Here is a 60,948-nt window from a genome sequence, read left to right on the forward strand (position 1 = left end):
CGCCCATCACTATCGGTAATCCTACGTATGGCACTTTTAGCCTCCCCAGACAAATATATCACTCTCCACCTATGGTTGTGGCACAGTATCTTGTATATTGGTGCTGCTAGAATAAACGTAGCAGATGCACACTAAAGAAGAAAGACAACAGCGCCACCTAGTGGCATCATGCAATAATACACTGCATATTCCGAATGCAAATGTGAATTTATGTTACAATTAAATATACTGCAACATAAAAGTAAAAAATAATTATCATCTCCATAAACATCTAGCTATCCATCTAGCAAGGAATTGACAAAGATTTAATAGTGCACTGAAAGGTTAAGTTTTGTGTTTACTGGAACCACTGGCCCTAGCCCAAACCCCATTATTCTACCTCCACCAAACTTTACTGTCAGCAGGTAGCATTCTACTGGCTCCTGCAAGCCTAGGCTCTGCCATTAGACTGCTAGAAAAGCATTCTGAGGGTCCAAAGTCCAATGGTGGTGACTTTTATACCATGTCAGCCAATGCTTGGCATTGCACATGGGAATGTTGGGTTAGATGCAGCTGTTTGACCATGGAAACCCATCTAAATACTTACCATTTCCGCAATGGGTGTGGCTTATTTAGTCAATTCAAGAGGGTGTCCGGATACTGGACATTTAATATATACACTTGTGGATAATAAACTTAGCAATGGCAGCAAGGAACCAAAAGATTTTGTCATGTATTAATAGAGGTATATTACCTGTATATAATTTTTAGGAGGAAAGGGTAAATCTTACCCTTTAAAAGGCACTTGTAAATGCCCATCTAGAATATGCAGTGCAGTTTTAGTCTTCAGTGCTAAAAGGGATATTACTGAATCTGAAAAAATCCAAAGAGGAACAATAAAGCAGATAAAGGGTATGGAAAGTGTCAGTTATGAGGAAATTAAAGGTACTATTTTAGGCAAAACTAAGTTTAGCATCCTGCATAAAACACCTTTATACATGTAGTTTAAAAAAAAAAAAAAAAGAGGATCCCATAGTAAGATGATAATCCTATAAGTACATTATGCACAAGACCACTTGTATCGTTTGGATGATACGTTGCTTTCTTGCTTATGTGCAAAAAGGGCGACATCTAGTGGAAAGATGGGTCAGTTAGCTATAACACATATTTAACCCTAGCCTGCAAAACCTACTATAGAAGGTGCAAAATTGAAACACTTCGCCATGTGTTTTTTACTCACAGTACAACATTGCTGGAGTTCCATTGTATTTGTGCCAAGGGCAGTTATGCACAATGATTAATACCAGTTAGTAAATGTGTTCATTAGTAGATACTGCTGCATCACAGAAGGGCACTATGTTGGATGGGATATATTTACATGCCCTTCAATTGCATCCAAGTTAAGTGGCATAATAATAATGAGTGCCTATAGACACATCATGAAACTGTTCCCTGAACATTATGCATCAAGGAAGTCACGACTGAGAAATTAGTACATGACACTAGTGTAGAAGAATACAGGTAGGCAGGGCTGTACTTGCCATATAGGCACCCAAAGTCCATAGCTAGCTTTAGGGGGCTGCACCTCTTGTGCCTCCCCTCTTGGAGGGCTGCATCATTCGAAAATAATGTTCAATTGTATTCTCTGTACTAATTTGAAAAATCACACATATTCAGCTGTTTTATGGGTAGCTATCTGTCATCCCTGGTAAAGTACTGCCTGGTGAAGTCATGGTTGCCCCATGGCTGGCAGACAAAGGCTAATCTTGCACTTTGCCTTTTAGCTACTAGTGAGCACTGTCTGACTGCAGGAGGGGATGAGTGGGTGCAGAAGACTTCACAAAGTGTGTGAAAAACAACTAAATCTCTTGAATCCAATGCCAGATTCCCTTATGCTGGCTACTGTGATACCCCCACCCAAGTTGCAACGGATCCCTGAACTTCCCACCTACCCTAGTTAAGTTGTTCAGCCCAGGGTTTTTTGCACATTTTATCAGCACATTAAGGCTTATTTACAACTGCCAGTGAAGTTGCAGTCACGCAAATTTCCCAGTTGTTCTCCTTGTACCCCCTGTGGTTGCCCTCTGCGTCACTCGGCCCTTCTTGCCTCCTGTTATGAATTGAGCACAGTTGCATCTATTGAGGCAGGGGAACCCTAGAGCTGACACCACTTCCAAACCAGTCATTAGCTCCAGGGTTCCCACAAGCACCAAAAGAATAGGGTGGGCACATCACCCTCACAGTGTATGCTGGAAATGATTCTAACATCAGTGCTATTACGTCCATTTTGCTTATTTTAAAGGGGTGGTTCACCTTTAGGTTGTAGTATTTTATACAATGGCCTGTTTGTAGCAACTTTTCAATTGGTCGTCAGATTTTATTTTAATTATTTGCCTTCATCTTCTGACTCTTAACATCTTTCAAAGGGGAGTCACTGACCCCAGCAGCCAAAAACTATTTCTCTGTGAGGCTATAATTTTTGTTCTTATTGTTTTTTTTGTTACCTATCTTTCTATTTAGGCCCACCTCAATTCATATTCCTGTCCCTCTTTAAAACCTCAGCCCAGCTGCAAGATTAAATTGGACCCTATCACCAGATAGCTGCTGAAATTCGAAACAGGACAGCTGCTGAACAAAAAGCTGAATAATTTAAAAACCACAAAATAATACAAAATGAAGACCATGTGAAAATAATCTCAGAACAGTACTGTCTACATCATTCTAGAAGCTTATTTAAAGGTAAACAACTCCTTTAAGGCACCATCCGCAATGGCATTAGGTGCATCTACCCTTGGTGACCAAAACGATGCTGGCATCAAAAAACTCTGCATTGTGGGTACATTTAAAAATGCACTTTGCTCACTGTATTTGTGGTCATAAATGACCCCTGCTATAATCCACACACACTGCCAATGGAGAGAACATGAAAGTACAGGTATAGGACCCATTATCAAAAATGCTCGGGACCAAGGGTATTCCAGATAAGGGGTCTTTCCGTAATTTGGATCTTCATACTTTAAGTATACTAAGAAATCAATAAAACATTAGTTAAACCCAACAGGATTATTTTACATCCAGTAAGGATTCATTATATCTTAGTACTGTTTTATTTTTACAGAGAAAAGGGAAATCAATTTTAAAAATCTGAATTATTTGATTAAAATGGAGTCTAAGGGAGACAGGCTTTGCGTAATTCGGAGCTTTCTGGATGTCCGGATAATGGATCCCATACCTGTATCAACACAAGGTGACATCTCCCCTGAAAACCTGTACATGAAATCCACGTTGGCAACCGCAGGAGTGTACATTGCCCAATGCCCCAGCACAAAGGCTCTCCATGTGTGCAGTTCAGTCTGGCCTCAGCGAGCTTATCACACGCAGCCCCCTAATATCAGACACTAATGTTCTAGTTCCGGCCAGTTCTCCGATGAATTAGCCCTCAGAAAGTTGTCCTGACGTGATATTTGCAGCATCGCCCAAGTGTCGCAACAATTTCACAGCGGGGCCCTGATGCAAAGCATTCACACAATTGCTGCGTGCGTACAGGAGCGGCTCAGTCAAGCATCACTTAATGAAAGCAGGCTTCTGATGGAGTCACGTGCGCTCCTCCAGCTCTTGGCCTGATGGTGCCGTGTCAGATTTACAGTGACCTTTCACAGCGACATGTCATTACCACCGTCATAATGATGTACATGTGTGTCCTTATGTACTTGCTCCGGCATTTATTTATACTTCAGTGGCGTCAGAGAGTTGTCCTGTTTTTTAGCATAAGGGACTGTTGAACAGATAGCCTAAGTGTGGCTCAGAGTAATGCCAATGGGGGATGATGGGAGCTGTAGTTCACTGACTAGAAAACAGTATTGCTCTGAAGTCGTTGGAGTTATTAATATGGTTCAATCTATATATCACCACAGTGGTTATATGTGATCAAGTTTATCTGCACTCTTAGCACTGCACTACCTGCCCCAAACTCAAGGGATTATGGGGGTTTACCCACAGGTTGGATTTGGGCCTATCAGTGCCCTCAGAGGTGGAGGCTGGGCAGGTGGTGGGCCAGCCTATCTACTTTCTGATCTTTCTGAGCTGTGAGGTGGGGTTTGTTTATATACTCACAAACGTCCCAACCCTCCAATGACATCAATGAAGTGGCTGGTTGAGTGCAGGTATATAAACTGGTTTAGTGGTTGGCCAGGTCGGGCTCAGATTGGGTAAAGGTGGGTTAAAGTTGGGCATGTTGAAAAATTGTTGACCTGTGCATCACCAGTTACTGGAGGGCAGCAATGGTCAATGTTTGTGTTTAGTTGGTAGCAGTGGAAGACTAACTATAAAAGATATAAACTCCATGGTTGCGGGGGACCCAGACCGCAGGGACTGCTTTCTCTTAAGTTGTATAGGTTTCTTCTCCATAGCTACTCTCCTACCTGAAAGCTGGTGGAAAGTGAGAAACATGAGTGGGCAGGTTGGCTGGTTGCTGGGGGGGGGCAGGTTTGGCTGTACACGCCAGGCGCCTTTGAAGATTTTGTAAAAGGGGACCTGCCGCCATGTAGTTACGCCCTGGCTGGTAGTTTCTCCTCCAAAAAACCAAAAAGATTCCTCCTTTTTCAGGGATCTTTGGCCATAACACAGTCCAGGGTGTGACAAGGCGGGGACAACAATGACGCATTTGGCACTGTCAAGACTTTCATTAACTGTAATGGTTCACTGCTAAAGCTTTTCACAAATCCTTTTTTACATGCTATTATTATGCATAGGAAGCTCTGAGCCCTGTACGGAAGCATGTAGCACACTGTATCTCACCTTAGGCCAGAGGATTGTACTCACAGGGATGAACCTCACACTTATTACTGCCTCTGGGTTATGTAGTTACATGGGAAAAGTGTTGCTGTATTTATCCCTGCAATGTAGCAATTTTAGGCTCCCACTTTTTTAACATTACACTCCTCTATATACCCATAATACACCACAACCCAGGTTTAAATGACCCAACAGTAAAAAATGCAGAGCCCAAAGTGTCCCAAGCAATGCTCTTGCAGAGCCCATAGGCCTGACTTTACAGAGCAGGTGGTTATGGTTGGGATTTATCAATCTGCAGCAGAAAGCCTATATTGCAGTGGTCCCCGGACTATGGGGCTGGCTTGGGGGTGGAAGGCTCAGACTGAAAGCTAGTTAGGGTCAGATTTGGAATAAATTCTTATTTGCTCTCCTACTTAATCATGAAAGCCTAACTTGAACGTTAATAAAAAAATTTTTGGGGTAAGCACTAGCTTAAAATAGCAAGTTTTGGACCCATTGGGCACCCTTACCAAATATTGGCCCTCCATGGGGGTTGAAACTGAAAAAAAAAACTACACTGCTACACTTTGAGGATCATTTATTGAATTTGTGTTGACAATAGTTGTTTCCCTTTAAAGGAGAAGGAAAGTCATTTCGGCATTTTACTGCCAATAGATTTGCCACATTAGTGCCACCTAGAACAATAGATTAATTCTACAGAAACCATTACCATACCTGAGTAAACAGCTTTAGAAGCTTTTTCCTTTTGCTTAAGATAGCAGCTGCCATTATAGGTAGCGTCCTTACTGCAGTCTAGCTGTTGTAGCTGAGATCACACATTTCTAAGGGAGGGGGGAAGGAGTTCTTAGCATTCTGGTGGGAGGGGAGAGCAGGAGAGAGCAGAGAACTGCGCAGACTCTGGCCCCTGGAATTCAGGCTGTTTCTGAGTCAGACACTGGAACATCATGTTTACAAAAAGAGACAAGAAACCCTGTGTTTCTTTTGATAGAGGACTCAGTGCAGCATTACTGTGAGTGCTTATTGCTGTATTTACATAGACCTTTCTGATAAAGCTTACTTAGTTTATACCTTTCCTTCTTCTTTAAAACAGAGTTTGTCAAACTTTTTTAGTACAAGTCAGCCTTTGGTCAGGACACCCCTTAGCTCATGAAATTAGTAGAGATATAGGCAAATATTGGTGCCATTATAGTCTTCCAGCCATAGTTTCAAAAATAACTAGGACAGTCCTACTCACCTGGCCATGAACATCTACTACGTCGCACCTCCCTTCAGTTTCTTTGCTTATAATGGAGTCTATGGGAGATGGTCTTCCCGTAATTCGGAGCTTTCTGGATAACGGGTTTCCGGATAACTGATCCCATACCTGTACCCCTTTCATTAAATAATTTGGGCCCAAGCTCTTTGATAAACTTGCCATGCAGTTAAGGTTTTTTGTTTTTGTTTTTTTTAATGTAGCCTGAATCCTGCCACTGATCCACATAATTTCCCCTAACATTATGCACAAAATCCAGTGTACTGCAGCACCAGCGAACAGTTTTAACCCTTGATTGCTCTGTGCTGTCTGGGACCAAATTATAACACCTTGAAAAAATCAACCAGAGACTTGTCCCGAATGAGAAAAACTGCCTTGACTGAATTTATTTTGTACTGTGGCTTTTTGCTTTCCCTAACAACTCTTCCAGTTTTCTGTTAAATATCCTGCCCGTAGCTATTATACATGTAACTTAGTGCCCAGGGGTTCCTGTAACTCAGTTATGTTACTTTTTATTTGGCAGCTGCATCCCTAATTTATGACCTGGCCACTAACAAAGTAGGGAACTACTAAGCAACTCTCCTTTACTGTGCTCCTATCTAACCCTCTTTGTTATCCACTGCTAAACAATTTGCAAAAATGCCCCCTTTTAGAAACTTTTCAACCTTTTCAGCCTTACCAAGCTGTTCAGTATGTAGCCTGCATACCCCAGCTTCCGTACCAATTTCTATTCCTGGAAAAGACAACTTTGGTGATGGTTCTATTTTTTCTCAGCCGCAATAACTTCCCTAATAAAGCTTCCAGGTGAGAAAATAACCCACCACTTGTAGAAGGTCATCTTTAGTGGCTATGGGGCTGGAGCCTGACTTAGCTTCAAAACACCAGTGAATGAAAGTTCTAAAGCATTCACAAAATGCACAAGATTTCTTACAACCCATGGGTAAACATCTGCCCCCAAACTCACTACCCTAAAAGGAAGCTATATGGGTGTTAAGGCAAGCAGAGTCTATATCATTTTTTTATTTCCTGCTATTTGTGTTTGCCAAGACAAGAGCTCGATTAAGTGACTAATATTGCACTGCACATCGTTCTTTGTAAATACTGTCATTAACAGAACTGCCTTTAAGGAATGATAAATGCTGTATTACTTGAAGTTTACCTGCCTCTTTATAGGTACCACCCTTTCTGGTGATATTACCAAATTTACAATTTGCACCCTTTCACATATGGACTTATTAAAAACCCAAACTCATAACCTCATTTTCTTCTAATTTCACTTAACTCTCTGCTATGCTAGGACTATGCATTCCACCATATGTAGTAAATGTGTCATACACAGTAGATATGTTCTTCATTAAATTGACCCCTGTGTTCCCTAATCTGTCTTGGCCAACTTCAGGATACACTATCATAACTAGGAGACCTGATTCAGTTGTATAATTTTGTACTGCCTGTCTGTCTGTCCCTATAATAATGAGGTCTGAGCTGCTTGTTGAGCTCTGGGGGCTGTGGGATATGTAATATGAATACATATGCATTATAATACACTTTAATAATTATGGCAGTGGCCCCTGCTATTCTTTGAGTGGGCTTTGCTGTGCCTGTGGGGTGTGTGGAGACCTTGGTGTATTACGGACAACCTTGCAGGTCCTACATACATCTCTCTGGTGTTGCTGTGCCCAATATCAGAGAACTATATGGTGTAGGGGCTTCAATCTATGTAAGTGCTGCGTGTGGGGCACCCATTTGGCCCATACTGTCCCTGTCCTGATTTGTAAAAGATGGCTAAATGCAAGGTGACTGGGCAGCAGAAACAGGAATGCAGGACAGAACACCAAGTCTGAGAGGAGATACTGCTGTGTTAGGGATTGGATTGGTGGGCTATAACAGGAATAAACTGTGTTCCTGGTGAGCTAATATAATCCGCTGCACACCTTGGCTGCCTTCTGTCCATCTTATTGGGAGTTGAAATGTAGCTGAGATTTGGAGCTGGGACCTCCTGATTACTGACTGCCCTTCCCTAACAACTGGGCCAGGAAGGCAGAAGTTAAAATGTAGCTCTGAACCTAAAACACAAAAGCAAATAAGTTATCTTGGCCCGTATATCCCATCTTCACCTTTTAAGCACCTGATAGCCCTCCCTTTTCACACCTATCTTGGGCCAGGAGGAGTGAGGGGGGCAGCTCCCTGGAGCATTCAGCACCCCCACCCCTTGGCAGTCAGTAACATTCAGTTACCAAGAACAATAGGCCTCATGGGCCTTCATTTCTGATCCACAATCACACAGAGAGATAAAGTTGATAATTATGACACATACAGCCTGTCAGCCAGGAGCTCACAGCCTCCCTACACACACACAAAATTTAAGGTGGCCATACATGTGGCAATAAAGAATGTGACTTTAAAGAGCAGTGGAGGACACAAGCAGCAATGGGGTCTGTTGGGGCCAGTATTGCAAATTTACCAGTAATGTGCTTGCTGGTAAATTTGTAATCCTATCGTTATGCCCTCAGTCCTCCACAATCACCTCTCACGGCTTCCCCACTATCCACCCAATAGCTCTGTAACTGCACAGCATCTCCATTCGATCCACCCCATTTGTCACAATCCTGCCCCCTTTTACATCAAAGCTCTGCCCTACCACATATGTCATCAGCCACCCATTTTTCCTGCCAGTCAGTATTGCCTAGGAGAAAAGGTGCCAGGATTACCATAATGCTCATGCATTTCTGCCCAAGGATTATATATACCACACCTCTAATGTTTGCAACAGTGGGACATTCACCAAATTTCTCTAGTGCATCCTAAGGGCTGTGACACACAGGGAGATTAGTTGCCGCTCCCTGATATGCCTTCCCACCGCCTAGAATGTAAATCGCCGGTGGGATGGCGCCGCGATTTGCCTTGAGAGGAAACTTCCGCGACTTTGGCAAATCGCGGCGCCGCATATGCCATCCCACCGGCAATTTACATTCTAACTAGTGGGATGGCATTTGGGGGAGATTAGCCGCCCGCTACAAGGGAGATTTGTTGCATGGCCACTAATCTCCCCGTGTGTCACAGCCCTAAGGGGAGTGCATTTGAGTGGCCAAGGGGAAAGGTTTGTAAAAAGTGGAGAGTCCCTTAAAAGGGACCCAGCAATTTGCCATGCTACTGATCAAGAGACCTCAGTTTTAAGTGAAATGTTCTTGAGAAAATCTACTGTTACTGAGACATCTAAGCAGGTGCAGTTCTCTTTTCCCAGCACCGAACGCTCAGCGCCACACAGGAATCCCAGGAAGATATTAGGTGTGAAAGGAAATTCAGAGTAATGCCAAAACAGTTCATTTTATTATAGCCGAGCGCTGAAGGGGGACACAAATAAAATGCTACAGGAAATAGTTTGCATTTTGTTACCTTTTTTTAAGAAATAGTAAAACCTGTTAGACTCACCATGTTCCGTTTATGAAAGCATTAAATCAAACCTATATGTGCAATAAAACTGTGTGCCTAGTGAAGCTGCAATTTTGTTTGTTCCTTGTTTTTATAATGAATCTACTTCATTTAGTAGCATAATTTCCTGTTCCTTGCCTAAGTCCTCATCTTTTCCATTAGTATATTCAATATGTTCCACAACTGACCAGGGAACCTTTGCAGCCACTAAGGTTCCCACAAACTGACCTACCTCTACTCCCTATTACCCCAACTGCCATCCACAATGCTAACCTCCTCTATGAGGCCAAAGATGACCTTACTACCTAACCTAGCTGACTCTCACCTCTGAGGCAAACTGTTGGAGGACTAACCTGCCCGTAACTAACCTAACCAAGGATTCTCCATTTGGGTCTGGGGAAGCACCTGCTTTATAGACCTGTGATGTCTACTTGATGTTACTTGATATTACTTAGACCAAGCTTTTCCTCACTTCCAACCTTCCTTTATAAGTTACAGGGCCTTGCCTTGAACCTCCCCCGTGTTAGAAACATCTAAGAGCTATTCATTACTAAGGCTAGGTTGCTTCCATCTAGCGACTTAACTGCAAATTTCACCTTAACCATAACGTATAAAAAATGTAGTTGACTCTTTTACAAGCTTGTTTGCAAGTAACCACTAAGATGACCCTAAAATTAAGCATTGGGAGGGGATGGATTTGGTGATGTGTTGGACACCTGGAATCATAGCGGAGTGGCAATTAACTCCTTTAGATTAGCTAAGGAAGGCCTAACTAAAGTATAGAGTACAGGCAGAATTTCTAAATTAATCTCAAAGGATTTTTAATAGCGTGTAAACCACATGTAGAACGTAAGCCTCAATTCTAATGTTCAGTCCATGTACATACATGTAACTACAATCCAAAAATTGATTCATTGTCCATGCATTCCTTGCCATGGACAGTGCATGCTAAGACGAGAATTCCCACAGAGTTGAAAAGTATAGCTGTAAGAAAGAACCTCTAATCAGTCAACTATACAGTATAAGTAATAAGTAACCATAGCTCCAGATAGATTCAGCTGTGGCCCTTAAGCACTTCTTATCTACATACTTCATTGACTGTGGTGCTGTCTTGTAGTGTCCTTTTTAGCTTTACAAATACAGAGAAGTACTTTAGTTCTATTAATTGTAAACACTATTAATAACATTGTAATACCCAGTGTAACACCCAGTGCCCTTACTGGTCATCTCCCCTTACACTCTCAATGATACTGGAAAGGTCAGGTCACATGACTTGTCACACACCAAGATTTTGGTTGTCCCTTTATTAAACAATGAGGTGCCAACATTTTCAAATCATAAGCCAAAAACAAAAATTGTGGAGTGAGTAGACCTTGAGGAAACCCCAACTAATACTGCTCAGTTAGACTTTGTGTTTCACAAACAGCATTAGGTAGAATATTTAAAGAAGAAGTCAACCTTCTTACTTCTTTAATTTACATCCCAGGAAATCTAATATGAACAAGTCCATAAATTTCATTTATTGATCCATGTAAAATAAGTCTGGAATTCCTAGGTACTGCCAACAGGGTCACTATAAATAGAAACACAGTTATTGCATCAAGAGCTTATTTAATAGAAAACATAAACCATAATCAAAATATGCTGTCCATCTTATAAGGGAAAATAAGAAAATCTACCACTGTTATGTAGTAGAACATTGCATTTCTAAAAAACAGAGCAATTAAAATGTAATTTAAATATATTATATATTTTGTATTCGGGTAAAGTGGGTTTCATCTTTATGTCCAGACATCTTCCCACTGGAGGAGTTGGTATTTAATGCCACTCTCTAGAAGTTTGTTTAGCTATCTTAGTTGGAAGATGCTATGGCTGGTTCATCCTCAGCTGCTTTCCTGCTCCCACAGTTGCATCTCCTGCTGTAACTGCAAAGAAGAAGTTCTCTACTTGCAATGGCGAATGAGAGCTGAAGGACCAAGTCTTGTATTGTAAAGAAAGTTCAAACTGGCAGGGCACAATAGAGTTTGGCCAGATTAAGCCATAGCTCTGTGTGTGTGGGGGGGAGGGGGTCATAAAAGGCAATTTTGACAAAACGTTTTGAAGTTTCATCAAATCAAGTTGATAATTTGGTCTGCTGATTTCACATATTAACTCCTGTGGGGAACCAGCCAATCCAGGGGCCACATCTTATTCTTTTGAGAGTAATTTGCTCATTCCCGTCACATAAGCTGCTAATGAACTCCATAGGTGAAAAAAATAGATGCCTAGTGAAGTATGACAGGTTTGGAGTGGGAGTCAAAAAAGGCCCTGACATTCCAAGTACAGAGGCACAAACAGCCTCCACCAGCCAAATAAATAGTGACTGTCTATGGCATCTTACAGCAGCCCCACTGGCATTTGCCAGAATCGACAGATTGCTAGTCTGGGCCTGAAGCATGATTTCTGTGTCCTTCTACTAAGGCCATACATATGGAGACTTTCTTACCCCTGTTTAAATGCCAAGAAGAGATTATTCTGTGTGTGACTTGTAGGATTCATTCTATTTAAAGTAGATTGTATTCTGCACCTTTTAAAAGGTGCACTACCTAGCTCAATTTACTATATTGAGTAACCAATCAGAATGAACCTGTGCAGGTCTATACTGCAATTCAACAGGCTATGGAAAGAACCTGAGATGGAACCAGAGTGGAAGAGAACCAGAGATACAGTAAACTGTGTAAATAAGACTGCGATCAGACTCAGGGGCAGATTTATTATGCTGTGTAAAAAATGGCTACAAAATTTGGCACACATGGCCATGCTTCGCCATGTAAAAAACACTTTACGCTGTAAAATCAGCTTAATTTTTTTCTTACACCAGTACAGGTATGGTATCCCTTATCTGGAAACCCGTTATCCAGAAAGCTCTGAATTACAGAAAGGCCATCTCCTATAGACTCCATTTTAATCAAATAATTCAGAATTTTAAAACTGATTTCCTTTTTCTCTGTAATAATAAAACAGTACCTTGTAATTGATCCCAACTAAGATATAAATAATCCTTATTGGGGGCAGAACAATCCTATTGGGTTTGGAGATCCAAATTATGGAAAGACCCCTTATCCGGAATACCCTTGGTCCCGAGCATTCTGGATAACGGGTCCTATACCTGTACTTGAATAAAATAACGGTGTAAAATCTGACATTCGTTTGCTGAACTTCTCCGTGTATTTTACGCAGCTTTGTAAACCGTTTTTTGATGAATTGCAATTTAAACGGCATAATAAATAAGCCCCTATGGGTAGCAGTAAAAACTCATCACATCCTCATAAAAATGAGTGGGTGTTATTTTTATATGATCGGTAAAGCCCACCAAACCTAATGAAGTTGCATGGCAATCTGTAGCGTGAGTGAGACCTCACCCGGGCAGGTGATTCCTGAGTTTGCTTCATAGGATCATGGGGATATGTGCTAGACCAGTGCTGTCCAACTTCTGCGGTGCCGAGGGCCGGAATTTCTCTTGCATACATGGTGGAGGGCCGCTAATGGAAGCCAGTTTTGGCCACTCCCCCATTTTAAACCACACCCACTTCAAACCACACCCATTTTATCTCAATGGTCGCTACAGGTATATCAACCATCATTCATATGTTAAAGAATTATATTATGTCATATTAAGACACACCCTTACATCCATATGCCTCCTCCTCCCCTGTGGATAGCACAGAAACCCCCAGCATATATTTACTCACCTTAGGGACCATTTAATGGCTATTTCCAACTGCTAACAAACTCTCAGAACAAACCCCTGCCAGGTTCACCTCCCACAGGCAGCATAGGGTAGGCAGAGTATGGCACACACAGGCAGCACTCTGCCTGTCCTATGCTGCCTGTGTGTGCCACACTCTGCCTGTCCTATGCTGCCTGTGTGTGCCATACTCTGCCTGTCCTATGCTGCCTGTGGGTGCCATACTCTGCCTGCCCTATGCTGCCTGTGTGTGCCATACTCTGCCTGTCCTATGCTGCCTGTGGGTGCCATACTCTGCCTGCCCTATGCTGCCTGTGTGTGCCATACTCTGCCTGTCCTATGCTGCCTGTGGGTGCCATACCCTCCCTGCCCTATGCTGCCTATGTGCCATACTCTGCCTACCCTATGCTGCCTATACACAGGCAGCATAGGCCAGGCAGTACATACAATGTCTGAGGTGTGAAGAGGTGAACAATGTGGGTGATTACAGCCTGAGCCTGAGGTGTGAACACTGCAGGGGGTGAACAATGCAGAGATTAAAAGGTGTGAACAACACAGGGGATTACATTTTTAAACAATACAGAGGGATTACAGCCTGAGGTGAGAACCATGCAGGGGGGCAGTTAATCTCAGTACTGATACCATTTAAAGCTAACACAAAGTTAAGCCATCAAAGCAGCCAGACAGGTGGGGGGCCACACAGAGGGGGGTCGAGGGCCGCATGCGGCCCGCGGGCCGCCAGTTGGACAGCACTGTGCTAGACAGTTACTCATTGCTTTGTTTATCATGGCTAGAAAATAGACATTTTAAACAAGGAGGCACTATGATTGAGACTTACCCACTTGTTGATGCTACAAGAAGCCAACAGTGGCTAAGGTGGTGTTGGCATGGAAGCCCATGAGATAGAAATCACAGACAGACGTAACAATGGATAAAGGTACATTTTCCTTCAACCAGTATGTTGGCAAATTGCATTTACATGCAAGGCTAAATGGACAAGCAACTTGGAATCAGTTGAGTACAGATATCAAGGATAATCCATCAAGAACTTCACAGGGGGAGATACATGCCAATGTTTTCTTTATACTGGATATAACTAATGTCAGCACCTCTTATTTTTTGGCATTAAAATACGTTTAAATGAGGTCTAATATAAAATTACATGTAGATGTTCAAAAAAAAGTCTTACAAGACAGGAAAAATATAATTATAATTTTTTGTGCCTTTCCAAAAAAAATCCCCAAATTATTCTAATTTTCCAGAGAGAGTAAAAATATTTCTTAGACACATGATGTTCTAACAAAAACAGGAAAAACATAATTAGAACTTTTTTTCTGAATGTGGATTTCCAGAAAAAGAAATCCCCAAATTATTTTAATGTTCTCTCGGTCCCTCACATCTCTAGGCTTCAGCTTAGGAAAAGGAAACACGGTTAATGTGCAGTGAGCCTCATTTAGACACAGTGTTGATCTGCTTTTACGCAGAATTGGGCCTGATTAGCCAAAGCATTGGCAAAGACCTGACATTTTTTTATGGTTAGGCACTGGTACAAGGCTTTTATTAGTAGGGAATTTTGCAACACCAGCAACTTGATTGATACATTAGCCCAGCGAGCTTTGTCTTGCATAACCAACTGGCCACAAGCCACCGTGCTTTGATTAATTGCCTACTTGAATTGAAAAAAATGTCCAGCTGTGCGGCTTTTGCTATTAAATTGCTGGAGTAATTCAGCGCATCCAACCATCTGATGCTGCAGCAGTGTGGAAGGTTGCTAATTTTATGTATATAGAGTAGTCAGTTTTATATAGTTTCCTCTTTATCCTGCACAAGGTACATCTGAACTTTGTCAAAGAGGGGAACTGACTCCTTAAGGAAAAATTGCAACTGGATAGGGCCCTGGATCAACACGGGGCTAAAACAACACCCATCCATTTCTTGAAACTATCCACTGTATCCTCCAGTAAAACTAATTCAAAAGGGAGGGAATCCTCAGAGGGCTGAAGGGTATAGGAGTATCAAGAGACCTATACAGCTTCCATCTAAACTCAATATATGTATTTGAAACCTCCAAAGATTTTGGGCACTGAGCAGGCTAAAAATACTTTGCTGCGGAGCCTGGTAAATTGTCATATGTAACTAGCTAATGAATGTTATATTCTTGTGCAATTTAGGGTCAGCAGCAGCAGTTCACAACGACAGGTGTTCTCTGTTTATGCCATTGTCTGCTGGCATCAAATACATTTTTCTAGCCGTGAATATCCAAAAAACACTGGACCCAACGAGTTCCATGCTTACATTTACAGGGCCCCACGGCTTTCTAGAGAAGCACCACTGATCAAAATCTTTGCAGAAATGATTTGTTTCACAGACTTGCTAAAAATATGAAAATCAATATTTCTTAGAACCTAAGCTTCTGGATCTGCTATTTCTATTGCTACACCCCTGGACAGGACCGCCATCAGGGGGGACAGTGCTGGGGGGGAGCTGGAGGAAGCAGGAGGACACTGGGGGGGAGCAGGAGAATGCAGAGGGAGCTGGAGGAAAAAGGAGAATTCTGGGGGGAGCAGGGGGAGCCGAGGATGCTGAGGGGGGAGCCGGAGGATGCTGAGGGGGGAGCCGGAGGATGCTGGGGGAGCCAGATGAAGCAGGAGGATGCTGGGGGGGAGCCTGAGGAAGCAAGAGGGAGCGTGAGGAAGCAGTGGGGGAGCAGGAAGCAAGAGGACACTGGGGGGGGAGCAGGAGGACGCAAGGGGGAGCTGGAGGACAAAGGAGGGAGGGGGAGGAAGTAGTGGGGGAGCGGGAAGCAGCAGGGAGTGGGCCTTAGTATGAGGACACTGGGGGAGGACCCCCAATGTTTTAGGGGGCCCTGGGCTGTCTAGCAATGTTTTAGGGAGTCCCTGCCCTGGCACTAATGCAAAACTTAACCCCTGGCTACCAATGTTTTAGGGGGCCATGGCTACCAATGTTTTAGGGGACCCTGGCTGCCAATGTCTGTGTGTCCTTGATGGGAGGAGTCACTGGGGGAGGGGCCATTGGGGGAGGGGGGCCCAGAAAATTTTGTTGTGAGGGGCCCTGTAATTTCTGATGGCGGCCCTGCCCCTGGGTCCACCCTCCTAAAGTCTAAATGTAGTATAACTCAAACTGCAGAGAAATGGCCCTATATAATTACATTATAGCCACCCATCTTGCAGTGCTGGGGAATAGGTGTGATACAAGCCATTCTGCCCATCAGCTTGGTGGCCCTGCATGTGGTGCATACTGATTCAGGCTCACATAAAGAAACCAAAACACAGCCAGGGTACACATCTTATTGTTCCTGACTCATGGATAGAAGGTTAGGGGGAATTTAAGCAACAGTCAGAATGCTGATTTAGAAAATACTCGGGCCCAGCTGTGACTCTACAAACATAGTGGTGACCAAACATGGAGTTGCCTCCTGTCACTTCTTATTATGGACAAACAGAATCTCCACAGTATGACAATATTGTGCATAATATGGAGTGGGATTTCTTCACAATGTATCTCTGCCAAGAAACTTGCTGCTTCTCAACTGACCAATCTCCTGGTGTGACAGCAAGTGTTTGAAGCTTAAGTGGTTTGCCAAAGATTTTAGATTGAAAATGACTCCTTAGAATTCAGTATGACTTTCCTGTGGCTCTCCAACACTTTTATATTTGAATGTCTCAGAATTTGCTTCATAGCACTTCATAAGGGCTGGGACCCCCTATTGTGTGCAGTCAGGTATGGAATGAAAGGCATACTTTTGAATATATTACCTGTTGCAGAATCTTTTACCAATCTTTTAACAACATCATTTTACAGTCTCATGTCCTTATTATGCAATACAGTACCATGGATGTAAAAGTGCCAGAGCAGATTTGTGCCCAACCCATGTACATGCAGCTGGAGGAGCACTATCTGGCAAGGTAGGCTTCATTAATTTAAGAGATCCAGGAAACAAACCAGCCTGCGAGCAGCTATTGAATCCCAAACATCCTGGACTATTCTCAAACTCAAACACATTCTGAAGTTTAGAATGGCCACAAACCATAAACATGTGCTCTTTAATTGGGTAGTTGGAGTACATTGCTGAAAGGGCCCCTTTATTGACCACAATGACAGATTATATGCCACAGGTGCCAGCAACATTAAAACAGATTTCCAGAAAAATAAAGGCTATAAAAATAAACAAATCAAATGTTTGTATTTCATATTTGATAGTAGGTTACTAGCAGGTTTATTTTGACTAAGTATGGCACATGTACAATGAAGGGTGAATTAGAGAGGGCTATGCTGTTGCTGCACTGCTTATAGTAGTATAGTACTTAGACCAATGGCAGATAAGGGGATTTGTCACCCACCTGGAAAAATGCCTAACAAGGCAATTTAACTTTGTAACACTTGATCACCGCATGTAAAGTGTTCCAGCGTTATAAAGGTAAAAATTGGCATATGTAAGTTACGAGTTTTGTTGCCTGTGTACTGTGTAGATTCACTGATGGTGATGTATTTCCTTGTGTGTCCTTACTCTTATTTGCTGGTCTTTTGGGCTACTGGCCAGGACTTATCTAGGTGGAATTATAAATTTGGTAAATTTAGCAGCTTACAGCTTTGGCACTACTCCCTGCCACTTAGAACTCAAGGAAGTGTCAATTCATGCATTCAGCCCGGGGAGCAGTAGTTGGCATAATGTGTGAGGTTACATTATTTAATTATTATTTACAGGGTCGGAAAGTCCAGACCCAGTTCCCAAAGGGATCTCCCCGATCTGCCGGTCTCCCTCCCCCAATGCGCTGAAGGTAAGTTTCACTTACATGCAATCGGGGGAGGAGTTCAGTCGGGTGGTGGGGGCCCCTGGGGGGTGGTTTGAAGGCTGCTGCGGGGGCCCGTTGGGGGTGCAGGATCCCCTGATGCCCCCCAGTCCAACCCTGATTATTTATGATTAAAGCTGTGGTCTTCATCCCAATGTTACATGTGTGTATTATTTTTTGTGGATGGGTCTTGTAAGAGTAAAACTACACTGGCATCTAATTATGTCTTTGCCCAGCTAAACATTATGTACAATACAGGTTCATCCATAACTGTTTGCCTTGCCTACTAAAATGTACAATTTAGCTGTAGCTGTCTGGCTGGCTTTCCCGGGTGACCATAATATACAGTGCAGTTGGGGTTGTGTGCTTCTATAATTGCTTCAGTTGTGGGCTTCTATAACTCCTGTCCCTCCTAATATGATGTATAGTGCAGGAGTGGCTGTGCACCACTATAACTGCCTTGCCCTGGAGTCTGCAATGCATGCTGCAACTATGACTGTGCACCCCCTATATCTACTGTGTCTGACTGTTCAGTATAATACAAGGCAAGGAGCAGAAAGGATCATCTCTGTCCCCTCCAGGTGTCTGGTGCTGCAACTAAAATAATGGCTACATACAGTATGACATGGAATAGTCCAAAAAAGTACTAAAATATTATCTAATGATGTCGATAGAACCTAACAGTGCCTAGTGATAAAAGCTCATCAGATGTTCTTTTGCAAACAACGGGGTCTCTGAATATTTAATGACTTGTTTGCAACAGAGATGAGGGCCAAATGAGAAGACATAATTATCAGTGATATGCTGGAAACCATGGAGATTCCTATGTAAGGCAAATAGTGAAGACACAACCTGGAGAATAATGGGCAGTTTAGTCCCTGACACATTGTATAGCACCAGGAAACCTTATAGATAATTGTTATAGCACGCCTACGTGTGTCAAGTGTTTTTACAAGCATTTAATTTTTTTAATACATTTGGTCTTGATGCTGCCTGTGCCAAGAAGCCTACAGAGGGGCATAAAAAACCAAATGGAATTTTGTAGAACTTTGCTAATAAAAATCTTTCACAAAAATAGGGAAAATAATTACTTGACTATATTTAGAAGTAGGGTTTACATTTACTGTATTGTTTTATAAAGTTTCATTAAAATGTATAAGTGCAGGCCATGGTGTCAGTAAGCTACAGGAAAGCAAAGTAACCCCCATCCTTTACAAAGCTCTGGTAAGATCCCATCTAGCATATGGTCTTCAGAAAGAACAACTAAGATGATAAAGTGAGAAGAAAGGTTTTAGCCTGGGGAAAAGCTGCTAAGGAGAATATGATAGCTAGGGTGAAGAAACATGGAGCCACTAGTAGCATCTAGCTACAAAAATAGACAAAACTAGCATCTAGCTACATAAATAGACAATGCTGGTCATTTACTCATAATGCCTCTACGTGTGTTTTAGCAGAGGAAATTCTCAGTATTGTCTATTGCAGGGGATTTTCTGGTGTTTAGTATCCAAGAAAAAGTAGCTGCTACTAAGTAACTCTTTCTTCACTCTAAGGGCAGTGGTACACGGGGAAATTAGTCGCCCCGCGACAAATCTTCATTACCATGGGCGACTAATCTCCCTGCAATGCCATCCCACCGGCAAGAATGTAAATCACCGGTGCTCTAAAGGGGACAAGGGCTTCCACTGGCATAGAATAAGGTGTTTCAAGGTGCAAAAAGGGTTATTTATATTGATAGCTTTGGAACGTGTTATCTTCTCTGTTATTTCTAAAATCATACCACACCCAAGTAAAACTCTGATCTCTCTTGACTACAATACCAAGACACCAAGAATGGTAAAATACTTACTTGGCTTTACCATTTCTCCTCAAGATATCATGGTTTTTCTCATCAAAAAAAATACATAGGGGCCCATTCATGAAAGTACGATTTTTCATTTTCAGAAAAAATCGTATTTTTTCTAATTTTAAGAACTTTGCGTAATGACTACAATAATATCGTTAAAATTACGCGACTTTTTCGCGTTTTGCATAACTTTGCACGAAAAAGTCGTATTTTTCACAATGACTACGAACATTTCGGATTTCATTCAAGCTTCGGTATCTTTTGGCCAGGTTGGAGCTGCAGAGTGCCATTGAGCCCTATGGGAGGCTTTCCTTGGGCCGGGTTGGAGCTGCAGAGTGCCATTGAGTCCTATGGGAGACTTTCCTTGGGCCAGGTTGGAGCTGCAGAGTGCCATTGATTCCTATGGGAGACTTTCCTTGGGCCGGGTTGGAGCTGCAGAGTGCCATTGAGCCCTATGGGAGACTTTCCTTGGGCCGGGTTGGAGCTGCAGAGTGCCATTGAGCCCTATGGGAGACTTTCCTTGGGCCAGGTTGGAGCTGCAGAGTGCCATTGAGCCCTATGGGAGACTTTCCTTGGGCCGGGTTGGAGCTGCAGAGTGCCACTGAGCCCTATGGGAGACTTTCCTTGGGCCAGGTTGGAGCTGCAGAGTGCCATTGATTCCTATGGGAGACTTTCCTTGGGCCGGGTTGGAGCTGCAGAGTGCCATTGAGCCCTATGGGAGACTTTCCTTGGGCCGGGTTGGAGCTGCAGAGTGCCATTGAGCCCTATGGGAGACTTTCCTTGGGCCAGGTTGGAGCTGCAGAGTGCCATTGAGCCCTATGGGAGACTTTCCTTGGGCCAGGTTGGAGCTGCAGAGTGCCATTGAGCCCTATGGGAGACTTTCCTTGGGCCGGGTTGGAGCTGCAGAGTGCCATTGAGCCCTATGGGAGACTTTCCTTGGGCCGGGTTGGAGCTGCAGAGTGCCATTGAGCCCTATGGGAGACTTTCCTTGGGCCGGGTTGGAGCTGCAGAGTGCCATTGAGCCCTATGGGAGACTTTCCTTGGGCCGGGTTGGAGCTGCAGAGTGCCATTGAGCCCTATGGGAGACTTTCCTTGGGCCGGGTTGGAGCTGCAGAGTGCCATTGAGCCCTATGGGAGACTTTCCTTGGGCCAGGTTGGAGCTGCAGAGTGCCATTGAGCCCTATGGGAGACTTTCCTTGGGCCAGGTTGGAGCTGCGGAGTTCCATTGAGTCCTATGGGAGGCTTCCAAAATCATGCATTGAAGTTTCAAAGTCAGAAAGGTTTTCATGCCGTTTATGATCATATGTTTATGATCGGATACTTTCGGATATTATTCAGATATTTTCGCGCAATTCACACACATCAGAAATACTCTTTTTACTACGCTTTTAACAATCCAAAATTCGTGGTTTCATGAATGGACCCCATAATGTAGTCTTTCTTTAAAGAGACACAGTGAGATTGTTAATTAAGTTCTTTAATTCTTCATCTGACATAATTATAAACATAAAAATTGAAACAAAATCCTATTCAGATGTATAAGCTTGTTAGATGAGCACTTGTACAGGCAGTTGCCTATCTCTCCCTCTTACATGCATGCTGCTTCTATAAACTCCCTCACAAAGTATTTGAGAATGAAAGACATTTCCATCAAGGTTAGTCATTTGTCCATGAAAATCGTGCCTAGAGGGAGCAAACTTCATTACAAAAGTCCAGTCGGACCAGTCCCTGGAACAATTTGTGTATTGTTGTAAAACCTTCAAACCCACTTCTTGAAGCTATCTAATGTCAGATTATAATACATCAATGCAAGGATTAATGCTTCATTGGTGATTGCAAAAGTAATCCTGGGAAATGTAATGTCAGTGTTGTACGGGTATGGGATCCAGAATCCCGTTATCCAGAAAGTTACAAATAACAGGAAGGCCATTATAAGCAAATTTTTAAAACTCATTTCCTTTTTCTCTGTAGTAATAAAACAGTACCTTGTACTTGATCCCAACTAAGCTTTAAATAATCATTATTTGAGGTAAAACAATCCTATTGGATTTAATTAATGTTTAGATGATTTTTAGTAGACTTAAGGTATGGAGATCCAAATTATGGAAAGATCTCTTATCCAGAAAAGCCCAGGTCTTAAGCATTCTGGATAACAAGTCCCATACCTGTATAGTTTACACAGATTACTGGCTGAGTGCTAGGCCTATGCTATTGCTGGCCATGATTGTGTTCATATTCTGGCTTGGCAGTGGCAATCATTCATCACAAACAGATATAAACCAGTGACAGTTATGTAGTAACAGTAACCAAAAGCAACTACTCAGCATTTACTTTTTTATACTGGTCTAAAGCAATATTTATGTAGCCCTATTTTGCTACTAAAAGGAAAAAGAAAATTCTGCCCTGATTTTTGTCTCAACAGAAGTCCTGTGCCTGTGCTATATGGGAGCAATAGCAGTATTGGGGAGCTCAACCCTCTGTTAACTTACCCAAACGGATATCAGAACCTCACATTGTATGGGGGTCAATATCCAACAGCAAAAAAATCCAGTAGCACACTGAAGATGCAAGCCGTGAAAAAATTATGTTTTATTTGCCCAAGTACATATAAACAAGCAAAGAGCAACGTTTCGGGACCCTCCGGACCCTTTCTCAAGCATATATGTGCTATATGGGAGAGCAGGTTTACTATAAAATGGTGTGTCTCCACCTAGGGTGAGGGCAGACGGCTATAATTCACCCTCCCTGGGAACTTCTCTGATCCACAATCACACACAGAGGGAAGGTTGATGGGTTTATTTTCAGAACACTGTCATTTTTAAGAACATGCATACTGTACATAAAACCATATATCCCAACATTTGAAAAATGCAAAGAGGGACAAAAAGAGATGCAGCGCTACATACAGCAACATTTTTTTACCACACCTATTTTTGCAACCACACACCCTAAATACCACTCCCATTTAACAATATTTGACAGGTTATTTAAAGTTTGAACACCTTTCTGGGGGTTATGGAGTCTTGCTTTATATGTTAGTACAGGTATGGGATCTGTTATCCGGAAACCCATTATCCAGAAAGTTCCGAATTACGGAAAGCCCATCTACCATAGACTCTAATAATTTTTATTTTAAAAATTGATTTCCTTTTTCTCTGTAATAATAAAACAGTACCTTGTACTTGATCCCAACTAAGATATAATGAATCCTTATTGGGGGTAGAACAATCCTATTGGGTTTAAATTATGTTTAAATGTTTTTTAGTAGACTTAAGGTATGAAGATCCAAATTACAGAAAGATCCCTTATCCAAAAACCCCGTGTCCCGATCATTCTGGATAACAGGCCCTATACCTGTACAGTTTTGCAAGAAAAGGTGAAATTGCACTTGGGTATGCGTATGTGAATATATGCTGAACAACTGTAGTATCATCTGTACCTATTACCCAAGAGACTGATGTTACATTCCTGCCAATAAAGAAGTTACCATTTGTTTAAAAAACCAGGGCACCCAATTGAGAGTTACAGTAATGCAACACCTTTCCTCCAACAATTTGTGAGGGTCTATTCCCAGAGAGCAAGAGTCGCATGTTTAATGATTTGTATGGTAAGTTTTGAAGCCCAAAGTAACTCCATTTAACTAACTTTACAATTAAAAACAATTCTGATAATTCCATTTAAATTATACACAGAAAATAGTCCAATGTATGGTGCAATGTTGAAATATAAGTTTGGCATATAGTGCAAATGTTAGTGCAAAATGTTGGCTTTTTCTACAGATGAAGAAAGCAGAACACAGCCATGAATATCCAAACAATGGCTGCATTTTGTTGAAATAATAAATATCAGGCATTAATAGGAAGGCAAAAACTGTTTTATAGGAGATAGCATTGATGTTGGCTGGAAAAGGGAGTTTCTCTGCGGAACTCTCTGAGAGCAGCGTGCATAACAGTAAGGTTTTGTCCTTTTCCCTTTCCTAGCTGTTCTATAAAGTTATGAGAGCGATACTCATCACCCTGTAAAGCCACCTCCCGAGACCAAAGAATCCCAAGGCTTCCGACAGCAGCATTTTAGCAGACAGCCAGCACAGTCCTACAGCCTGAAACTGCGATCTTAGGGTTTGGAAACGTGTTCTTGTGGAGAAAACGGGGACGGTAAGTCTGGAAAAACAAGCTTGTAAATGCCAAATGAATATGATTGGAACATTTGTTTTGCAAGTTACTAGAAGTCAGAGGTTCAGGATGTGAATGGTGCTTGTTTGCCTCCAATGAATCGTCAAACGAGAAGCACTGTTTTGTTGCACTTTATTAAACAATGAATCAAGGACATCTCTCACTTACATGTGTGCGCACAAATGTGACCAAGGAAGACTGTGTTAGGCAGCAGTTTAGTTGCTTTCCTTTAAAAAGGAATTGATTTAACTGATTAAACAAAGTGACTGAGCAGCACTCTGTATTGTCACTCCAACTTGTGGCTTGGGTTATGAACTATATTCTAGAATACTTTGTTATAGATCCTTGTCTGTGGCATTATTCATTTGTGCCTAAAAATAATGTGCTATGCTGAGTAACTGCATTTGAGAAATTATAGTATTAAAATATGTTATAGAACAGTTAATTCTTAGCAACTCTTTAGTTGGTCTTCATTTTTATTGCTCTGTGAGGCCACAATTTTATTGTTATTGTTCCTTATCTTTCTGTTCAGGCCCGCTCCTATATATATTTCAGTTTCAGCAAAGCACTGCCTGGTTGCTAGGGTAATTTGGTCCATAGCAACCAGATAGCCGCTAAAATTACAAACTGGAGAGCTCCTAAACAAGAAGCTAACTAATTTGAAAACCACCAATGATAAAACATTATTATAAGACCAGTTTGGTGTCCTTGGCAAGTATTCACCCATACAAATAATGTTTGATATTGCACTTTATTTAGAATAAAGTCAACTAATATATGTTTTTCTGATTATAATGTCTGAAATCTGCCTATTACTCTAGTCTTGATGATTAGATTTTACCTCTTTAATGAATTAAACCCAATAGGATTGTTTTACCTCTTTTAATTGTTGGTTCTATGCTTATTATTTTAACCCTAGTTATATTCTCTGGCCCCTTGAGAATGATGCTGTTACCCCTAACCAGCAGATTTATTTCAGTTATAGCTACTGTATACCAGTTTGCAAGGTAGTAAGGAATATTTTTAAATAAATCTACCTCATTTACCTCTGTTCTTTCTCAGATTATACTGTTTATGCTGGAAAACTGTGTTATAAACATAAAAAAATAAATAAAATAAAAATGAAGACCTATTGCAAGTTGTCTCAAACTAGCGCCCTCTTCAACATACTAAAAGTGAGTTTTAAGATGAACAATAACTTTAATAAATACAGTTTTGTCTTTTCTTGCTTGAATTTAACAGTAGTTGTCTTTATAGCAAAGGTTTCATAATAGTGAGATAAGAATAGGCGGAGGGTGACTTTTTGTTTGGAGAGGCTAAAGGTGCCAAGCAGGTTTGGGGAGGCTTAGCCTCCCAAAGTCTTATTGAAAATCCACCTGTGTGGGGAGTCTAACAATACTATGCACTTTGGTAGCAATAATATAAACATGAGTTATACATTCAGTGGTAGTGTGTTGGGGGGATCCTTAATTGAGAAGAATTTCTTGGGGATTTCTGTAGATAACAAGTAACAAGTCATTCTGCGACTACTAAAGTTTTATCTTGCATACAAAGGGCATTAACTCATACAACATATTTTTTCCTTTTTATAAGTTCCTGATAAAGCATGCCTCACAATGAATATGCAGTGTAGGTTTGGGCTCCAGTCCTTAAAGGACATGTAAAGGACATTTGCCTACAATGTATATCAGTTGGGCATGTCTCCCCCACCCAAATGGCATCATCTGTACTGCATATATCCCCTACATTTGCCAGCACCATCACATTTTCCTAAAGCAAATAGCAGCTTTCACCTGGTGGCCATTTTTTCTCTGATACATAATCAGATACATTTGAATCTGCAAACAGCATATACACACACACAGACCCTTATTCAGCATACGTTTCATCAAGAATACAGGCTCACACAGGCACAACTGTCTCTGATAAAAGTTCTGCTTTGTTTGAGCTGAGCTCAGGAGAGAAAGGAGAAAAAAACTGAAGCAGACAGCTAGAGCTGAGTTTCTATGGAACCAGCAATTCCTTCTCTTCACTGGCTGCTAGACTGGGGGGCGTGTTTAGTAATTTGAGCTTAGGACAACTGAGCATGCCCACAAGCCAACAGCCAAAGCAAATTCCTGAGGGAGGGGGGTGAGTGGGTTACAGGAGGAGAAGGAAATCTAAGAGATTAAGGGGATGCTGCAGCCTTACTATTAACCTCTGGACAGCCAGTGTGGCAGGTATTGAAAGATTTCAAAGAGGCTGTTCACTGATTACATTTTTGTGTGTGGTGTTTACATGTCCTTTAAGAAGGATATTAATAAACTGAAAAGAAAGCAAAGGCACACAACTAAACTGGTGAAAGGGATGGAGGATTTAAACTGTGAGATTAGACTATCAAGGTTATAAATTTGTAAATTAAGGTTTCCCAATTTCCAAATTGGGAAAATCGTGCAGGTAGTTTTGAACAGGACAGCCAGTGCCGGATTTGTTACCCGGGTGCCCCGAGGTCGCCCCCTCCCCTTGCGCGTGCACGTGTGAACAATTCCCCAATTCTCACATATGGAACAGTGGGGAGATTGCTCCGTATGGAAGCTAAATTTCAACATTTTCGGTGCGGTGAGTGGCATGACCGGGCCTGCAGACAGCCCTACCGAAACACAAAACAGGACAGGTGGCAAGATAATGAGGGAACTATTCTCCTACAATGTGAGTGTATAGATAGGTCTGTTTAAGTGTGTGTGTATGTATATACTGTGTATATATATATATATATATATATATATAATCCCTCTTTTGAAGGGTTTGGAATTGATGGACTTTAGTCTTTTTTTCAACCTTAATTAACTATGTAACTATTTAAAAGTAAAATAAGACTCCCGGATTCCATTGACTGTAATATGAACAGAGCGATGGTGTCACAGGACTATGGTGACCATGCAAATCATCAACATGAATGGTCAGGTTGACTAATTTCACCCTCACTTCTTGAACTCGCATATCACTATCTTTTTGCATGTAAAATTAAAGCCACTTTTTTTTTTGGTGGTGAAAGGTTATACAACATGCCTGCAAACCATGATCCAGCAGTGCACTACGATGTAAGGTGTAACCAAAAGGATTTGCTTTTTGAATACATCATATGAAATCTCAACCTGTCATGGCTTTTTCCACTATCAATACAATGTCAGAATCTACTCATAATCAAGGACTGGTAAAAAGAGCCAGGGTGATTGGTAATGTCATATTTTTAACCAAAGAAACCATGTGTAATCTTAATTCTGGAAAGGCTGTTGAGGGGATGCTGGAAGGTATTGTTCAGCATCTAGAGAAGGGGTGGGCCAATTCATGGTCCCTCAGATTGTCGGGGGGGCCGGACTAAAGTCCTCCCCCCTGCGTCCTCCCGCTCCCTGCTGCATCTTCCTGCTTCCTCCAGCTCCCCCATGCATCCTCCGGCTCCTCCCAGCATCCTGACGCCCCCGCTGCTTCCTCCGGCTCCCCCCTGCGTCCTCCCGCTCCCCCCATGTCCTCCCACTAACTGCTGCTTCCTCTGGCTCTCCCCTGCATCCTCCCACTCATCGTTGCTTCCTCCGGCTCCCCTCTGCATCCTCCGGCTCCCCCCTGCATCCTCCCATCCCCCTTTGTCCTCCTGTTCCCCCCCTGCGTCCTCCTGCTCCCCTCGTGTCCTCCCGCTCCCCGCTACTTCCTCTGGCCCCCCTTCCTCCAGCTCTCCCCTGCATCCTCCCACCCCCCCTGCGTCCTCCCTCTCCCGTTGCATCCTCGCATCAGATCATAGTGGGGGCCGGGTAAATTGTTTTGGGGGGCCGTATTCGGCCCGTGGATCGTAGTTTGAGGATGACTGCAATAAACCCATACCAGACAAAAACATCATCAATAAATCCACACATCACAATCTGCTGTTTTTTATTTTCATATTTTACACATGGCAAAAGAGCAAACATTCAAATGATAGCATTTATTTTAATAACTCAGTATTAGAAATATTTAATATAGATATATATATGATATATAAAAAGATATATATATTTATATGTAAGATTGAATAGCTTGTTAGGCAAGGGACAAACTCTAATGGGAAATTAGATATATCCTTATTATATTACTGAATGGATCTTTTTTTTCCTTTGCACCTGGACATGGACTTTTTTTTTTTTTAGATAAAAATATATTTTTGTGTTTTGTTTTGAATCAATGTGTGAATTTGTGTGCAGAAACCATTGAGGCATTTACTTTTATTATTCTAACTTCATTTGAAAAATAAAAGCTTATTGCTGATTGGTTAAGAGTTACTGCACTGAAATATGCTAGTAATTGGGTAAAAGTGTATGTATTAATGTATATTACTGCAGCTTTTCTACCTGTTATGCACAAATGTATTTGCTTTCTAGATAAAAGAAAGGAGCAGATACCAGCAAGAAAATTCAAGCCAAGGCACTAAGAACATAACACTTAACAAAAGTTGCACAACTATTTTCAAGAATCAAAAAATGTTGCAAAAATTGGAAGCTGATCAGGCATCACAACTTAATATAAAACCCTGGGGTGTAAATGTTACCACTTCTACCAAACACAGGCACAAATAGATCTTTCAGCACTGTGTTCCAAACTGCACTGCTTTAGGAACAGGGGATAAGAAATAAAAAGGGCTGGAGTAATTTTTAGTTTTGGTTATATACTAAGATTTATTCCTACACTGAGAGAAAGCAAGGGGGGGGGGTATAAATCCAAAGAAACCCTTCAAATAGTTTGGGGTCAGTGAAATAATTACTAAGTTTGCTCCAGGTGTAGTTAAACTGTTTATAAATTGTCACAGCAAAGGAGTCAGCCATAAAGTATAGTGAGATCCTATTAGGCTAGTTCCACGCCAGTGTCCAATTGTGATTTGGTGTTAAGTGTTAGAATGTTTAGTCATATGGCTGGTTGATGCTATTCAGGGTAATCTAAGTATGGAGGCAGATTTCGTCTTCATTTATATATTGCATCTCTTATCTTCTTGGTCCAAATCAAGGCCTAGAAAGAAAAATGTTTGTCAGATTATGTTTTGAGTTACATGAGTTAACATGTCCAGAATATTTTGTTCAAGGACATAAAAAGTGAAAAACATAACATTACCCTGAATATACATTACCCAGAATAATATTAGAGGATTTCTATGCTGCCTTATAATCTTTTAGGAAAGCATTTGATTGATAAATTAAAAGATTACAAGGGTGCTGTTATAAGGTGTATCCATAGTATGGATTTTCAGCAGCTATCTGGTTGCTGGGGTCTAATTTACCCTAGCAACCAGGAAGTGGTTTGAATGAGAGACAGGAATAATAATATAATTTTAGCCTCACAGAGCAACTCTTTTTTGGCTGCTGGGGTCAGTGACCCACATTTGAAAGTTGGAACGAATCAGAAAAAGGCAAATTATTCCAAAACTATAAAAAAATAAAAGATGAAGACCACTTGAAAAGTTGATAATAATCAGCCATTCTATGATATCGTAAAAGTTAACTTAAATGTCAACTACCCCTTTAAGGTTCTGTTTTATTCTCATAATATATTATAACCAGTATCTCCTTTATACTTGTATTTTTTAAATCAAATTGTACATGGATGTTTATGTGAACCCAGCCAAGCAATGTCAATAAATCACGACAGCAGATTTTGGAGGATTGCGAAACCACAGTCTCCAGTCTCCTGTTTGGAACTCAGGCTGCTCTTTTTTATCAGGTTTTTTTTTTCCTATCGCTCTGGAAAAAAAATAACTCCTAAATAACAGAGATTAGGAATCAGCATCACTTTCTGAGAATCTCCCATAAATGTGAAGTCTGATTTCCGAAAAAAAAATTGCTTTGTTTATGGGATCATTTGGAAAATGCCTACCCACAGTCCCTTGCAGCCATGTTATGTTTAGCTGTGTGGCCTAAGCACGGGAACCTGCGTGTGGCCTGTCTGCATTACAGAGAGGCCTTATTCCATTGCCCACCTTATGTACAAATTGTCTCCCTCTCCCCAAATGTACCCTTTGAGTTTTATTAGTCTGCTGCTTATACTGTATCTACAGTTAGTATCAGAAAGCTGTAGGAACACAGCAGTATTTAATTAATCTGTCTTGAGTGGCACTTCACAAACCTATAATGATTTTACAGCTGTATTTATTATACCATGGCCCCTAATCAGCCCTGGAACAATACCTTTTTCACCAGCATGTGTGTATTTCGCTGTCATGAATGCTGTGTCACAAGGAGTTGCTAGGCAGGGCTTTGCACTTCTATAATTAAGACACATTCTGACTTGAATGAACCGTATATTTTATATGTATTTTTAACTTGCGTAAGCCTATGTGCACATTGACAGGGTGTGATAGTGGATAAGGGGTTTAAATGTAGTGAAACTGCTTATAAGGAACAATGTGTGCGATAATGAGGGAAACAGAGGGGGAAGTGGATGATAATGATTCAGATTAGGGGAATTTCAGTATCTGTAATGGATCTTCTTAAAGGAACAGTAACATCAAAAAATTAAAGTGTTTTAAAGTAATTAAAATATAATGTGCTGTTGCTCTGCAAAAAACTGGTGTTTTTGCTACAGAAAAGCTACTATATAAATAAGCTGCTGTGTAGCCATGGGGGCAGCCAATCAAGCTGGAAAAAAGGAGAAAAGGCACAGGTTACATAGCAGATAACTAGTAGATAAGCCCCATATAATGGGGGTTTATCTGTTATCTGCTATGTGCCTGTGCCTTTTCTCCTTTGAATGGCTGCCCCTGGGGCTACACAGCAGCTAACGTATATAAACTATAGTAGTCTTTCTGAGGCAAACACACCAGTTGTAGCAATGCAGGGCAACAGTACATTATATTGTAATTACTTTTATACACTTTCATTTTTTGGTGTTACTGTTCCTTTAATGCAAAAGTCTTTATTTCTGCGCAAAAAAGTACGCCATCTTCAAGCACGTCTTACACATTTGCAATGTACAATTAAAATTCTTAATGCATTAAAAGTCTAATGAAAAATATTACATTGCGAAATGTGAATTTCTATTCTTATTTGTGCCCAATTTTTTCTGTTAATGAATTTTATTACATTCCCCCCTAAGGCTTTAAATGCTGGCTCTGGCCAGAATTTCACCAGGACATGCAGGATCTACAGCAATGTGCTTTTTTTCAGTACCAGAAATTCTGCAATTTGTGGCACTTACAAGATTAAAGTATGTGCAGTAGATGCATATAGCAAGTAACAGACTTGTGAAAAGGGGAGATGATGTATTTATGCCAGTTTACTGCAGAAACTGAATATCAACCAGATGTCACTTGTCAATCAGATGTCACTTGTTGACTTTCAGTGGGGAAATTTAAATTGTTGCCATTCAGACACTTTTAAAACCAGGGTCCCCAAACTTTGCACAGTGATATTTACTATGTAACTGTGGTCCAAGGCTAGAAAAAGTGGGGTGAGCCAACAACAGATCAGATTTCATGCAGTGACTTCACGTTTTTCAACCCAACATGAAGTTTGTTCACGAACTTCCCTTTCTATTTATTTTTGTTACTTATCTGTCTATTTAGGCCCTCCTTTATTTATATTCCTGCCTTTCTTTCAAACCACTGCCTGGTTGCACGCTTATGTTGGATCCTAGCAACCAGATAGCTGCCAAAATTGCAAACTGGAGAGATGCTGAACAAATAAGTAGATAATTCAAAAACCGCAAATAATAAAAACTAAAGACCAATTTGTTTTAAAATATCACTCTCTACATAATACTAAAAGTTAATTTAAAGGTAAAAAAAGACCTTTATCATGGAAGCTACCATAAACATTTGAGAGAGAAGACCTACCCTTTTCCAAAGTGAATTAGACAGGGTTGACTATGTTACGATTGCAGTGAGGTTGGCAGTGAGGGTTCCACCAGTGTTCAAAGAACTGCTCCTCGGATCTTTGTTCCAGGCGCTGAAGGTATAGCATATACTCCTGTTGGGAAACACAAGTAACAATTAATCATATCTAGTTAGATATTTCTTGGAAATCATAGAATTGCTTGGCCGCTAATACCAGTGCTTTCCCCAGTAAACACTTGCTTCAGGGGCAAAATATGGAGAACAGCTGGGTCAAATAAAAAAGAGAAAGACGACTAAGACCCAAAGAAAGATAGAGCACAATCTACCTGCAGCAAACCACTGATACAGATGGGTAACTAGCAATGGCTGGGTATGGAGCAAGTTGGCAGCCATCTGTTAAGCCTATTTCCCAGCAGAGATAGGAGCAGCCTTCACTTAAGCTTTGCATCAACTCACTTGGTGTATTCTCTTTAAAAGAATCTGTATATTTATTAAGTGAAACAGGCTCAGCGGATTCAGAAGAACATAATTTTGCATATTCTCCATATGAAAAGTATGATATAAATTGGCACGTGTCTGGGTGACCCAGGGCAAGAATGCCCATGTGGCAGCACAGCCGTTGAGCCGTCCCATGCAGAGTGTACTGGAAGCTGCTTTGGCTGCAAGTGTATTTTGGCAACGTTCTGACAATAAATATTCCCACTGTGTTTTAGCATGGCATGTATAGTTTACTGGGAGCAGTACACAGAAATTATATTATTATTAATATTTAGATCTCCACCAAGAGACCTACAAAAAAGTATCTCTGTTAGCTATGCCACGGGGGAATCTTTGGGACTTACTAGCATTTTGTCACTTCTGCTATTCCCTGAAATATCAGCAATGACCATTGTACTTAATGTGCCCTTTATTTAGCAGAAGGCATTGGCAAGGTTACATTATAAACTGGGTTCTATAGTGGAATGTGGTCTTTGGTTACATTGATCTATTAAGTGAGGTAACAGATTCTCTCACTGGCTGTAGTGGTCCTTTGAGAAGCCTGTTTTGTTCAAAGGCCTAATTTTATGCTCTTGAGCAAAAAAGAACTGATTTAATTTCTTGCCCTGCATCAGTTGTTCTAAACCCAGCAACATCAGGTTTGGCTATTTGTTTATCTGCTTTCCAGTTTAGTATTTCAGTGGCTGGTTTCTGGTTGCTAGGGCCTTATTTTCCCTAGCAACCAGGCACAGGTTTGAGTGACAGACTGGAATAACTACAGGAGGGGCAAGTTATAAAAATTAACTATACCAGTACAATTATAGCCTCACAGAGCAATAGATTTTTGGCTGCCTGTGTCAGTGACCCTCATTTGAAAGAGGTAGAAGAAGGCAAATAACTCAAAAGTTAAAAAAAATACATAACGAAAACCAATTGGAAAGTTGCTAGGCATTGAACATTCTATAACATACTAAATGTTAATGTAAAGGTGAACCGCCCCTTTAAATGCAACACGTAATTTGTATTTCCTTTCTAATGGCCTACAGCTCTGTACAGTTATATAAAAAATGCAGTTTGTCAAATTTCAAAGTTTGAAAACCATTTATCGAATGCACATTGAAGAAGATGATTTGGTGCCATCTTTGGTCGAGGGGACAGAAGTAAGGTTGACATGATCCCAACAAGAGGTGGTATAGCCATTTGCTGTAAGTTGAATAACAGTCTTGCTAACAAAGAGGGTTGCCACCTGGCTGGTATTTTGGGCACTAAAAATGATGCATGATGCCACATGCTATTATGAGGAAAGAAATATAGTAATATAGGAAGACCGGTATTGCAATTCTATCAACAAAACAGCTGTTTTACAAAACATAACAAGAGTTCCCTCCATTTATATGGTGAAATCAGAGAACAGTTGCCTCCCAAGCAAAAGCCATAAAGGAGACATATCCTATAAAAATTAGGAATGTACCAGTGAATTATACTCCTCTAGATATAGAAGGAGCTTAAAAAAGTGGTGTTTCTGACTTATTTATTGAGAAATTCCCCCAAAACCCCATCAGTCCCGCCCACCTGTTCCACTTCCTGTTGGCTGAATTCTCTGGATGTGCAGGGGGGCCGGTGGCTACACTATAAGATAGGAACCAATCAGCAGCTAGGCTGACCTGATAGGGAACTGAAGCCTGTCTTTGCTTGTGTGACTGCAGGGCTGTGATTGGCTCACCCCTTCCTACTGTACTTCTGGCCGGGACCGTTAGGACACACCCACCCTTCATTTCAAACACAGACAGAGAACTGATAGGGTCTATAGGGAGCTCCAATAAAGGGGCCATTTTTACAGATAGGATTAATTTTTAGCACAAAGTGAAACCAGCACCATATGTTATTCATAATTGCCTACAAAATTAGGGTTTTTCCAATTTATCCAATATGTCTTCTTTAAGGAAGTTGTACTTGTATGGTCTTCTCACCCTAAACCTGGAAAGGGCAGAGAAGGACTGACTGCAGAACTTTGTATGGATTATTTATAGGCTGTGAACGTAGGTTGTGAACAGGGGCTACTAACAGCCCAGCAGCAGTTTCCCACTACCAAGATCCCCCCGGCTCCTTACCATACCTCTGTCCTAGTGATCTGTAAATATGGGAGGATTTCCGTACTGCAAAAGGAAGAGCATTATGCTAACCCGCAGTAGTAAGTCAAAGAGACATTTCTGCTGAAGAGCTATTAACCTTCTGTGGGTGGCTAAGACCTCTGGAATAGAAGTGCCTCCTGAGGTTCTGACGGAGTCTCGTGAATACCTACTGCCAAATGGGCACCTGCTGGCTTCCAATAAAAATGCTTTTGTTTTCAGACTCTTGTCTATAGAAAGCCCCTTTCCTTAGCAAGTAACAAGCCCTTCATTTCTATGGGGCTTGACATTAACTTGTAAGTCACGCAGCAGTTGACTCATAGACCCAGAATCTCACACTTCTAATTATCTTTCTCAAAACCTCCTCTTCATGTACTTTGGATCTAATTTCTGACGTGCATGGGCCATTCGCAGCACATTTTGCTCACACCACCCTGGTGAGAATCCGGCTGCCAAGCAAAAGCGGACGTCAACCCCCCGAGAAAGACTGGAGCCCCCCCACCCAGTAATGGCCAAGGAAAAAGATTAGTGGCATTACTCATGTCCAAAAGTCACATTGTATCACGTTACACTTTCACACTAAGGAGGGCTCTGTAATAGTGCATCTCACATACATCATCTCATGGAAAAGGCAACATAATCCAATGAAAGCCTAACACGGTGTCAATAGCACTGAAAAAATGGACAAATTTATAGTATTCTCCCTGCCACCTAAATGAAATGTCAGGACTGTACGCTGCCATTAGCCATGAACAGCTCGCTGTGTATTAACAGTGCTTGGCATTTATTAATCTAATTAGCAATGGTTTTTGACTTGTGATTCCATAATTAGAAGGACTGCATAGCATAAAAACACCAGTTACAAAAAATGGAAGTTAATCACTTGTTTTTACTTTATACAATTTAGTATTAAATACCTGTTGATCTTTATTGATGGTACAAAATAAACATATTAGTGGGGACAGGGGGGGCTCACTTCCTCTATAGCTGTCAGCGAAGTTATGTGTGCTTGCATCTTAATATTAAGCAGCTAGCGCTCATAACATTAGCGTACGGGTATAAGAGGACAGGGAAGGGCGGTGGCTAGGTACCTGTGTGTGCCGGACCCCTCAAGATTTTTTTGCAATGCCTGCCGCTTTCTGGCTAAGCCACTGATTTTTTACTTCTTGCTACCTTTTGGTACTTGTAAAGAATAATCTTATTAAAGGCTTAAAATTGTGCCGTGATATAAACAAGGGCTTTTTAATTTCTGTCATCTGCAAGATCTGTTACTCCGATAGCTAGAATTTCAGCCACCTGTCATGATTTTTATGGTGTACTTTTTAATTTTAAATAACACTGTTTACATAGCAAATAATTCACTCTACCATTTAAAATGTTACTCTTGAACCAACAAATGTATTTTTTAGCTGTAATATTGGTGTGTAGGCAGCTGTGCCTGAGTCTGAGCTTTTAGAAGCAGCCTGCGCTACAGAGGTTTGTTTGCGCATGCGCGCGGGGGGGGGGGCCTCGGGTGCCTGGATTTGAAATCCGGCCCTGACCGTGCCCAAACTCTATATGAGAGGAATAAACCGATGGACACCATACTTCAACTGCTTGATCTGCTTTAACATCAATTGTATTGCTGAAATCCTGTTATACCTCCTCAAGGGTAAGTAACTGATTTGCCCTGCATTACCATCATTTGTCTAGGACAAATAGTTATCTTTTGTTTGCAAGAGCTGCTGGCGTCCACCTGTTTACTTATTGCACTTTTCACATACACGTTGCAGTGGGAGGTGTAGTTGCACAACACCCTCCGTATAGTCACTTCCACTTTGCGAAGGCTCATCCTGAAGATAGAGAGTCACATGTACCCCCTGCTCTATCACTAGCTGGACAATTTGACTAATACAGCCAAATAGGGGTTACATAGTACAGGTATAGGACCCGTTATCCAGAATGCTCGGGACCAAGGGAATTCCAGAAAAGGGGTATTTCCGTAATTTGGATCACCATACCTTAAGTCTACTAAAAAATCAATAAAATATTAATTAAACCCAGTGGGATGGTTTTGCATCTAATAAGGATTATTTATATCTTAGTTGGGATCAATTAAAAGGTACTGTTTTATTACTACAGATAAAAAGCAAATCAGTTTTAAAATTCTATATTATTTGATTAAAATGGAGTCTATGGGAGACAGAAACGAACAAAAGACCTTCCTCGCACACCCTTGACTCTCCAAACCAATTCAGCGCTCGGTACACACTGCTGGGGGGATCGGCACCCTCCCAAAAATTCCAAATAGCGACAAAAGCACTGGCACTCAGAGCTGCAAACAGGAATAGCCCTTTAAAAAATCTTTATTGCGGAGGTGCAATGTTTCTGGGCAAAGTGACCTCTTTAGCAAGTGACCACTTTGCTTGATAAAGGGGTCACTTTGCCCCGAAACGTTGCACTTCCGCAATAAAGATTTTTTAAAGGGCTAGTCCTGTTTTCAGCTCTGAGTGCCAGTGCTTTTGTCGTCTATTGGATACAGGCCTTACGTAATTCAAAGCTTTCTGGATAATGGGTTTCCGCATAAGGGATTCCATACCTGTAGTTGCAGTTACTCTAGCAAGGGCAGTGGCATAAATAGGGTTGCATGGCCCAAGATTTGCATCTAGGCCACCCCCAAACGCCACAAGACCCACCCCACCATGCGTCCACTTGAACCCATGGGGGTATGGGCCCAGAACTCTTATTCAGTGAAGTACAAATTGTGCTTGTGTACTTGCTGCCGGACTCTAAGGCAGCCCCGGAAGTGACAAAACCTCAAGGCAGTTGTTAATTGCAATGCCTTGTTTCTGTAATTATTCAGTTCAGAGAGATGCTTCCTGGGGTTATGTCAAGGCGTAGCACTATCGTCTATCTTTGGGAGGGGACTGGTTAAAGACTGATGAGGATGACCAGCCTGCAATGGTTAACCACAAAGTATACTTGATTTGCTGTATAAAAAAAATTACAGTCTATTCACACCATTACTTGTCCCTTCATTCCAAATTCTTGTTTGTTATTCACCATTCCAGGAGCCTTCTGTATGTGTGTGTGCTGGATGTATGTAGGCAACTCCATGTTTATTTCCCACTCAGCCATCAGCAGAGGATGTTCATATAGAAGTGAGTGTTACCAAAAGGTGGCAGCACCTGTGTAGGTTCCCTTGTACTCCTTCCCTTGGAGTTGTGAAAAACTAATCCAAGTATAAACAGATCATAGGCAAATGTTTTTAACAACTAAGTTAATTTTAATTTAGCTAACCACTGGAATGTGCCTGTGGTCTCCGGTGGGCATTGGTTATACCCATATAGAACGCACATTTTATTGTAATATTAGTACTATAAGAAGATGGTTTCAACATCAGTTTCATATTATTATATGAAATTTGTTCACAAACTTAGAATTAATTTTACATATTAATCAGCAGTGACCTCTGGTGGCCATCAGTGTATACTGCAGTTCAACACTGTGTCACTCTATCACATTGCAGCTCCTGTGCACATCTTTACTCTTTATTATATTAATTGGCCTGTAATGGTAATGAAATGAATGACAATGTATTGTATAATGGAAAACATTATCATTATATTAATGGCCCCCAAAACTATCTGACTAAGCAATCTTCTTTAACTTATTGAATATAGTTTATAGTTACAGCACTTATATAGGGGAGTATTTTAAGGTGGAAACTAGCGGGGCAGTAACTGTAAGTGGAACACAGTGTATTACATTTCAGCAGAGCAGTACTTGGATAATATTTTCAGCCTGAAACCGGTTGAACATATGAAATACTCAGTGATTCCTGTGTGTAATGAGTCAAGCCTGGTCTGCATTGAAGTAAGTCTATAGAAAATCAAAATTATAATAGTCTTATAGAAGGTTGCCATATACAGGTACGGGACCTGTTATCCAGAATGCTGGGGACCTGGAGTTTTCCAGATTAAGGGGTATTTCCATAGTTTGGATCTCCATACCTTAAGTCTGCTAAAAATCATTTAAATATTAAATAAACCCAATAGGAATGTTTTGCTTCCAGTAAGGATTAATTATATCAGTTGTGATCAAGTAAAAGTCACTGTTTTATTATTAAAGAGAAAAAGGAAATAGTTTTTAAATATTTGAATTATTTGATTAAAATGAAGACGGGCTTCCCTTAATTTGGAGCTTTCTGGATAACAGGTTTCCGGATAGCGGATCCCATATCTGTAATTATGGCAAAACAGCTGTTTATTTTTCCACTAAACACAATTGTGCAGGAACAGCCTTTGCAGTTTGTACAAGGATATACCATAAAACTGTGTCAGCACACCAGTTTCACTGTACTAAGCACAGTTCTGCAGAAACAGCGCCTATTATGGGCACAGGCTATACAGGGAGATATTAATGAACTATACCAACATAGCTATTCCTCTACAGTCCCCAGATTTGCTTGTAGTCTATACAGGGAGATATCATAAAACTATACCAGCATTTGTATTCCCTGTAGTAAGCAATGTACAGGTATGGGATCAGTTATCTGGAAATCCATTATCCAGAAAGCTCTGAATTACGGAAAGCCCGTCTCCCATAGATTTCATTTTAATAAAATAATTCTGACTTTTAAAATGTATTTCCCTTTTCTCTGTAATAATAAAACAGTACCTTGTACTTGATCCCAACTAAGATATAATTACCCCTTATTGGGGGCAGAACAGTCCTATTGGGTTTATTTAATGGTTAAATGATTCCCTTTTCTCTGTAATAATAAAACAGTACCTGTACTTGATCCCAACTAAGATATAATTACCCCTTATTGGGGGCAGAACAGCCCTATTGGGTTTATTTAATGGTTAAATGATTCCCTTTTCTCTGTAATAATAAAACAGTACCTGTACTTGATCCCAACTAAGATATAATTACCCCTTATTGGGGGCAGAACAGCCCTATTGGGTTTATTTAATGGTTAAATGATTCCCTTTTCTCTGTAATAATAAAACAGTACCTGTACTTGATCCCAACTAAGATATAATTACCCCTTATTGGGGGCAGAACAGCCCTATTGGGTTTATTTAATGGTTAAATGATTCCCTTTTCTCTGTAATAATAAAACAGTACCTTGTACTTGATCCTAACTAAGATATAATAAATCCTTATTGGAGGCAAAACAGTCCTATTGTGTTTGTTTAATATTTTATTGTTTTTTAGTAGACTTGAGGTGAGGAGATCCAAATTACGGAAAGACCCCTTTTCCGGAATACCCTTGGTCCTGAGCATTCTGGATAACAGGTCCTATACCTGTACAACCATATTGGCTCCTCTGACTCCCTACTCATGCTATTGTAATATACACAGCTGTTCTGACTCCCTGCTTAGGGAAAGATGCACCCTGCACAAACCCAGAATTCTACGTCTCTTCTTATAAGGAACAAACATAATGCACTGTATGCAGGCTGTTATAGCTCTATAGCAGTGCATTCTGGGATGGCCAACATGGGATTCTGGGTAGGTCGGAGAAGGCCAAATGTCAAAATAGTGAATCTGTTGAAGTACTTTGCATCTTTTGTTAATGCGCTCCTATTATTAGTTCCCTTTTACATAATTGATATAATTGGTTGTCTGGATAAATGAACTAACATCTCCTTTTGGCTCAGTATTTAGGTGTTGGCCCTTTCCTCGTTTTTAGCTTTAGGCAGAGTTTTATGATTTGGCCATCTGATGCAAAACAGTCCCTTTGAAAGTTCATGGTCCAACACCAGTTCTACATGCCTTCCAAATCATCCCCTCCAGCAAGGATCTGATCCAGTCAACGTATTGCTGTAATAGCTGAGCGCAACAAGCGACACTCCCAGAGAGTATGTTAAACTTTTATAAGACTCCGTATTATAGCTCCGTTATTCCGCCAAATCTTTTTTATGAGCTTTCAATATCCTGCTGAAGTGTAAAAACATGGGTTTTTTACAAAATGACCATTATCTGCAGCATTGTGGCTGCCAGCTCCGTGTAGAATGGACCAATCTGGCAGCAGCTGTTCCAAATGCCTGTATTTGTAAGGAGCTTGCAATCAAAATAAGGACTGTGGCCAAAGGAACAAGGGAACAAGCCTAAGCTACTTCCTAGAATTAAAAAAGCTCAGTAATATATATACAATTTTTTTTTAATTTGTATTATTTAAAGGGTAACTAAAGTCTGAAATAAATAATAAACCTGTGCATCTGCAACACATTCACACATGCATGGGGAAAAATGAATAGGGAAGCAAAGTAGGTGAAGTATCTAGTAGAAATATCTCTAAAGCAACTGGACTTTTCTGAGTTTTTTCTTGAAAACGTTTCACCACTCATCCGAGTGGCTCTGAACTGAAGAAGCCACTCGGATGAGTGGTGAAACGTTTTCAAGAAAAAACTCAGAAAAGTCCAGTTGCTTTAGACATATTTCTACTAGACACTGTATATCATGACCTGGATGAATGAGAAACTTCATAGACAAAGTAGGTGAACTGTAAAATACAGGTTCCAATACAGGTGAATAATTGAAAAGGTGGGGGGTGGACATTAAAACAATGGGTGTGCCATTTCTGGGAGCTGCTTTTGCTCGAGCCTTCTTCAGTCAGTCTATCAGTCTGGTCCACGTGAGGCAACACTAATGGAAAGCAGTACTACTGCTCTCACTGCTATCTTGTAAGTAGAACAATTTGAATAAGACATCTCCTATGTCAAACTTGCAGAAACCAATATAACATATATAATAAATAATTATTACATACTTATAACAACAAAACTTTTTACATATTTTAAAGTTATTTTAAAGGTGAACTTCAAGCACATCTATACTCAATATTGTATAAGGTGGCAAGCTGGGAAATACTGTGCTGCTAGATATTTGATATGTGTTGCAGTGTTGTAATTATATGCAAAGGCATCAAAATGTAATTTGCGTCTGATTCTTTAGATGCAAGTGGACTGATTAGGAGGTGGTGGCAGCTCCAGGGGGCATGGGGGACTGAATGGGACTAAGTGCAACTATGTAAAGAAATATGAAACTTTTTGATGCAAGTACCTTTAATGAATGGGACTGTTTGCACAACTGACTGCAGCAAACTTGAGTGTCTGAAACTACACTAATCAGTCATGAATGACCCCTTCTGAGTATGTATAATTATTAGATATGTCCATATTGAAACAAAAACGTTGTTGCTGTAACGAGCAACAATGCAGCTTCCACCACTTGCAATAATACTTCCAAATATTCCGAAAATACATTTCCTGCACATGTCACGGTTATGCACTTATATATTAATGTATATTTACTAAAATGGGGTATATTTGTTCTGTTTACACAAATCTCATTGTCCTCTGAGAACCAGCTGGACATGTATATGAAACCAATGCAGTTGCTACATGCACCTAAATGTTATGTCCTTCCAGCTGTAGATTAATATATTTGGGTTTAATGGAGAAGGAAATGTAAAATAATCAGGGGGCTGCCAAGTTGTTAGTCCTTATTGGTTCTAGTCACTTGCCTGTTACCCCGGCTTGTGCCCCCTCTTCTTCAGAAAATGCACCAACCCAGGGGGATGCTAACATCTCCCTCCAGGTGTCAGTTTGGGCCTGAGCATGCACAGTACAGAATTTGTCAGAAATTTCTGTAGTGCACATGTACCCTTCAGAGGGAGCACACCTGGGAGAGAAGGCAGATGCTCTACAAGCTGTACTTTGGGCTGGTGCTTCTTTTAAAGAATAAGAACAAGAGGAGCACCTAACAGGGGTAACATCTAAGCTGCTAGCATTACTGGGACACTGCTGGTGATTTAAACTTTCCTTCTCCTTTACAGGGAGAGATCTAAATCACACTGACTAAGGTTCTGTAATATGGCAGTAATACTTTTTTATACATGCATCCAGCCAGCAGGTGGTGTTTATAAAAGTATATTACAGTATACAGATGCATTCAGCCAGCAAGTGAAGCGCTATATTACAGCATATACATGCATCCTGCCAGCAGGTGGAGCCCTACATTACAGCATATACATGCAATTTTCCAGCAGGTGGAGCACTATAAAAGTATATTTTAGTATGCAGATTCATCCTGCCAGCAGGTGGAGTGCTAGATTACAGCATTTACATGCATGCTGCCAGCAGGTAGAGTGCTATAAAGAATATTACAGTGTACAGGTGCATACTGCCAGTTGGTGGCGCACTATATTACAACATATACATGTATTCCGCCAGCAGGTGGAGCGCTATAAAAGTATATTACAGTTTATAGCTGTATCCTCCCAGCAGGTGGAGCTCTATAAAAGTATATTATGGTGTTTAGATTATCCTCCCAGCAGATATAAAAGTAAATAACAGTGTACAGATGTATCCTCCCAGCATGTGGAGTGCTATATAAAAGAGGTCTAGTTCAGCATACTGTATATTTGCATTCTGCCAGTAGATGGCACTCTACAGTGTTGTAAATGCTAAGTTTAGCGTAGTTAACATTTTCTTGACTGTCTGTAATGCCTGGTAGCATTGCCAGGTTATAGCTGTATATATATTCATGTTATCTTTGTTCTAGTATCCCCAGTTGAAAAGCCAGTAGGAGTCAGGGAAGGAAGGGAGGGATCTATAGGGTATTACAAATTTACTGTCTAATTAGTAATTCGGGCCCTGCCCTAGCTGGTGATTTATCGGATAAGCTGGTCAAATAGCAGCCAGGTCATGGTGCGTAAGTTAGGGGGTAGGTGCCTTTCACCCCTCACCAACACATCTCTGATTAACAAGTGAAGCAGCAGCTCCGAAACAGAGTGCAGAGACCCATGTACCTAAATAGCAGAATACGGTATGCAAAATCCAGATTGCATTTTCATTAATGATTAATGATGTATTTACACGAAGAATATATATCTAAGGGTAAAACAGTATAGAAAAAGGGATATGCTTTGTTGCACATTGTTTTAGATTTAGAGAGAATATAACTACTAATCTACAACACTAAGCTCTAACGGGACTAGCACTAAACAGGAAAAATGATTCCTTTTTGCAGTTGCAAGATTTAGTGGTATGCTGTCAGGGGATTCTGGGATCTGTAGTTCCACATCAGTTTGCCTGCTGCAGGTTTTGGGAGCTGCCAATGTATCCTTTGGCCCCAGCTAGCTTTCATGCTGGCATAATGATAAGCTTGTGGAGCTAGAACATAACAAGCCGACTGAGGCAGTACAGGCTCTCAGGAGTCAGATGGAAATACTTTAAGGCATCAGTGAGAAATCATCAGCAAAATAAAGTGCTCTGTGCTGGCAACACTTCTCCCTGTGCTGTCACAGCAGCTATTTGATGGTATATAAAAGGGGCCTAGTGCTAATCCATGGCCTGGTGTATAGGCAAAGCTTTCCCATAACTTTATATCATCTGAGACACTCCGTGTGATATTCCAGTTGCTGTTTTTTAGCCCTCACATTTAGCCTGCTGTACAGAAAGCGATAAGGGCAATATACATCAATTACAAAATATGCAGCCTTTTCATTATTTTTAATGTAATAATATGGTTTGCAAATATTACCTAAGCCTAGCCCCCTGTTCTCCTGCTGATCTGGCTGACTACTTTGAGACTCCAAAAAAATGTAAAAGTAGTTGACTGTCCTTAGCCTGCCTCCAACCTGCAATCTAGTAATACCACAATTCCCTGCACACGCGATTTCAATAATCACAGTGCAATGCATTGTGGGTTATGTAGTTCCTGCATGCTGTATGTAAGCTGTAGAGAAGTTGTTTCAATTTGTAAAATCAAAGTTTTAGTCCCTCCTCTCCTGCCAGGATTTCAAATGATGCAGAAAGAGAAGACCTGTTTTGCAGCTGGATTTTAGCATATAAAATGGTATTTGTTCATACTTTTTGGAGGAACAGATTACGATGATAGGAATTTTAGTTCAGAATCTGAGTTCCCCTTTAAATATTCTTCCATTCCTTGCTTCCCCTATACCTCTGTAAGGTACATTACCCCCAGTTCTCCTTTCAGCTTCCACCATACCGCTATGCACCAGCAGTTGATGTATGCAGCTCCAGCATATAGTACATTGACCAGCTCTAGTAAAGAGCTACAAATGAGGCCTTAAATGCCAATTAAAGGAGATGGAAAGAATATGCGGCCCCCTTTTAGGTTAGAGGAAGAGATCTTTCACAGTGAGGGCAGTGAGGTTGGGGAATGCCCTTCCTAGTGATGTTGTGATGGCAGATTCTGTTAATGCGTTTAAAGGACATGTAAACCCGCCACAAAAAAATAAAGCTGTGAACACCCTTTTTGAAATCTTTAAACACCTGCCACTCTGGTTGTTTAAAGGTTAATAGTAAGGCTGCAGCATCCCCTTAATCACTCAGGATTCCTTCTCCTCCTCCTCCAAGCACTCCTCCCCCTCCCTTGGCAAATTACTTTGGCTGTTGGCTACTGGGCATGCTCACTTGTCAGCTCAGCCTACTAGGGGTGGTGTCTAACATTTTGGCACCCCCCAGTTCTTAGCAAGTTTTCAACTGGTTTTCATGTTTAATTTATTATAGTTTTTGCATTATTTGCCATCTTCTTCTGACAAAAAAAATTAAAAGCATTTACAGGGTTCAGTTAGATTTAGCAATCAATTAGATTTATTAAAATAGTGCCTGGAAGTTTCTGTCCCCCAAAGGGACCTTCTTCAGGAGCATGTAGTCATAGCTCTGTATAGGTGTGTGTGTTTATACGATGTTCCCTCCAATTCATTTATGCCTATGTGCTCAAAAAAATAAAATTATATTGTGCGCACATTTTAAACTCGTGCGTGCATTTTTAAAAACTATGTGCACAGGCCAGAATAAATACAAAATTTTGTGTGCGCCCCCATTTGATGTGTGCACTGGCCTAGAAATGTGTGTGTGCCCGCACAAGCACACAGCTTATAGGGATCGTTGTTAGTATATCTATGCTCACATATATGCACCCCATTGGGAGGGGTTGTATTTGATTGACTATTGCTTCTGCTTTAGATCCTGCTTCGCCCTAATGTAAATTTTTGGGGCAAAATATATTATTATTTTTAATAGGAGTCTATAATTGCTATTAATTCTTAACTGAACTTGTTTGGCTGCTTGCTTGCCACTGATATACACTGGTAGTACTGTGTATAGTACCCCTCATCAAACCTAAATCAATGGGTACCCCCAACACTGGATAATCCATTTGATATCATAGAGGGTGACATTCTGAGACAGTTTTCTGTTTTGACCATTGTTACTGTATATAAAAAGCAGTGGCAATCAATGTTGTATTTACCCATCTGATAGCAACCTCAGACTTTGTTCCATGCCAAAATTATAGATATATATGACAGGGTTTGTCAAAACCAGATAAAATAATTGTTTTTTGATGTTGTACTGTACAATACAGTGAAACTTACTCTCATCGGCTCATCGCGATGTCCAGCTTTTCTTTCTCTATCCGATCGCTTGGCTCTTAAGACCTGTTTGGCTTGCTTCTCAGGTAGAATTGGGGAGGCATCTGCAGTGAACAAATGACATTCCAGATTCAGAGTTCAGGTAGGGATCCCTTATCCGGAAACCCGTTATCCAGAAAGTTGTGAATTACGGAAAGGCCATCTCCCATTGACTCCATTATAAGCAAATCATTCTAATTTTTAAAAATGATTTTCTTTTTCTCTGTAATAATAAAACAGTACCTTGTACTTGATCCCAACTAAGATATAATTAATCCTTATTGGAGGCAAAACAAGCCTATTGGGTTTATTCAATATTTAAATGATTTTTAGCAGACTTTATGGTATGGAGATCCAAATTACGGAAAGATCCCTTATCTGGAAAACCCCAGGTCATGAGCATTCTGGATAACAGGTCCCATACCTGTACTGAGTATATTGCTTCTGTGACAAAGGTACTACTCACTGATAAATGATATAATGAATAAAGCAGCATAGGAATGCTTTATAACAGAAGCCTGCCGTCATTGACGTTTATCCCCCTGTAGTAAAATATGATGATGTGTGCCTTTGCCATCATACTTTTATGGTCGTGGGACTTCTTGATGACTTATAATATCCTTATTTACTATATGTATATATATCCACCAAGACCTCACCACTTAAAAGAAATGTGGTTATGAATCTCTGATTTGCATTTGGCGCTTGTATTCTCTATGGATGCCACAGCACTATCTGTATAGAGAAGAATGGAAATACTGTGCCAAAGCACTTAAGGGCACAAAAGTGCCTATACAGCTTTCAAGGTACAGCCCTACAGAAGATGGTAAGGACAAGCTGCCTAGTGCTGCTTTGAGCTCCATGTCTGTAGAAGATTTCCTGGCCTGTGCCCGGCAGAAATCCCTAGCCTGCATGTCTCAATGATATGTAATTAAGGATGCAGGTAGAGGGCACAAACTGGCCTCTTTAGATTACAATATGTAAAATAATGTAAGTGCTACTTAAATATAGAAAGCTCTGTCATTTGCAATATTGTTCTTATCAGGACACTGTTATTCTGCAGAATGCCAAGTAAAACCCTATACATGCAGATCCTGTGAGTAATTTAATCATAATGCACTTGGGGGTATATTTATTATGCTGTGTAAAAAGTGGAGTAAAACATCACTGGTGATGTTGAGCATAGCAGCCAATCAGATGCTTTGCTTTGGTTTTCTAACTGTTGAAATCTAATTGCTGATTGGTTGTCCTGGGCAACAACGCCGGTAATGGTTCACTCCACTTTTTACACAGCATGATAAATATACGCCCACAGTTACTGTATGATGCTGTTTGGTTCATAAACTACTTTGGAACATAAGGAAAGGCTTGTTAAAGGATTAGCACCTACCACAGCACCAGATCAGGGGAAAGACTAATTAAAATCTTGGATTCCCCACTTTTATGCACCTACTATTGTGATTATACTTGAAATAATGACTTACAGGGCCCAGATAACCAATTTAATGAGCTTTAATTACATACCTATTGGCTATGGGCCCTCAGGCTCACCAGACACCGTTGGGGCAATGTAATAAACAAACATTTGCTTCCAATAAACATGTCAGCTATTTGAAAACTAACATCTAATTGGTGGCTATGGGTAAGTGAACCTGGGCAAACTTTGCCTTTTAGTACTGCTTGTGTTGGCTAATTTGAACTGCATAGGGGCCAGCTATTATCAGTACTCTGGCGCTAGTTTATTTTTAAATTGCCTTTAATGAGCTTGTCGATCTGCATTTTCAAGGCAATTTTCATTTGAAAAATAGGAAGTTAAAGCTTCCCTTTAAGCTTAGAGACATTCTAAAGAACTACAACTACTATATAACTTTAAGTTAAAAATTCATGCAAGGCACGAAATAGTCTCTCCGAAGTGAAAGGATTCATCTTCCTGTGCAAAGAAGTGCAGTCTGTTCTTATGAATAGACAAAGTCTCCTTTCAGAGCAAGCGCATCCTCTGGGGACAGCACATTCCACAGAATGAGTGGAATTTTCAACCTGTTTAGTTAGCATATGGGTGTCATTAACAAACTAGTTCTGTCTGCAGTTCTTCTCTACAGAATATGGAGCAGACCGATCAAAGTTTTCCATAAAATTTGTCAGTGGTTGTACTGAAGTTGCTTTCAGGATGTAGATATTTCTCTGCTAAGAATATTGCCCACATTATTGCATAACGTCGGTGCTCAATTTGGACAAATAGATTTACAACTGCATTATGGCAACATTCAGGCTTTGACTGCAATCAGAAGCACAGTATATGATTAGTATGTACTGGTAATTCTATAGAGCGGAATCCAAGAATTAGTTAAAGAGGTATAACATTTGGAACGTAAGTTTAGTTTGTTTTAGTTTGTTTTTTTTTTCAGATGTAAACATATTCTACATTAATAATCAGCGGCATAATACTGTTTCTTTTTCAATTTTTAAATGTGGGTGCATATGCACATAGAGAAAATGAAAAAATAGGTAGAGTATGGGAAGCAAAAAAAGGCTGTGTGTGTGTCCACATATATATACTGTATATATATATATATATGTCTGTATCTATCTTGGTCTATGTCCATCTATACCTATCTATCTGTATTCATCTAGCTAAATATTTGTGTATATGTCTTATCTATATCTATGTATGTATCTATCTATCATCTATCTATCAATCTTTTTCAGTTTCTGTGCAGTACATAATTATTCTTAAGTTATCTATGCCCATTTGGTGATTAAAAAAAATATACTGATTGAAAAGACATTTACAGTTTCAAGCAATAGCTGCAAATTTCTTTGCACACTTACCAGTAAAAATAGCCAAAGCCACCATAAGAATCAAGGCCACCACCAACGTCTTCATTTTGGATTGTGCTTTCTCTCAGGCGCTGGAGAAATGAGTAACACACACTAGGAGGGAGACCTTAAGGAACCTACGTCAGCTCAAACTGTTCATGCCTCTAAGTTTCCTTAGCTGTTTGGACATACAGTGGGATGGAAGAATCCAGGAACTCTGGTGCAAACCCAATCCGGGAGTAGATTTAAGTTTGATACATGAATAACACTGCACAATAGGTAATATGTTTATCAGATATATTAAATGACAAGCTTTCAGAATGACTATTTATTTTTCATGGCACGTCAAAAAGTTAAAAACTTAGAATTATCTATCTGGAGACCCATGTATTGCCAAAAATGATTATACCCACTAATAGTTACCTATTCCTACTTACAAAATCAGTAAAGTATGCAATTCTTATTGTGTTACTGGCCACTGCCTTAGCTCAGTAGTTCCCATTGTACGGTACAGGTATGGGACCCGTTATCCAGAATGCTCAGGACCCGGGGTATTCTGGATAAGGGATCTTTCCGTAATTTGGATCTCCATAACTTAAGTCTGCTAAAAATCATTTAAATATTGAATAAACCCAATAGGCTTGTTTTGCCTCCAATAAGAATTAATTATATCTTAGTTCGGATCAAGTACAAGGCTCTGTTTTATAATTACAGAGAAAAAGGAAATCATTTTTAAAAATGAGAATTATTCGCTTATAATGGAGTCTATGAGAGACAGGCTTTCTGTAATTTGGAACTGGATAATGGGTTTCCAGATAAGGGATTCCATACCTGTACTACAAAAGTATTCCATTTTATGCCCATAAGTAATGCAGGACTGCCTGCATTACCTCTATAAATTGATAAACCAAGAGACCTCAGGGTATTTTCTGGCAAATTCATTAGTCTTGATCCCACACAAGATTTACAAGTGCACATTTTGTTATTTTGGAATTTTAGGTCAAATGGTTTTCAGATGGGGACTGATGCCAGAATCTGTGTCCACAAGAGTGAGAACTTGAACCCCTGGAGTTCTTGCAGCACTTGCTAATTCTTGCGCCTCTCTCCTAATAACATTGCAGGTTTCTCTGGCAGCTTCTGCAGTCCTGATACTTGTTACTTTATGTACATAAATGTCATTTACAACTGCAAGCGCAGTCTGCTCAAATTAATAACAGGGCTGCGGCATAACAGGTGTACCTCTTCCCCAAATTATATTACTTATTATTGTTATGTTTAGAGCAATAGGGATGTAGCGAACATCGCCAAAAATGTTCGCGAACCCGTTCGCGGACTTTCGGCAAAACTCGCAAATATTTGCGAACTTTGCGAACCCCATAGACTTCAATGGGAAGGCGAACTTTAAAACCTAGAAAAGCCATTTCTGGCCAGAAAACTGATTTTAAAGTTGTTTAAAGGGTGCCACGACCTGGACAGTGGCATGCAGGAGGGGGATCAAGGGCAAAAATTTCTCTGAAAAATACTTTGTAAAAAAAATAACGCCAAAAAAAAATGCAACCTATTCCTATGTATACGCAAAGGCAAAAAACGCGGTGGAAAAAACCGAGACAAAAAGACGCGGCGCAAAAAAAACCGCAGCGAACCCAAAATGGCGAACATCGCCAAAAGTTTGCGAATTTGCGGACTTGAGAACACCCGATGTTCGCGCGAATTAGTTCGCCGGCGAAGAGTTCGCTACATCTCTATAGAGCAACACAATAATTATACAATTATGTAAGCTGTGAGTGGCTTGCTGCACTACGATCTTTACATGTTGCATGAAGTCAAATGGTTTGCACTTGATGGGTGGAAACACTTATGGATGCTTTGGTGCAGAAGCCATAAAACCCTTGGTACACTGCAAGCTCCCCAACTCCAATCACAGTGTCAGTACCAGAACTCAGTGCAGAACACTAGTCAGGGCCTTAGCACCCATTTGTCATTGAACTTGATCCTAGGGCAATTACAGATGTGGTGTATTACATGCAGCAACTGCTGGTAATCATATGATTTAAAGTGTTTTACATGGATGTGGAGGGGCAGGTAGGGGCACTTGGGACAGGACATTTCCAGTGGGCAACACTGTCTTGTCTGTCATTGCCCTTAGACAGCCAAGACACTTATATAACTTATATCATCAGTTCAAGTTACCACTACCAGGAGGAATTCCACAGATTCAAGCTGTACAAAAATAGAATGCAATTGCTTGTAACCCTTTTGACCGTTTCACTGCTTTTACTGTTCTGTGTGCCACTGCTCTCTGAGAGAATGCACATTGCTGTGTCCTTATTGGCATTGCTTATTTGTATTGTTAGTTCTTTACAGAATTATTACTCATATTATTGACTCTTGTTTGTAGAACTGTAACTACAGGGTCTCCCTCACTGAATAAATGTACTTAGCAAAGCTGTGCGGTTCGGTACTTTGTAATATAAAGACAAGTGTAGCCTTCCTGGAATCGGGGCATGTGCGCTTTACAAAAACACGTGGCTTTTTGTGGTACACTTATTTTTTTGAGTGTCTTTACCCCACATTCAGTTTTCCAAATGTGTTGATTTTTACTTTAGATAAAATAACAGAAATGATGGATGGTTTGGGGTATGTTCGTCTAGGGGCCCCTTCATGCCAAATATTTAGTCAAACTATGCACATCGGGCATCAAACTGTTCAGCGGACCCCTACCTTTCACATTTAGGCAGTTTCATCCTCCCACCCCGACTCCGACACACGGACCCGCCCTCCCACCCCGACTCCGACACACGGACCCGCCCTCCCACCCCGACTCCGACACACGGACCCGCCCTCCCACCCCGACTCCGACACACGGACCCGCCCTCCCACCCCGACTCCGACACACGGACCCGCCCTCCCACCCCGACTCCGACACACGGACCCGCCCTCCCACCCCGACTCCGACACACGGACCCGCCCTCCCACCCCGACTCCGACACACGGACCCGCCCTCCCACCCCGACTCCGACACACGGACCCGCCCTCCCACCCCGACTCCGACACAGAACCCCTCAGTGACTTCTAATATCCTTATCATTTACAGTAGGGGGTACATTATCCCTTATAATACATGAGTGATACAGTTCCGTGTATAATTCAGCCTGCAGCCATTGTGCCTTTATATGGTCACAGAACCCCTCAGTGACTTCTAATATCCTTATCATTTACAGTAGGATTAGACTGGTCCAGTTTAAAAAGTCCTGATTGACCCTGCTGCCTAAAATGACTCTTCCCCTTTGGAAATTTTGCAGGAAGGAGTTTCAGCTAAGCATAGAGCAAGGAGCAAGACATGCAGCATGATAGCTCTGGGACAGAAGAAAAGTTTGTAATATTTGCTTGTGCAAGTGAGGTAATGCTATCAATCTAAAATATATGAGTTCTGGGGGTATTATACATAATAAATGCCACTGCATTCATTTATATATTTCCGAGGCTTTAAACATTAATCTTCCTAACACAACGATACAACAACTAGCTACATCCTTTTTATTTCAATGGACAGCTAAACCAATCAAATATTTAAGAGCCAATGGGGCCGAATCACTAAAGTGCGATAAAACGTGCGCTATTTATAGCGCGCATTAAAAATTTTATTGCGTCTTAATTTTCGCAACTTTTCGCACGATTCACTATTAGTACACTTGCGCTATTTTACGCGCGGTATTTCATGCGATATTTTTGTCGCGATAAATAACGTGCACAGTATTTTTCGCATGCACGCTATTTATCGCGACAATCGGCAGCATAAAACTGGCGACATTTTGCCCTGGGAGAGCACAGAGTGCTAGAGAGGTGCTGTATAAATGTTTATTTGCAAAAAAAAACCCCAAAAAAACAATAAAAATATAAGTAAGAAAAAAAGGAAGTACTAGAGATACTAAAATGGGGGGGGGGGGGCATTTAAGAATATTTAGCCAAATACTTAGGGTTCCGTTTGCTAAAATGGCTTAAATTAAGTGGGAGATTTTAGACACAGAATAAATGGCAAATATGTTATGGGCACTTTATTAAACGGGAACAAATATAATATTGCAATTATTCTGGCAACAAAACATTCACAGTTATCACACTCGCCAGAAAATACGCTACGTACTAATTAACGCAAGTTTTACTATTCAGCAAAATGGGCTAAAGACTAAATTGTTGGCAGAATATTTGCAAACATTTAACCCATATATACGGAAGAGCAGTAGGGCCACCAAAAAAAAAAAAATTCCGGTGAATTATGACTTTTAATCTCATAATTATGACTTTTAAAAGTCGAAATTATGACTTTTAATCTCATAATTATGACTTTAAAAAGTCGAAATTATGACTTTTAATCTCATAATTATGACTTTTAAAAGTCGAAATTATGACTTTTAATCTCATAATTATGACTTTAAAAAGTCGAAATTATGACTTTTAAAGTCATAATTATGACTTTTAATCTCATAATTATGACTTTAAAAAGTCGAAATTATGACTTTTAAAGTCATAATTATGACTTTAAAAAGTCGAAATTATGACTTTTAAAGTCATAATTATGACTTTTAAAAGTCGAAATTATGACTTTAAAAGTCATAATTATGACTTTAAAAAGTCATAATTATGACTTTTAATCTCATAATTATGACTTTAAAAAGTCGAAATTATGACTTTTAAAGTCATAATTATGACTTTTAATCTCATAATTATGACTTTAAAAAGTCGAAATTATGACTTTTAAAGTCATAATTATGACTTTTAATCTCATAATTATGACTTTAAAAAGTCGAAATTATGACTTTTAAAGTCATAATTATGACTTTAAAAAGTCATAATTATGACTTTTAATCTCATAATTATGACTTTTAAAAGTCGAAATTATGACTTTTAATCTCATAATTATGACTTTTTAACAGCAGGTTTTGTAAAAAAAAAAAAAAAAAAAAAAAGACTATTCCTACCACAAGGTGTCATGGCTCTTGCAGCCCTGGGTGCAGTCCTGCTTGCAGCTGAGTTACACAGGACATTACAGTCACTAAGGTAAAGCAGGGCACTTGGGCTACATTTACTACATACTCACTACACCTCACATTTGCAGAACAACGTGCTTTTAACCTTACAATGCCTGACAGAGAAACTGTTTTGCAGTTTTATTTTAGACTTGGATTAAGTAACAATGAGATCCTTACCATTTTAGCACATGGTCATGGTGTTATAATAAGTTACAGAACACTGAAGAGACTGTGTAGGAAACTTGGCCTTTATAGGAGAAAGAATTACACAGACATTGCTGATGTAATTGATTTTATTCAAAGTGAAATGGAAGGATCAGGACAGATGCAAGGGTATCGGTGGCTACATCTACGTCTGATTCAAAGAGGTTTTGTTGTGACCCAAAAAACAGTAAGGCAGATTATAGCCGCCATTGATCCAGAGGGAGTGTGTTTGAGAACTGCTCACCGCTTACGAAGGCGTCGGTACCACAGTCAAGGTCCCAATGCTATTTGGCACATAGATTCTTATGATAAACTAAAACCATATGGAATTGCAATTAATGGCTGTATTGATGGCTTTAGTCGTTATGTAATCTGGATGGAAGCTTTTACTACCAACAGTAACCCCAAAGTAATTGCTAATTATTTCATTGATGCTGTTACCCTGAGAGGTGGATGTCCAGAGAGAATTCGTACCGATCATGGCACAGAAAATGGTCATATAGAACAAATGCAGAAATTTCTAAGGAGACAGCAAACTGATAATTATGCCGGTGAAAGAAGTTTTATGTATGGCCGCAGTACAGCAAATCAGCGCATTGAAGGATGGTGGAGTATACTGAGGAAGCAAAATGTTCAGTTCTGGATCAATCTTTTCCAAACCATTCAAAATGACGGTCATTTCTCTGGAAATTTTCTGGACAAAAGTCTCATCCAGTTCTGCTTCTTAAACCTTATACAGGTAAGGCTTATTTTTTTTACTGTTGGTTAGGCCAATGTTAAAATAATTTATGACTGTTTTATCCTACACAGAATATGCAGATGGCTATGGGTCTCACTAGTGCACCTGCCAACGTGTCTCCTGTCCTATATATCTATCTATCTATCTATCTATATCTATCTACTGTATCTATCTATCTATCTATCTATCTATCTATCTATATCTATCTACTGTATCTATCTATCTATCTATCTATCTATCTATCTATCTACTGTATCTATCTATCCATCTATCTATCTATCTATCTATCTATCTATCTATCTATATCTATCTATCTATCTATCTATATCTATCTACTGTATCTATCTATCTATCTATCTATCTATCTATCTATCTATCTATCTATCTATCTATCTATCTACTGTATCTATCTATCCATCTATCTATCTATCTATCATCTATCTGTCTGTCTATCTGTCTTTCTGTCTGTCTATCAACTATCCATCTATCTATCTATCTATCTATCTATCTATCTATCTATCTATCATCTATCAACTGTATCTATCTATCTATCTATCATCTATCTATCTATCTATCTATCTATCTATCTACTGTATCTATCTATCTATCTATCTATCATCTATCTATCTATCTATCTATCTATCTATCTATCTATCTATCTACTGTATCTATCTATCTATCTATCTACTGTATCTATCTATCATCTAACTATCTATCTATCTATCATCTATCTATCATCTATCTATCTATATATTTATCTATCTATCATCTATGTATCTATCATCTATCTATCTATCATCTATCTATCTATCTATCTATCTACTGTATCTATCTATCATCTATCTATCTATCTATCATCTATCTATCTGTCTGTCTTTCTGTCTGTCTATCATCTATCTATCTATCTATCATCTATCTATCTATCTATCTATCTATCTATCAATCATCTATCTGTCTTTCTGTCTGTCTATCATCTATCTATCTATCTATCTATCTATCTATCTATCTATCTATCTATCTATCTTTCTATCTATCTATCTATCTATCTATCTATCTATCTGTCTGTCTATCTATCTATCTATCTATCTATCTATCTATCATCATCTGTCTGTCTCTGTATCTCTCTCAGCCTGTATGTCTACCTGTATACTTGTCAGTGTATTGGTATCGTCATCTATCTTTTTATCTATCATCAGCCTGCTAGCTATCTACCTGCCTGTTTATCTATCTATCTACCTCTCTATGTGTCTATCTATCTGTAATTTAAGTCTTTCTATTCTTCTATATATCTATCTGTCTGTCACTATCTATCTATCTATCTATCTATCTATCTATCATCTATCTATCATCTATCTATCTATCTGTCTGTCTTTCTGTCTGTCAATCATCTATCTATCTATCTATCTATCTATCATCTATCTATCTTTCTATCTATCTATCTATCTATCTATCTACCTACTGTATCTATCTATCATCTATCTATCTGTCTATCTATCTGTCTTTCTGTCTGTCTATCATCTATCTATCTGTCTATCTATATATCTATCTGTCTTTCTGTCTGTCTGTCTATCATCTATCTATCTATCATCTATCTATCTATCTATCTGTCTTTCTGTCTGTCTATCATCTATCTATCTATCTATCTATCTATCTATCTATCATCTATCTATCTATCTATCTGTCTGTCTGTCTGTCTGTCTATCTATCTGTCTTTCTGTCTGTCTATTATCTATCTATCTATCTATCTATCTACTGTATCTATCTATCTATCAATCTATCATCACCTGTCTGTCTCTGTATCTCTCTCAGCCTGTATGTCTACCTGTATACTTGTCAGTGTATTGGTATCGTCATCTATCTTTCTATCTATCATCAGCCTGCTAGCTATCTACCTGCCTGTTTATCTATCTATCTACCTCTCTATGTGTCTATCTATCTGTAATTTAAGTCTTTCTATTCTTCTATATATCTATCTGTCTGTCACTATCTATCTATCTATCTATCTATCATCTATCTATCTATCTACTGTATCTATCTATCATCTATCTATCATCTATCTATCTGTCTGTCTATCTGTCTTTCTGTCTGTCAATCATCTATCTATCTATCAATCTTTCTCTCTATCTATCTATCTATCTATCTATCTATCTATCATCTATCATCTGTCTATCTATCTGTCTTTCTGTCTGTCTATCATCTATCTATCTATCTATCTATCTATCTGTCTATCTATATATCTATCTGTCTTTCTGTCTGTCTATCATCTATCTATCTATCTATCTATCTATCTGTCTTTCTGTCTGTCTATCATCTATCTATCTATCTATCATCTATCTATCTATCTATCTATCTATCTATCTGTCTGTCTGTCTGTCTGTCTGTCTGTCTATCTATCTATCTATCTGTCTTTCTGTCTGTCTATCATCTATCTATCTATCTATCTATCTATCATCTATCTATCTATCTATCTATCTGTCTGTCTGTCTGTCTGTCTGTCTGTCTATCTATCTATCTATCTATCTATCTATCATCACCTGTCTGTCTCTGTATCTCTCTCAGCCTGTATGTCTACCTGTATACTTGTCAGTGTATTGGTATCGTCATCTATCTTTCTATCTATCATCAGCCTGCTAGCTATCTACCTGCCTGCTTATCTATCTACCTCTCTATGTGTCTATCTATCTGTAATTTAAGTCTTTCTATTCTTCTATATATCTATCTGTCTGTCACTATCTATCTATCTATCTATCTATCATCTATCTATCTATGTATCTATCTATCTATCGATCTGCCTGTTATCTTTCTTTATATCTATATATCTATCTTTTATTAGCTATCTGTCTGTCATCTATCTTTCTGTCTATCAATCAATTATAGATCAATCTATCAATTTGTCATCTATATATCTATCTATCTATCTATCTATCTGTCTATCTCTCTTGATAACAAAGCAGGCCTTAGAAAGAAGATTCCGCATGAATTTGCTTAGATTATCTAGAATCCTATCACATTCAGCACAAACAGGGAGATGCTCTTTGTTAACCTAGCTCAGTACTGTCCAACAGGCCACGACCCCCCTCTGTAATCACCCTGTATTGATTAAACCTGTAATCCCCTGTACTGTTCACACTTTTGAATCCCTGCATTCAGGCAACAACTTGTTCACCACCTGCATTGTTTACACCTCAGGTTCAGACTGTAAGTACCCACATTGATCACCTCTTCACACCTCTGACTGTAGGAACAGAAGCAGCAGCATTGTGTCACTGTATGTACTGCCTGAGCTATGCTGCCTCTGTGTATGGCAAACACAGGCAGCATAAGCCACACAGAGCATGGCACACACAGGCAGCATAGGGCAGACAAAGAATGGCAGAATGGTGCATAGGCGGCATAGGGCAGGCAGAGTATGGCACACACAGGCAGCATAGGGCAGGCAGAGTATGTCACACACAGGCAGCATAGGGCAGGCAAAGAATGGAACATCGGTAGCATAGGGCAGGCAGACTATGGCACACACAAGCAGCATAGGACACACAGTGTGTGTGCCATACTCTGCCTGCCCTACCCTGCCCGTGTGTGCCATACTCTGCCTGCCCTATGCTGCCTGTGAGAGGTGAAGCTGGCAGGGGTTTGTTCTGGAAGTTTGTTGGAAATAGCCATTAAAAGGCCCCTAAGGTGTGTAATTATGTGCTGGGGGATGCTGTGCTATCCACAAGGGAGGAGGAGGCATATGGATTTAAAGGAGAAAGAAAGGCAAAGTCACTTGGGGGTGCCAACATGTTAGGCACCCCCAAGTGACTTAAATCGCCTACCTTTTACCCCGGGCTGGTGCCCCTGCTCGGAGAGAACAGCACCAGCCCGGGGTAGCAGTGATCGTTTCCTCCTTCCTGGTCCCCTGCGCGCGCATGCGCAGTAGAGTGAATAGTGGAACTTTAACAGAAAAGTCAGCTTTTCACTCTACTGCGCTTGCGCCGACTGCTGGCATTTTCGGAAAGGGAAGCCGGAAGGAGGAAGCGCTCGCTACAGGTACCCCGGGCTGGTGCGGTTTTCTCCATACAGGGGCACCAGCCCGGGGTACAAGGTCCCCCAAGTGACTTTGACTTTCCTTCTTCTTTAAGGGTGCATCTTGATTTGATGATAATAATAGATCATTATATAATTATGTTACATATGTATGATGGTTGATATCCCCGCAGTGAGCACCAAGCATTTGTGTTTTTGCTGCACTACCACCATTAAAGGAGAAGCAAAGTCATTTTGGCATTTTACTGCCAATAGATTCACCATATTAGTGCCACCTAGAACACTATATTTATTCAGAAACTATTCCCATACCTGAATAAACAGTTCTTGAAACTTTCTCCCTTTGCTTAAGACAGCAGCTTCCATTTTAAGTAGCTTCCTGCTGCAGCTCTAGATTTTATAGCTCAGATCACACATTCCTAAGGGAGGGGGGAGGGAGTTCTTAGCATTATTGTGGGAGGGGGGAGCAGGAGAGTGCTGCACAGACTTGGGCACCAGGAATGAAGGATATTTCTAAGAGAGGAAGTCTAACACAGAAGAACATGTTTACACAAAGGAAGATAAGAAATCCTGTTTTTATTTTGATAGAGGACTCTGTGCAGCTTTTCTGTGAGTGCTTATGGCTGTATTTAAATAGACATTTCTGCTAAAGCTTACTGAGTTTTTACCTTTCCTTCTCCTTTAATGTGGGCATGGTCTTAAAAGTTCTTGAGATAACATGGGTGTGGTTTAAAGTGGGTGTAATTTAAAAAAGGGGAGTGGTCAAAACTATCTTCCATTAGCGGCCCTCCAATATGTATGCTAGAGAAATTCCGGCCCTCTGCACCACAGAAGTTGGACATCACTAAGCTAGCTTAATATGCTGTGAGCAACATCACCGGTAATGTTTCACTCAACTTTTTACACAGTTTGATAAATGTACCCCTCACTCACTGTAATTTCACCATCCACATGGGGCCCTCTAACTGATCACTCAGGTTTTTATGGCCAGCCTTTTGTGAGATCAGACGCAATATGTCCTCTTTGAATGCAAGACTTAGTACAACCTTTGTATCTTCTTCTATATATTTCAGGATGAACTTGATGAAGTTGTACAGACATGGAACTCCCACATTATCAGACAAAGCAGCCAACAAACGACCTATGCAGGGAGACCTGCACTTCTGTACCTGTTACCTGGCGTGTATGGAGTAGAAGATCGACTTAAACCTGTTGATAGTGATGAAGTTAGTTTATGTAGAGAAGAGTGTCTTCCAAAGGGGCAATATCCCTGTGACAAAACAATTTTTGATTTGTGCTGCCTACTAATGGAAGAAAACGCTTGGGGAGCCCCGGAAGACCCTTTTTATGCGACTGACCTTTACATCAAATTGAGAAATTAAATTTTACCTAACCTATAAGAGGATATTACAAATATGCATGTTTGAAGCAATGTAAAACAGCTCATAATAGTCACTAACAATTGTACCAGTATAAGAGTCCAGAGGTTTGGGTCTACTGCTATTAATGTAGAGCATATGAGAAACTATTGTTAAAAGATGCGAACGGCTATTAACTGCATCTTAATCACTTCCATTTAGTATCCATTTAGTAGCTAACTTAGGTTTGGATACTAGGAGTTCTCATTCCGTGGTAGATCAAGCACTGGACAACACCCTGTTCTAAAACAACTGTTTTAATGTTAACATTTATGAAATGCCTACAGAATTTATGTAATAACACACAACTAATACTTGCCTATAGTGTTTTGCTATAATTGTAATTAAATTATTGCTGAAACTGGATTTAACCAAATTATACTGACTTTTTTTTTAATTAATTTTAATTAAATCAAATTCCCTCTTTATTTTAGCCACATTCTTACACAGCTGCATAACAATAGGGACAAATGTATTCAGAAAAGGGCCCAGTGAAGAACTTTAACCTATTTTACCCAGTTTCCTGTGTCCAAAGGAAACCTACCTCTGCTATATTTTGCCATCATTGTTTTCTTTCCCTGCCAATTTAATCACATTTGCTACCTGCCCTCTATATATCAGAAAGACATGCATCTAAACTACAGCATGCTTAGAACTTTTAGTATGGCCATTGTTCTGAATTTTACCATTCAATGGTGAACACTGGACATGAGAACATTGCACTGGATTATAAATCTGTCCCAAGGTGCAGATCACCAGGGCTGGATTTCTCCGTGAGGCGCCCCGAAGCCGCCGCTGTGGCTGTCCCACTCTGTGCATGCGCGAACGCGACCCAG

General features: G+C 40.3%; 2 protein-coding genes across 3 annotated transcripts; one reads left to right on the top strand and one right to left on the bottom strand.

The window, feature by feature from the left end:
* The first annotated feature begins 17,903 nt into the window (after nt 1–17,903).
* Nucleotides 17,904–60,488, top strand: LOC105945278. 2 transcript variants are annotated; one of them, XM_031894326.1, is made up of 6 exons: nt 17,904–17,983; nt 23,819–23,992; nt 48,785–48,974; nt 51,998–52,095; nt 53,862–54,668; nt 59,768–60,488. In XM_031894326.1, the coding sequence occupies exons 4-6, from the start codon at nt 52,036–52,038 to the stop codon at nt 60,074–60,076; spliced, it is 1,176 nt and encodes a 391-aa protein (XP_031750186.1). In that variant the 5' UTR covers nt 17,904–17,983; nt 23,819–23,992; nt 48,785–48,974; nt 51,998–52,035; the 3' UTR covers nt 60,077–60,488. The 2 variants fall into 2 exon arrangements, with proteins under 2 accessions (XP_031750186.1, XP_031750187.1); XM_031894327.1 differs by having other exon boundaries at nt 54,029–54,668.
* c17orf67 (chromosome 17 open reading frame 67) lies at nt 27,900–48,789 on the bottom strand. Its single transcript, NM_001113068.1, is given in 4 exon segments — nt 27,900–29,020; nt 31,839–31,971; nt 45,843–45,943; nt 48,708–48,789. Coding segments are annotated over 3 exon segments (273 nt in total). The 5' UTR covers nt 48,763–48,789; the 3' UTR covers nt 27,900–29,020; nt 31,839–31,854.
* Nucleotides 60,489–60,948: the final 460 nt, after the last annotated feature.

This window comes from Xenopus tropicalis, chromosome 10 (assembly GCF_000004195.4).
Source record: "Xenopus tropicalis strain Nigerian chromosome 10, UCB_Xtro_10.0, whole genome shotgun sequence".
Lineage (NCBI taxonomy): Eukaryota > Metazoa > Chordata > Amphibia > Anura > Pipidae > Xenopus > Xenopus tropicalis.

What these genes read in the sequence shown, in the direction of transcription:
- LOC105945278 (XM_031894326.1), top strand. Translation starts at nt 52,036, where the DNA reads ATGCAGCATGATAGCTCTGGGACAGAAGAAAAGTTTGTAATATTTGCT. An exon ending in TATTTGCTTGTGCAAGTGAG is followed by an intron (nt 52,096 to 53,861) that starts GTAATGCTATCA and finishes ACTGTTTTGCAG; the next exon opens with TTTTATTTTAGACTTGGATT. An exon ending in GCTTCTTAAACCTTATACAG is followed by an intron (nt 54,669 to 59,767) that starts GTAAGGCTTATT and finishes TATATATTTCAG; the next exon opens with GATGAACTTGATGAAGTTGT.